This window comes from the organism of the source record quoted next, unplaced genomic scaffold (assembly GCF_019419815.1).
Source record: "Pyrus x bretschneideri cultivar Hongxiangsu unplaced genomic scaffold, Pyrus_bretschneideri_v1 Contig112, whole genome shotgun sequence".
Classification (NCBI taxonomy): domain Eukaryota; kingdom Viridiplantae; phylum Streptophyta; class Magnoliopsida; order Rosales; family Rosaceae; genus Pyrus; species Pyrus x bretschneideri.
This window is the reverse complement of record NW_025999405.1, coordinates 388,265-460,353: the sequence shown is the minus strand read 5'-3', so window position 1 is coordinate 460,353 and position 72,089 is coordinate 388,265. Positions and strand designations below refer to the sequence as shown.

The 72,089-nt window shown below is 38.9% G+C and overlaps 1 non-coding gene across 1 annotated transcript; it reads right to left on the bottom strand.

Moving 5' to 3' along the window:
- Positions 1-58,137: 58,137 nt before the first annotated feature.
- Positions 58,138-58,209, bottom strand: TRNAD-GUC. Its single transcript has one exon. It is a non-coding gene; the product is annotated as a tRNA-Asp (tRNA).
- Positions 58,210-72,089: the final 13,880 nt, after the last annotated feature.

Sequence of the window (72,089 nt, the reverse complement as noted above, 5' to 3'; positions counted from 1 at the left end):
CCCTTGGCTAGGGGGAAATTCGAAATATATGTTTATGCTTGCATTTTGATTTGATTACTTCTAATTGCGTTTCATAAGTTGTGGATTCAATTCGTTTAACTGTTTGATTGATAACTTATTTATGTATGTTTATTGAGAGTGCACACTTAATTTTCATGCATGAATATGACGCTAGAATATAAGTGAGTTTCACCTAATAGTTACGAACTTATATTCACAAGTAGTGGAGGTTGCTTATAAACAATCGCGTTAAACGAATTCTTGGCATAAGTTTCATGCGTATTCCATAGTAACGAATGCCTCGTCAACACTTATAATTTTCATAGAGCGTAATGATTCTTGCTTGTATCTCTATTATGCAATCATGTAGGGGACTTGTGGGGAATGTTTTGGGTTGTCGTATGCAATCATCCAATTCAATAACGTTAGGAAGATTTGAAAGTTAATTTAAGCGGACCTAATTAACTTGGAGCATTGAGAATTCATGGTTTATTGAAATGCAATTGGAAATCATTTTATTATGCAAGTGTAACATGTGTGGAGATGAACCCCTTAGCTAGCATTCATCCATACTTTCATCATATTCATATTTACATTCTGCTTTAATTACAATTTGTTCATTTAGTTTAATTTCGTCAAAACTCAATCCCCCTTTACTTTATTGTCCAATTTAGTTAGAAAGTGTCTTAGTTTATGTTTCTAAGTGTTTTGATTCAATTTATTACATAATTTCGTCCAAATTCACCAAAGTGCTCAAAACTGCCCAGAAAGTGTTTTTAAGGCAGTTTTGAGTGTTTTGGGTGATGTTTGAGTCTTTTGGTTTGTTTTAGTGTTTTAAAGTTTAGTTTTGCATTCTTTGAGTCTAGTATAGAGTTTTATATTGTGTTTTTACGTTTTTAAGTCAAATCCAAGTGATTAACAATCCCTCATAATCCCCGGTCCAGAACGATCCCTACTTATACTTATACTACAATTTGACGAAAAGAGGGTTTAATTTGTGTGCGTATAATTCTCGCAGCAAGGACCGTTAGAAGATAAGAAAGAAGGGCGCCATACGTTACCTTGACGCGGCGCGCCCGTATCACTGCTAAGACTCAATTCTAAGCTAAGGTTCGATGGGTTTGCCATTTTTCAAAAGTGTTCAAAGAGATGGGGTGGATGGAGTTAATTCTTAAAGGGCCGGAGTCGATTTTCAAGAATGGGAAATCTTCAGAGTGTGTTTGTTGTGGTGATCAATAGCTCTATAAAAAGCCAAGGCGACGCGTCCACCGATTCAAAAAGCCGGAATTTCCGGCGTACTTTAGGCGACGCTTTCTCGGCTTTTCAGAAGACGCGTTCAACTTTGTCAAAAGATTTCTTCTTTTCAGACACCACGTGGAGGCCATCATCGCAACTACACATCTTTAGCCGACAAGCGCAAAGTTCGGCGACGCTTTCTCTGCTTTTCAGAAAACGCGTGCAGCTTTGTCAAAAGGAGCCGCATCCGCACTACTACGTGTCGTTCAGAAAGCAAAGGGGCGTCGTTCAGAAATCGAAGGGGCGCCTGTTCAGAAATCGAAGGGGCGCCTGCTTAGAAATCGAAGAGGCGTCGTTCTGATATCGAAGAGACATTTGTCGACAAGGGTAAAAGAACAGTACCACCACTTGATATTATCTCTATATATGTCGACCTTCGTCTTTTATGGCAAGGCAAACCTGAAGAAAATGCCCAACTCTCCCTCACCTCTGAGGGCGCACTCCCAGCAAAGCCTCTTGAAATACTCAATTTTTTCTCCCCCAAAGAAGATACCAGAAACCTGGAGTACAAATGAGGCAGAAGGAAACGGTCCATCGAAGCATGTGGAGACAACCACAACAAATACATGTGCTGCTTCATTCGCCGTTTCTTCAAAAGCAAAGGTATCTCATATCATCAAGGTCTAAAGCAAAAGTATCTCATATCATGCTCTTTCCCTGTCCTTTTCTTTGTCCTTGTTCTTACTCGCATGGCAAAGTGAAAGAAGCAATCAGCCGGCACTTGGAGTCAGTCTTCCGATCTGGAGCCAACTGCCTGGAATCTATTCCTGATTGCTTGCCTAGCGTTGCTCTCGAGTAGTCATCTTCAACGGTTGATACACTTCCAGAGAAGGGACCACTCCTGCAAAGATTGAATAAAGAAACAGATAACAGGACGAAGCTCAGACCTTCGGGGGAGACCCTAAAGGGAATCCTCCTACCCAGTTCAAGAGTAGCACAAAGGAAAATCAACGATGGGCGGAAACCAGTTCAAGAGTAAGCCTGTGGAATCACAAAGATCAAAGCCTCAATGCAATCACCAAGGAGAAGAGGGAATTTACACTCCATAACTAGATTTGCGTCCCTAAACTCTTCTCTTTGTTAGTTACATTCTGTTATGTTTAGTATGTTTAAGTGCTTTTTGTGTGTTTACTTATGTTTTGTGTGAATCTATGCTTAAAACATTGAGGACAATGTTTGATTTAAGTGTGGGGGGGATCCATTCACCACAGAAATAAGGCCTTTGTGCCAGAAATTCATCCATTCCATAAACACTTCCATTCCATTGTACATACCACCAACACTTCCCCCTTTGTGCCGTGAGTTTCCCTTACAATCCAAACACCATCCTTCCATTTTCACCACTCCCCAAACCATTCACACCATCAAACTATCCTTAGACCTTGTGCTACAACGAAGAGGAAGAGAAGAGTGCCTAAACGTTCATACAATTCAAGTTTGAGTTGTTGGAATGTTTAGGTGTTTCTTTGATTTCAATGTTAATTTCAATACTCTTTGTTTTGTACGTATGAGGAATGGAAGAGAAGAGTGCCTAAACGTTCATACAATTCAAGTTTGAGTTGTTGGAATGTTTAGGTGTTTCTTTGATTTCAAAGTTATGAGGAAATTCGAAATATATGTTTATGCTTGCATTTTGATTTGATTACTTTTAATTGCGTTTCATAAGTTGTGATTCAATTTGTTTAACCGTTTGATTGATAACTTATTTATGTATGTTTATTGAGAGTGCACGCTTAATTTTCATGCATGAATATGACGCTAGAATATAAGTGAGTTTCACCTAATAGTTACGAACTTATATTCACAAGTAGTGGAGGTTGCTTATAAACAATCGCGTTAAACGAATTCTTGGCATAAGTTTCATGCGTATTCCATAGTAACGAATGCCTCGTCAACACTTATAATTTTCATAGAGCGTAATGATTCTTGCTTGTATCTCTATTATGCAATCATGTAGGGGACTTGTGGGGATGTTTTGAATTGTTGTATGCGCAAACCCATCCCATTCAATAACGTTAGGAAGATTTGAAGGTTAATTAGTGCATCACGGTTAACTTGGGGTGTTGAGAATTCATGGTTTATTGAAATGCAATTGGAAATCATTTTATTATGCAAGTGTAACATGTGTGGAGAAGAACCTTCTAGCTAGCATTCATCCATTCATTTTCATCGCATTCATATTTACATTCTGTCTAGTTTATTAAACTTGTTTCGTTATTTCAAGCAAGGGTGTCGAATCCACAGGGACTAATTGGACCTATGTAACTACTTGTTTTGCAAGAACTCTAAGAAATGAATCAAACTAAACAAACTAGGCAGATTTGGAAATGAATCAAACTAGTCTAAATAGACAGATTTGTTGTTGTAACTTGAAAGCATGAGAAAATGAAGTAAACACAAATAAATGAATCAACAACTAATGTAATGGGATAGTATCAATGGAAATGAAGCTAGGGATTCGGTTTCACCATTGCTCAACTAAGTCCATGTTTGTCAAGTTAGTTTGTACTCATTCATCTACCTATTTCTTGAGTTTGTTTCACTTGGATATGATCAACCATATGATGTGTGGATTTGATCAAATGTCTCTAATCATGAACCTAATTGTGATGTGCAACTTTGGTTCATAATCAAGAGTATGTAATGTACAAGAAACTTTCATAAAACCAAAGGGAATAACTCGGCAGGATGTGTGCTAAACACTCCCTTCATTCATTCACATATCTACCAAGATTATGCATGATGTGTGTTCTAATCTTGGCTACACAACTTTGTGATTAATTCAAATGATGATCAAGCATTAAAATCAACACACAAAGTCACCATTCAAACAGAAAATGAAACAAGAAATAGATGGACAAACTGAGCATTCTAACTTAATTACATGGCAAACTTTGCAAGGTTACATCGAATCCCTAGAGGAAGATTAGTCACACTTCATGTTTACAAAGGTTTAACATCAAAATAAATAACATGAGTGAACATAAGATTAAGAAGGAGAAACCCTTGAAGCAAAACTGATGTTGAAGTCCTTGAAGAGTTCCTTGATGTTGCTTCTCCAAATGTGGTGCGGATGAAGGTAGAATGGCTTGGTTGAATGGTTTCTGCCCTTGGGACAGAAAAATGGACAGGGAATGGAGTCAAAATGGGAGAGGTTATGGGTGTGTAATAATCTGGTTGAAGAAGAAAACTTGCGGACCCTTTCTTATGTCCAATGAGACTTGTTTTATCAAAAAGAATGTGTCCCCAACAATCAGATTGGATCTTGCATTTGTTTAACTCAGATGGCTGAGCATAAATCAGATGGAATGATGGGTTTCTGAGGTAGTGGACGCATGGCATGGACAAGGTCTGCAAGCATGTGGTTTGTTTAATCAAAATGCATGTGCCCTTGCTGCAACAAGTGAGTGGAACCTGCAAAGGTGAATTGGAGCACCAGAAAATGTTTATACAAATCTGGAAATGGGAAAAAACACACGGCATGGACAAAGGGATGGGTTGGATTTCTGAAATGATGGCTGCAAGGAGTTACTTGTTTAATCACAATGCATGTGAATTTCTGTAAAGATGAAGTGTAGAAATGTAATGGAGTGCACGGAATGGATGTTTGTGTTTGTTGGTGTCAAAATGGCTGAAATGAATTAAGTGATGGAAATGGGATTGTGAGGAATCTGATTTGGTGCTAGAATTGCATCAAATGATGGGATGATATGGGAACACACGGCCAAGGTTGTGACATGCATGTGAATGCATGTTTTGATGTTGGAACCACATAGGTGACTTCCATGTTTTTGCTTTGTTTAGAATCACCCAATATGGCCGAATTGCATCTCTTAACACTTCACATCTTTTCTGGAATGTTTTTACTTCATTTGCCTTCCCATTGATCCAAGTTCACCCTTGGCTGCACACTAACACCAAATAATGTAAAATGCAACTAGTTTAATCCAAAACAATCACAAAGTCACCAAATAAGGAAGATATAAATGCATGCAAAATGTGACTTATCACCGGTCTAGAACGATCCCTACTTATACTTATACTACAATTGTCAAAAAGAGGGTTTAATTTGTGTGCGTATAAATCTCGCATCACTTATATCCTAGCATCAAGTTTAGGCATGCAAATTTAAGTGTCGACCCTCAACCCACATACATAAACAAGTTCTTAATCAAAACAGAAAAGTAACCCACATCTAAAGTTCATGAATTCATAACTGGAGTAAATCAAATCATAACCAACATATGTTCATGGCTTCAAATTCGCCTCTAACTAAAAAGAAATTAGTTTCACATGTTTAACATAATTGAACAACAAGTTAAATTAAACATGAAAACAGAAACAAGAAAAGAAAGAACAAATTGATGGAATTGAATGGATGGAAAGTTAGCTACGGGGTTCATCTCCACATATGTTATACTTGCATAATAAAACGATTTCCAATTGCATTTCAACAAATCATTAATTCTCAACGCTCCAAGTTAATTAGGTCCGCTTAAATTAACCTTCAAATCTTCCTAACGTTATTGAATTAGATGATTGCATACGTGATGCGAGAATTATACGCGCACAAATTAAACCCTCTTTTTATCAGTTGTAGTAAGTATGTAAGTAGGGATCGTTCTGGACCGGGGATTAGGAGGGATTGTTAATCACTTGGATTTGACTCAAAAACGTAAAATAACAATATGAAACACTATACTAGACTCAAGGAATGCAAAACTAAACTTTAAAACACTAAAACAAACCAAAAGACTCAAACATTACCCAAAACACTCAAAACTGCCTTAAAAACACTTTCTGGGCAGTTTTGAGCACTTTGGTGAATTTGGACGAATTTGTGTAATAAATTGAATGAAAACACTTAGAAACATAAACTAAGACACTTTCTAACTAAATTGGACAATAAAGTAAAGGGGGATTGAGTTTTGGACGAATTTAAACTAAATGCACAGATTCTAATTAAAACAGATTGTAAATATGAAATTGATGAAATGGAATGAATGGATGATAGAATAGCTAAGGGGTTCATCTCCATATATGTTACACTTGCATAATAAAATGATTTCCAATTGCATTTCAATAAACCATGACTTCTCAACGCTCCAAGTTAATTAGGTCCGCTTAAATTAACTTTCAGATTTCCCTAGATTCATTGGATTGAATGGAATACGCATTACAACCAAATTATTCCTAATCAAAGTCCCTAACTATGGAATACGCATGATAGAGACATTCAACAAAGATCATTAAGTTCAACGGAAATCATAAACATCGACGAGGCATTCATTACTATGGAATACGCATGAAACTTATGCCAAGAATTCATTTAACGCGATTGTTTATAAGCAACCTCCACTACTTGTGAATATAAGTTCGTAACTATTAGGTGAAACTCACTTATATTCTAGCGTCATATTCATGCATGAAAATTAAGCGCGCATTCTCAATAAACATACATAAATAAGTTATCAATCAAACGGTTAAACAAATTGAATCCACAACTTATGAAACGCAATTAGAAGTAATCAAATCAAAATGCAAGCATAAACATATATTTCGAATCCCCCCCTAGCCAAGGGGGGGTTTAGTTCCTCATAACTTTGAAATCAAAGAAACACCTAAACATTCCAACAACTCAAACTTGAATTGTATGAACGTTTAGGCACTCTTCTCTTCCATTCCTCATACGTACAAAACAAAGATAATTGAATTTAAACATTGAGATCAAAGAAACACCTAAACATTCCAACAACTCAAACTTGAATTGTATGAACGTTTAGGCACTCTTCTCTTCCTCGTTGTTGTATCACAAGGTCTAAGGTGTGTTTTGGGATAGTGTGAAGTGTTTTGGAGGGATGGGGAGTGGTTGGAGTGGTGTTTGGATTAGTAGGGATACTCACGGCACAAGGGGATGATTTCTGGTGGTGTTTTGGATGATTTTCTGAATATGGACCTAAAAACACACGAAAATGGCTTAAACTACTAAAACAACTATGAATTAACAATATGAATGCACAAAAACAATCTAAGTAAGTCGCCTAAATATGCTCCTATCAAATTCCCCCACACTTATCTTTTGCTCGTCCTTGAGCAAAACAGAAAAACAAAACAAACAAAACGACACTAAACAAGTAAAACACAACCTAAACCTTCCAACAATCGTCTCAGGGATTTCCAATGCACATGACAATTTAAAAATCATTAGTCCCATAGATTTTAGTCATCTTCACACTGGAATACATTCTTAATCATAGTCACCACATACTATTTCACAATTAAGCATTTAAAACCATGTTTTGAATGTAGTAACATGCCTTAGAGAAATTGCTCAAATCCTTACAAGATATGCACTCATTTTTCACACAGATTTTCTGACTACACACCCTACACTAGTTATATGTGAGAAGATTGATGTAAATATGAATTCTAACACTCACATATGTTATATCAATGAAAGCATTTTCTGGATTTACGACAATGACATGAATATGATCTCATGAATGGAATGCTACTACTTAGAACGAGAACCAGTGATTCCATAAGCTCATATCAATTCCAAACTCCACATTATTGAACACATAACGATCAAGATAGAAGTCAAAGGTTGTAACGGGGCTTGGGGAGTTGGCTAACAATGAAAGGATAGGGAAAACAAACGTTCTTTAAGCAATAGTGAGCAAAGTATTGAATTAGGCACTTAGAATTCCCTTTAGAACACAGAAGTCAACTTTGAACACCCAAGGGGAAGTCACACAAAACTTAGGGCCATATTCAAACTTTTTGGGCCCTTTCTTCAACAATCACACTTGTGAGTCCATTCTCACTTATTCTCATTCTTTTTCTTTCTTTTCTTCTTCTTTTTGGTTCTCATATGTTTTTCACAATTTTTTTTCTTTTCTTTTGACTCTCAAAACATACAAACTTAAGAGCAAACTTTCCCTCCCCCACACTCATTTTCTTGCAAAATGTAACTCAAAAGGAATTCAATTAAGTCATGCTCACTATACTTCAAGAACAAGGGTACGGATGGTCCTACTCTAGGCTAGGTAAGGGGTGATGTGGTTAGCAAAGAAAATAGGCTAAACGAGGCTCAACAGGGTTAAAACTAATATATACGAAATATGGGAAGTAAGGCTATTTGGCTATGGTGGCAACTACACAACTTCATCTTGATATATGTTATGCAATTCAATGTCATGCTTTGAATGAAACGAATATAAGTTCTAGGATTTAGTTCTATCATGATACAATTGCATTCTAAGTAGCAACCAAGCAAGGAAAAATGAGATCATGCAACAACTTTAGAAAACAAAGAATCACAGAAAATAACTCTCCAAAGAACGTTTAGGCTCAAGTCTCACAAGGTTGTAGCGTTTGTTTGAGTTCCTTCCTTCAAGCATGTTACAAAAACGAATTTTTCTTTTATGATTGCATGTGAAGTCATACATTATAACCATAACCAAGCATATACCAAGAGTAAATCAAACTTTTCTCTATGTTTATAACTCTTTTTAACAGTCATGCAATTACAAACCAAATCCTTATCATTGTGTTGGAAGGTACCCTAAGACACAAACACACAAAAACGACTCAAAACACTCTTTTTAGGCTTTTTTAAAACATGTTTTTCAAATTTTTATGTGATTTTCGGAGTTATAAAAATAAAACATACTAAAACACTCTAAAACAACTTAAAAACTCCTTAAAACAGCAAGGAACAACATTTGAAGTAATGGGTGATAAAATCCCACGAATTTGCATCAAATATACTTAGTTACCCCCCCCCCCCCCCCCACTTAAATCAAACATTGTCCTCAATGTTTTAAGCATAGATTCACACAAAACATAAGTAAATACACAAAAAACACTTAAACATACTAAACATGGCAGAATGTAATTAACAAAGAGAAGAGTTTAGGGACGCAAATCTGGTTATGGAGTGTAAATTCCCTCTTCTCCTTGGTGATTGCATTGAGGCATTGATCTTGGTGATTCCACATGCATACTCTTGAACTGGGCTGCATGATTCTTTTGGTCTCCTCCACTTGTTGATTTTCCTTTGTGCTACTAGGCTGGAGGATTCTTTTGGTCTTCCCCTTTGGTCTGAGCTTACCCCTTTGGTCTGTTTCTTTGTTCAATCTTTCCAATTCGTATTGAAAAGGGTTGGAGGATAACTCAGCCTATGTTTGTCTCCACATGCTTCAATGTATCATTTTCACTTGCCTTACTCGCTCCCCTTTGCAGAAGTGGTCCCTTCTCTGGAAGTGTATCAACCGTTGAAGATGACTACTCGAGAGCAACGCTAGGTAAGCAATCAGGAATAGATTCCAGGCAGTTGGCTCCAGATCGGAAGACTGACTCCAAGTGCCGGCTGATTGCTTCTTTTACTTTGCCATGCGAGTAAGAACAAGGACAAAGAAAAAGACAGGGAAAGAGCATGATATGAGATACTTTTGCTTTTGACCTTGTTGATATGAGATACCTTTGCTTTTGAAGAAGCGGTGAATGAATCAGCACATGTATTTGTTGTGCTGTTTCCTCCTGGGTCATCTGTACTCCAGGCATCTGGTATAAACTTTGCGGAAGAAGAGGAATTTGAGTATTTCGAAAGGCTTTGCTGGGAGTGCGCCCTCAGAGTTGAGGAAGAGTTGGGCATTTTCTTCTGGTCTGCCTTGCCACAAAAGATGAAGGTCGACATATATAGAGATAATATCAAGTGGTGGTACTGTTCTTTTACCCTTGTCGACAAACGTCTCTTCGATCCCGCAAATCCGGCTTTTTGAAATAGTGGCGCCTCTTCGATTTCTGAATACGCCTCTTTGATTTCTGAACGACGCCTCTTCGATTTCTGAGCAGGCGCCCCTTCGCTTTCTGAACGACACGTGGTAGTGCAGATGCGGCTCCTTTTGACAAAGCTGCACGCGTTTTCTGAAAAGCAGAGAAAGCGTCGCCGAACTTTGCGCTTGTCGGCTAAAGACGTGTAGTTGCGATGATGGCCTCCACGTGTTTTCAGCTTTGCCAGAAATCTTTTGACAAAGTCGAACGCGTTTTCTGAAAAGCTGAGGGAGCGTCGCTTAACTTACGCCGGAAAATCTGGCTCTTTGAATCGGTGGACGCGTCGCCTTGGCTTTTTATAGAGCTATCGATCACCGCCAACATACACACTCTGAAGAATTCCCATTCTTGAAAATCGTCTCCTGCCCTTTTGAAAATTTACTCCATCCACCCCTTCTCTTTGAACATTTTTATAAAATGGCAAACCCATCGAACCTTAGCTTAGAATTGAGCCTCAGCAGTGATACGGCCGCGCCGCGTCAAGGTAACGTATGGCGCCCTTCTTTTTTATCTTCTAACGGTCTTCTTACAGGTGAAGACTCCGTGATGCAGGACGCCACAACAGCTACAATAGTAGCTAGGAACCTCCTCACTCCAAAATATAGTTGGCTGCTGTCAGGACGGTCCGATGAGTTGGCCGTTCAAGAGTCCCTCGCACTTAGTGTTCAGTGTGCGAGCTCTGTGTCCAACATGGGCCAACGCCTGCTTGCCCGCTCCCGTCAGGTGGAATCATTGATGGCAGAGGTGGAAAGTCTTAAGCAAGAGATCCAGCAGCTTAAGTACGAGAATAGAAGTTTGCATGTGCTTGCAAATAACTATTCGTCGGGCATGAAGAGGAAGCTTGATGAGCTGCAAGAATCTGAGGGTCGAATTCAAAGTGACCGTCAAAGGTTTGCGGCTTATCTCCAGAGGCACCTTTTTCCTGGGTCATCCAGCGTTTGGCCAAGTATTGAGGCCTGGAATGCTCTAGCTCCGATGCCTCCCGCTCCGATGCCTTCCGCTCCTATGTCTTCTGCTCCGATGCCTTCCGCTCCTACGCCTTCTGCTCCTACGCCTTCCGCTTCAAGAGTATTGCCACGTAGTGGGGCTTCAAGCAAACAACCTCTGTGAAGGCTACATCTGCTTTATATATATATATATATATATATATATATATTTTATTTTTATTTTTATGAACATAAATAAAATCAAACGGCATGGAATTGGTCCTTGAATGGAAGGTGATACTTGAAGTGAACCGGCATTGGTTTGAATTCTAGTGTAGGTGCCTGATTCATAAAAAACATCAAGTTAGTATAAAATGTAATGGAATTTGGAAAAGAAAACTTACTTGTTTTGTCCGATAAGAACTCAATGACAAACACCACTCCTTTGAAAGTTTCAGGGCTATTGGACTTGGCCAGATTGCAAGTGATGGTTATGACTTGTCCAATGTCATCAAATTTAACTTCTTTGGATTTTGTGGTTTCAAGAACGTCCTCTTTGATGAATTCATGACATTCCCTACTTTGCACCTTTGGAAGGGCTTCCAAGATGTCTTTTTCACTTTCTTCTTCCTTGGAATTCATGAACCTGCAAGGAATAGGGATATTTGTTGGAATGGGGTTAGAACTAATTGGAACAACCTTACTTGAATTAGATGGCGTAGGAGCAATAAGTGCTTCTGACAAAGGTGCTTCAAATCCTCCCTTCGGATTTACAATGGTTGAACTAGGGAGTTTGCCTTGGTCGCAAAATTGTCCTACGAACTCCGCTATCTGCCCAATTTGCTTTTCCAAGTGGTCCAACCTTTTGTCTTCTTGTCGAGCCTCATTGTCTTGATTTTGTGAGCCCAGCACCAAACAAAGTAATTCGTTAAGCTTTTGATTATAATCTATTGACGAACTTAAATTTGGTTGGGCATATTGAATATGAGGTTGTGGTGGGTGTATAGGTCTTGAATAGAACTCCTCATATGGCTGCCAATATCCTTCTTCTTGAACATGTTGAGGTTCCCACCACATAGAGTTTGAATGATCACTCCAATCTGAACTGTAAGTATTGTTAAGTCACATTTTGCATGCATTTATATCTTCATTATTTGGCATCTTTGTGATTGTTTTGGAGTAAACTAGTTGCGGATTACATTGTTTTGTGTTAGTGTGCAGCCAAGTGTGTAATAAGATCAATTGGATGGCAAATGAAGGAATGTGGTGCAATTCGACCACATTGGATGGTTCTAAACAAGGCAAAAACATGCATTCACATGCATGTCACAACCTTGGCCGTGTGTTCCCATATCATCCCATCAGATTATACACTTCTAAACACCAAACATGCAATCACATGCATGATAACATCCATTACGTGCAGATTCCATCTTTTAACACCCAAAACATCCCTCACATGCATGTCCACAACCTGACCCGTGCATTCCATTTCCCTTCTTCACTTCATCTTTGCAGAAATCCACATGCATTTGGATTAAACAAACCACATATCTGCAGATTATGTCCACTCCTTGCAGCCTTCATTTCAGAAATCCATTTCATCCCATCATTCCATGTCATTTCCATTTCCTTCATGTCCAAACCGTGCACTCCCATACCCAATTCCAGATTATTCTAACCAATTTGCAGGTTCCACTCCCTTGCTTGCAGACATTCCACATGTGTTTGGATTAAATAAACCACACACTTGCAGAGCATGTCCATGCTTTGCAGGTAGCATGCCAGAAATCCACTAAAACAACCATTTCATGCGATCCCAACTCTAATGCCCATACCGTGCACATTAATACTCTCTGCAGCACCCCTTTCACATGGACCATGTCAGATTTTCATATGCATTTTAATTGTCTTCCCATCATCAATCATATTCAGAAATTAATTAAGGGGAATCACTCATCTCTCTCTCGGATCCAATTTCCATTACACACTCAATTGGCTCCATTTTTCTGTCTCCCATCTCAGAAACACAATCATTTCCATCACTTAAGCTCTGCCATCTGAGTTAAACAAAGCCAAGATCCAATCTGATTGTCTCCCCATCATTAGACTCATTCAGAAATGCACCAAGACTTAGGGATTTTCTCTCTCGGTTTCATTGGATCACACACACTCTATTTGCTCCAATTTCTGATTACCATACTCACTCATTCCCCCTCTCCATTCCATTTTCATTTGACACTCTCTCCCTTTCACAGAAACTGTCCATTTCTCTCCATTTATGCACCACTCACAGAAACCATTCGACATTAGTTTCTCCACCCTCATTTACAATCACATTTGGGAGCTCCAACACCGAAGGCACTCTTCAAGGAATTCAACATCAGTTTTGCTTCAAGGGTTCCTTCTACTTCATTCTATGTTCATTCATGTTGTGTATGTTTATGTTAAATCTTTTGTAAACATGAATTGTAACTAATCCTCCTCTAGGGATTCGATGTAACCTTGCAAAGTTTGCCATGTAATTAAGTTAGAATGCTCATTTTGTCCATCTATTTCTTGTTTCATTTTCTGTTTTAATGGTGACTTAGTATGTTGATTTTAATGTTTGATCATCATTTGAATTAATCACTAAGTTGTGTAGCCAAGATTAAAGCACACATCATGCATAATCTTGGTAGATATGTGAATGAATGAAGGGAGTGTTTAGCACACATCCTGCCGAATTACTCCCTTTGGTTTTATGAAAGTTTCTTGTACATTACATAATCTTGATTATGAACCAAAGTTGCACATCACAATTAGGCTCATGATTAGAGACATTTGATCAAATCCACACATCATATGGTTGATCATATCCAAGTGAAACAAACTCAAGAAATAGGTAGATGAATGAGTATAAACTAACTTGACAAACATGGATTTAATTAAGCAATGGTGAAATCGAATCCCTAGTTTCATTTCCATTGATACTATCTCGTTATATTGGTTGTTGATTCATTTAGTTGTGTTTACTTCTTTTATTTATGCTTTTAAGTAACAACAACAAATCTGCTCAATTTGATTAGTTTGATTCATTTCATAGAGTTCTTGCAAAACAAGTGATTACATAGGTCCAATTAGTCCCTGTGGATTCGACACCCTTACTTGTGCCATTATATTAAACATATTCTAGCATTAGGAAGGAATATTACATCAACAAGTATTGGAAAACACGTTATTCCTTGATTGAAGATCAAATATATCAACACTTTGCATTTGAGACCTTTCCATGAGCTGTGACAAAAGAGAAGCATTATCAAGTGCCATGTTGTTCTTCTCTAGTATTTGAATTCAACAAACAAAACAAAAATCAAAAACTAAAACTAAAATACATAACAGAAACAAACAATCCAAGAGATTAGCAAATTTGCTAATCCCCGGCAACGGCGCCAAAATTTGATGCGAGAATCATACGCGCACAAATTAAACCCTCTTTTTATCAGTTGTAGTAAGTATGTAAGTAGGGATCGTTCTGGACCGGGGATTAGGAGGGATTGTTAATCACTTGGATTTGACTCAAAAACGTAAAATAACAATATGAAACACTATACTAGACTCAAGGAATGCAAAACTAAACTTTAAAACACTAAAACAAACCAAAAGACTCAAACATTACCCAAAACACTCAAAACTGCCTTAAAAACACTTTCTGGGCAGTTTTGAGCACTTTGGTTAATTTGGACGAATTTGTGTAATAAATTGAATGAAAACACTTAGAAACATAAACTAAGACACTTTCTAACTAAATTGGACAATAAAGTAAAAGGGGATTAAGTTTTGGACGAATTTAAACTAAATGCACAGATTCTAATTAAAACAGATTGTAAATATGAAATTGATGAAATGGAATGAATGGATGATAGAATAGCTAAGGGGTTCATCTCCATATATGTTACACTTGCATAATAAAATGATTTCCAATTGCATTTCAATAAACCATGACTTCTCAACGCTCCAAGTTAATTAGGTCCGCTTAAATTAACTTTCAGATTTCCCTAGATTCATTGGATTGAATGGAATACGCATTACAACCAAATTATTCCTAATCAAAGTCCCTAACTATGGAATACGCATGATAGAGACATTCAACAAAGATCATTAAGTTCAACGGAAATCATAAACATCGACGAGACATTCGTTACTATGGAATACGCATGAAACTTATGCCAAGAATTCATTTAACGTGATTGTTTATAAGCAACCTCCACTACTTGTGAATATAAGTTCGTAACTATTAGGTGAAACTCACTTATATTCTAGCGTCATATTCATGCATGAAAATTAAGCTCGCATTCTCAATAAACATACATAAATAAGTTATCAATCAAACGGTTAAACAAATTGAATCCACAACTTATGAAACGCAATTAGAAGTAATCAAATCAAAATGCAAGCATAAACATATATTTCGAATCCCCCCTAGCCAAGGGGGGGTTTAGTTCCTCATAACTTTGAAATCAAAGAAACACCTAAACATTCCAACAACTCAAACTTGAATTGTATGAACGTTTAGGCACTCTTCTCTTCCATTCCTCATACGTACAAAACAAAGATAATTGAATTTAAACATTGAGATCAAAGAAACACCTAAACATTCCAACAACTCAAACTTGAATTGTATGAACGTTTAGGCACTCTTCTCTTCCTCGTTGTTGTATCACAAGGTCTAAGGTGTGTTTTGGGATAGTGTGAAGTGTTTTGGAGGGATGGGGAGTGGTTGGAGTGGTGTTTGGATTAGTAGGGATACTCACGGCACAAGGGGATGATTTCTGGTGGTGTTTTGGATGATTTTCTGAATATGGACGAATTGAATGAATTGAGGTGTAATGCATGCTTATTTATAGGTGAAATGGGGGGAACATGACAGCTAGGAGGGAATATGGCTGCATGTTTGAATGATTAAAGGATGCATGTGGGTTGGAAATGCATGTGTAAGCATGTGTTTAAAGAATGTGAGGGAATGATGAAAGGGGAAACTGATAGGAGCATATTCATGCGACTTAAATGGCTTGTTCTCGTGCATTTACGTTATGTTTCTCTCGTTATTTTAGTCCTTTATGCTTCTTTTGTGTGTTTTCAGGTTCTAAGGGCCTAGGGAGCAAGAAAGTGCATTTTGTGGCCATTTGGAGCATTTTTGGGCATGGATTGGATAGCTTAATCATGGAGCAAAGAGGATGGACGAAATTGAAGCCTTGTATGCTCTTTGGGGATCATCTCATTTCATACACTTCACACAACACAAACACAACCCTTGTGCCGCAAATCCCCTTCCAATCTGTGCAGTTTTTATCCTCCATTTCAGCCACTATCCAACCACTTCCCATCCCTCCAAAACACTTCACATAATCCCCAAATCTCACCTTAGACCTTGTGCCACAACAACGAGGAAGAGAAGAGTGCTTAAACGTTCATACAATTCAAGTTTGAGTTGTTGGAATGTTTAGGTGTTTCTTTGATTTCGATGTTTGAATTCAATTTTCTTTGTTTTGTAATGGAAGAGAAGAGTGCCTAAACGTTCATACAATTCAATTTGAGTTGTTGGAATGTTTAGTTGTTTCTTTGATTTCAAGGTTATGAGGAACTAAACCCCCCTTTAGCTAGGGGGTGATTCGAAACTATGTTTATATTTGCAATATGAATTGATTACTTTTGGTTGGAATTTCATAAGTTGTGGATTCAATTCGTTTAACTGTTTGATTGATAACTTATTTATGTATGTTCATTGAGATTGCAAGCTTAATTTTCATGCATGAATATGACGCTAGAATATAAGTGAGTTTCACCTAAACGTTACGAACTTATATTCACAAGTAGTGGAGGTTGCTTATAAACAATTGCGTTAAACGAATTCTTGGCATAAGTTTCATGCGTATTCCATAGTAACGAATGCCTCGTCAACACTTATAATTTTCATTGAACTTAATGATCTTTGTTGAATGTCTCTATCATGCGTATTCCATAGTTAGGGACTTTGATTAAGAATAATTTGGTTGTAATGCGTATTCCATTCAATCCAACGAATTTAGGGAAATCTGAAAGTTAATCTAAGCGGACCTAATTAACTTGGAGCATTGAGTTTCACAACTTATCGAAAGACCAACTGAGAATCAATATTGTATGCAAGTGTAACATGTGTGTGATGCGAGATTTATACGCACACAAATTAAACCCTCTTTTCGTCAATTTGTAGTATAGGTGCAAGTAGGGATCGTTCTGGACCGGGGATTAGGAGGGATTGTTAATCACTTGGATTTGACTCAAAAATGTAAAAACACAATATAAAACACTATACTAGACTCAAAGAATTCAAAAATACTTTAAAACATAAACTAAACAGATTCTAAGCATTAAAGAACAAGAAAGTAAAGGGGGGTTTAGGACTTGACAAAAATTGAAATAACGAAACAAGTTAATAAACTAGACAGAATGTAAATATGAATATGATGAAAGTATGGATGAATGGATGCTAGCCAAGGGGTTCATCTCCACACATGTTACACTTGCATAATAAAATGATTTCCAATTGCATTTCAATAAATCATTAATTCTCAACACTCCAAGTTAATTAGATCCGCTTAAATTAACCTTCAAATCTTCCTAACGTTATTGAATTGGATGATTGCATACGACAACCCAAAACATTCCCCACAAGTCCCCTACATGATTGCATAATAGAGATACAAGCAAGAATCATTACGCTCTATGAAGATTATAAGTTTTGACGAGACATTCGTTACTATGGAATACACATGAAACTTATGCCAAGAATTCGTTTAACGCGATTGTTTATAAGCAACCTCCACTACTTGTGAATATAAGTTCATAACGATTAGGTGAAAATCACTTATATTCTAGCGTCATATTCATGCATGAAAATTAAGTGCGCATTCTTAATAAACATACATAAATAAGTTATCAATCAAACGGTTAAACAAATTGAATCAACAACTTATGAAACGTAATTAGAAGTAATCAAATCAAAATGCAAGCATAAACATATATTTCGAATCACCCCCTAGCTAAAGGGGGGTTTAGTTCCTCATACAAAACAAAGAGAATTGAAATTAAACATTGAAATCAAAGAAACGCCTAAACATTCCAACAACTCAAACTTGAATTGTATGAACGTTTAGGCTCTCTTCTCTTCCTCTTTATTGTAGCATAAGGTCTAGGGATAATTGGTTTGGGGGATGGAAGTGTGGAATGGAAGAGGAGTGATGGAAATGGAAAGATGGTTTTTGGATTCTAAGGGAGACTCACGGCTAAGAGAGAAAGGGATGTGTTTGTGGTGTGTTGTGTATGAAATGAGATGTCCTTGAATGAATGAATGCAAGGGTATTTATAGGAGTAGTGGAGGGAACATATGGCTATGTGATAGGAGCATTTTTATGCGACTTAATTGGCTTGTTCTCATGCATTTATGTTGTTTTTCCTTAGTTAGTTTAGTGTTTAAAGTCATTTTCGTGCAATTTCAGGTTTTAGTGTCAAAGTATGCAAAAAGAAGCAATTTGGAGCATTCTAGAGCATTTTTGGGCCAAGATTGGATAGTGCAAGCATGGAGGCATAAGGATGGACGAATTTGAAGGCTTGAATTCAGTTAGGGAGCTGCAAGGGGGCCTAAAAAACCTTATTTCTAGAAGGCTTTATCTAATCACACATGGTGCCTAATTTCTAGCTTGTCTCCTAGCCGTCCTAGCTTGTCTCCTAGCCGTCCTACCTTGTCTCCTAGCCGTCCTAGCTTGTCACTAGCCGTCCTACCTTGTCTCCTAGCCGTCCTAGCTTGTCTCCTAGCCGTCCTAGCTTGTCACTAGCCGTCCTAGCTTGTCTCCTAGCCGTCCTAGCTTGTCACTAGCCGTCCTAGCTTGTCACTAGCCGTCCTAGCTTGTCTCCTAGCCGTCCTAGCTTGTCTCCTAGCCGTCCTACCTTGTCTCCTAGCCGTCCTACCTTGTCTCCTACCTTGTCCAAGCTACACACATATATCCTTTAAGTGTTTCAACTAAGTTCAAAAACCTTTCCTAGCCCTATAAATAAGGCTTTGCAGCAAGGCACTTGGGGGGATCACTCATTCACCCAATTTTCGTCCATTCATCTAGCCACACCACTCTATACATCCTAAAATCCTAAAAACACAATTCCAGCCAAACACTACACCTTGCCGTGCCTATCCTCCATCCAATTCCATAATCCCTGATCCTAAAACACATCCCAACCATCCCATCCACCTTTGTGCCGTAGCAAGGAGAAAGAAGGAAAGACTCTTGGATGCTCAAGCTTCGTCGTTGGTGCATTCTAGGTGTAATTCGTTTTATGATTTCAATGTTTAATTTATTTTCCTTTCATTTTGCTATGAACATGAGTGGCTAAACCCCTATTGGTTAGGGGTGATTTCGAAGCCATAACTATGTGTGCAAGTTGATTTGATAAATTCCAGTTATGAGTTCTTGAATCGTGAATGCAATTGGCTTAACTGTGAGAGTAATAACGTATTTGTGTTTGTTAATTAGGGGTCGACACTTAATTGGCTTGCATGAATATGATGCTAGAATATAAGTTTGTTTCACATAATTGTCACACACTTATATTCACAAGTAGTGAAGGTTGCTAGTCACAATCGCGTTAAGTTCAATTCCTAGCATAAGTGTCATGATGTCATAGTCACAAGTGCTTTGTCAATGCTTATAGTTTTCATTGAACGTAATGATCTTTGATTGTATCTTTATTATGATGTCATGTAAGGAACTTTTGAAGAATGCTTTGGGTTGTCGTATGATGTCATCCAATTCAATAACACAAGGAAAACTTGAGAATTAACTAGTGATGTCATGGTTAATTTGGGGCATTGTCATTCATAATTCTATGAAGGAATAACTGGAAATCGAGTCATTTGCATACTTGTCATGTGTGGAGAAGGAACCCCTAACTAGTCCATCATCCATTAAAAACCCCAAAAACGTTTCAAAATCAGTTTTACTTTGCAATCTGTTTTCTCAACTTTAATTTCGTCCAAATCAAATCCCCCTTTACTTTGAAGTCTCAATTTAGTTAGAAATTGTTTTGGTTCATGTTTTTAAGTGTTTTGAGTCAAGTTTTCAACCAATTTCGTCCAAATTAGTGTAGGTGCTCAAAACTGCCCAGAAAGTGGTTTTTAGGCAGTTTTGAGTCTTCTAGTTGCTGTTTTGAGTTTTTGTTTTGTTTTAGTGTTTTAACTTTGGTTTTTCATTCTTTGAGTCCAAATTAGTGTTTTTAACTTTGTTTTGGAGTTCTTAGGTCAGTTTTCAAGAGTTTAGCAATCCCTCCTAATCCCCGGTTTTGAACGATCCCTACTTACATACTTTGCTACAATTGTCAGAAGAGGGTTTAATTTGTGTGCTTAATATATTTCGCATCAAATTTTTGGCGCCGTTGCCGGGGATTAGCAACTTTGCTAAATCCCTTGGATTGTTTTTGTTTCATTTATTTCACTTTGTTTCTGATTTTGTTTTAGTTTCTGACCTATTTTTGTTTCTTGTTTTTTAGGTACTAGTGCATGACGCGGAGTTCTCAAACTGTGCATGCACATATCTTAGACTTTAACGACGATTTTGAACGTGATTTGAGAAGAAAGAGGAGGCATCCCGAACGTAGTGAACCTAGTTCAAGTTCAGAGGCCGAATCTGAGTTTGAAGAAGTGGAAGAAGAAGTTATGGCAGCAGACAATCGGACCATTAAAGAGCTTTCGGCCTCAGGGTTGGCCAATGCCGCACCATTATGCATTCAATACCCCGCGGCTGCCCAAGGCAAGACCGATGAATTCGAGTTGAAGTCAAGCCTGTTGCACCACATTCCTAAATACCATGGGCTTTCCATGGAAGATCCAAACAAGCATCTTAAAGAGTTTGAAGTAGTTTGTTCAAGCATGACTCCCGTCAATGTTGACGGAAGTATTTTGAAGATGAAAGCTTTTCCGTTCTCTTTAATGGATAAAGCTAAGGATTGGTTATACGAGTTGGCTCCTGGCACTGTCACTTCATGGGAGAGTATGAAAAGAGCGTTTTTGGAGAAGTTTTTCCCAACTTCTCGCATCATTCTTCTTCGTAAAAAAATAAGTGGAATTCAACAAGATGAAGGTGAGTCTTTTCCTGCATACTATGAACGTTTTAAATCACTTGTTGCTTCTTGTCCACAGCATCAGATGAAGGAGGAGCTACTTTTGCAATACTTCTACGAGGGCCTCCTACCATTAGAACGTCAAATGCTCGATGCCTCGGCAGGTGGAGCATTAGTGGACAAAACACCTATGGCTGCCAAGACCTTGATTTCTAATCGAGCGTTGAACGATCAACAATACGAAGGAGTAGGCCAAAGAGGACCCCCACGGCAACATGTTCATGAGGTAAGTTCTGCTTCCGACATTAATTCACAATTGGCTAATCTTACTTCTATTGTGTCTCAGTTGGCCGAGGGCATGAAGATGCAAGGACCAATTGTATGTGGCGTATGTTCTATGCATGGACATGCCTCTGAAAAATGTCCACAGTTGATTGAAAATGGTGGATGGGAAAGCGCCAATGCAATTGGGTTTCAAGGCCAAAACCAACCAAGGAACGATCCTTATTCCAACACATATAATCCCGGTTGGAGAGACCACCCAAATTTCAAATGGAGGGAGCCCCAACAATCTCAAAACCAAGGAGGCTTTAGGCAACAACCCCCTGGGTTCTTTCCCAAAACCTACGGCCCACCCCAAAATCAAGCCCAATCCGGCCCAAGTGCCTCAGGTACGTCTCTTGACAATGATGCACTTCTTAAGATACTAACTAAGTTGTCTAATGGGCAGGACGATCAAGCTAAGGCTATGCAAAACCAAGACAAAAGGGTGGATCAATTGGAGAAACAAATGGGGCAAATTGCCGAGTTTATGGGGCAGTTTCGTGAACAAGGAAAGCTCCCTAGTTCCACCGTTCCAAATCCAAAGGGAAGCTTCGAAAGTGCAAAAGCCATAACCTTGAGAAGTGAAAAAGAGATTGGGGCAGATCCTACACCATCACAATCAGGTCCCAAAGGTGATGAAAACTTGCAAATTGAAGAGGAAGAATCAAGCAAACCCATGACAAAGGTGGGAGAGTCTTTGCCGCAAGTTCCTAGTGCCCCAAAACTGTCTAATTCGGCCAAAAAGGGTAAGAATGTGTCAAATTCGGTTTCTACTAATGCTTTTCCTTCGAATGCTCCTTTTCCTAGTAGGTTTATGCAACCAAGGAAGGAAGAAGCTGAAAAGGACATCCTTGAGACATTTAGGAAAGTTCAAGTGAACATACCCTTGTTGGATGCAATCAAGCAAGTCCCTAGATACGCCAAGTTTTTGAAGGAGTTGTGCACCACTAGGAAGAGGATGTCGACCAAGGAAGTGGTAAAAGTAGGTGAGAATGTGTCCGCCATCTTGCAACGCAAACTACCTCCCAAATGCAAAGATCCGGGTAGTTTCACCATTCCTTGTGTCATAGGTAACACTAGATTTGAATCTGCCATGCTTGACTTAGGTGCCTCTATAAATGTTATGCCATATTCCATATATGTCTCTATGAACCTAGGATCATTGAAAAATGATGGTGTTATCATACAATTGGCCGATAGATCTAATGCCTATCCAAAGGGAGTTTTGGAAGATGTTTTGGTGCAGGTTAATCATTTGATCTTTCCGGCGGATTTCTATGTCCTTGAGATGGATGAATCGGATCATGCACCCTCGCTGCCCATTCTACTTGGAAGGCCATTCATGAAAACGGCCCGGACTAAGATTGACGTGTTTAATGGAACTTTGTCCATGGAATTTGATGGGGAAGTTGTTAATTTCAATCTTTCTGATTCTATTAAGTATCCTAGTGAAGATCATTCATGTTTCTCTATTGATACTGTTGACTCTTTGGCGCAGGGATACCTTGAAGATTTGAATGATGATATGCTTGAAAAAGTCATTACAAGTGGTGTAGAAGTCAAAACCAAGGGAGCAACATCCATGCAACCCCACGGCACAAATACACTATCCTATGCCGTGCCTCCTAGTGAGGATTTTCTTGAAGTAGTTGCTGCCCTTGAGTCATCACCAATACATGATGGTAAGTTTCCTAACAAAGAGTCCATTCCCATTTCGACTAACAAGTTGCTTCCATCCATAATTCAGGCACCTATCCTTGAACTCAAACCTTTGCCAAGCCATTTGAAGTACATTTTCTTGGGAAAAAATGAGACACTGCCTGCCATCATATCATCATCCCTCACGGCACAAGAGGAGGAAAAACTCATGCATGTGTTGAAGGAGTACAAATCTGCCCTAGGATGGACATTGGCCGATATCAAAGGTATAAGCCCCACAACTTGTATGCATCACATATTTCTTGAGGAGGGGACCAAACCAACTAGAGAGGCTCAACGCCGTCTTAACCCTCCAATGATGGAAGTTGTGAAAAAGGAGATAATCAAACTTCTTGATTGTGGAGTCATTTATCCTATCTCCGATAGTCGTTGGGTTTCACCTATCCAATGTGTGCCTAAGAAATCCGGAGTGACGGTTGTGGAAAATGCCGAGAATGAGCTTGTACCCATGAGAATCCAAACCGGTTGGCGTGTATGCATCGATTATAGGAAGATAAATGCCACCACAAGGAAGGACCACTTCCCATTGCCGTTCCTAGATCAAATGTTGGAAAGGTTAGCGGGTCATTCTTTTTATTGCTTTCTTGATGGATATTCAGGTTATAATCAAATTGTCATTGCCCCGGATGATCAAGAAAAGACCACTTTTACTTGTCCCTTTGGAACATTTGCATATCGACGCATGCCATTTGGTTTGTGCAATGCCCCTGCCACGTTTCAAAGGTGTATGGTAAGCATATTTTCTGATTATGTTGAAAGGATTATTGAGATATTCATGGATGACTTTAGTGTTTTTGGTGATTCTTTTGATAAATGCTTGGATAATCTCACTTTAATCTTGAAACGTTGTGTTGAAACAAACCTTGTTTTAAATTGGGAAAAATGCCATTTTATGGTTAAACAAGGTATTGTTTTGGGTCATATAATCTCTGAAAAAGGAATTGAAGTTGATAAGTCTAAAGTAGATCTTGTACGCTACTTACCCTCTCCTACTTCGGTTAGAGAGGTTCGTTCTTTTCTTGGTCATGCAGGATTCTATAGACGATTTATCAAGGACTTTTCCAAGATTGCACAACCCCTATGCCGCCTCCTCCAAAAAGATGTGTCTTTTGAGTTCAACGAGGCATGCGAGAAGTCATTCAAGCATCTCAAAGAGCTCCTAACCACGGCACCCATCATAACTCCCCCGGATTGGTCCATTCCATTTGAATTGATGTGTGATGCCTCGGATTATGCACTTGGGGCTGTTTTGGGTCAAAGGAAAAATAAACAGTCACATGTTATTTATTATGCTTCCCGCACTTTAAATGATGCTCAATTGAATTATTCTACAACCGAAAAAGAACTCTTGGCGGTTGTATTTGCTTTAGATAAGTTTAGATCATATCTTATTGCAACTAAAGTAATTGTTTTCACTGACCATGCAGCCTTGAAGTATCTTTTCACCAAAAAGGAGGCCAAACCAAGGCTCATTCGTTGGATGCTCCTACTTCAAGAGTTCGATATTGAAATTAGGGACAAGAAAGGTTGTGAAAACGTGGTGGCTGACCACTTGAGTAGATTGGTGCGTGAAGAAGAATCCCTCCCCATTTCTGAGACGTTTCCGGATGAACAACTTCTGTCCATTGAGGTAAGTACCCCTTGGTATGCCGATTTGGTCAATTTCTTGGTGACTAAGCAAGTTCCTAACACCCTAAGCAAGGTTCAACGTGATAAATTGATACATGATGCAAGATTTTATGTGTGGGATGATCCATATCTATGGAAATATTGCCCAGATCAGATTATTAGAAGATGTGTGCCAACTTCTGATTTTAACTCAATTCTAGCATTTTGTCATTCTTCTGCATGTGGAGGCCATTTTGGTACCCAAAGGACAGCTCGTAAAGTGTTAGAATCTGGTTTTTATTGGCCTACATTGTTCAAAGATGCTAGAATGTTTTGCTTAACATGTGATAGATGTCAAAGAACAGGTTCTATTGGTGCAAAAGACCAAATGCCGCAAACACCCATCTTCAATGTTGAAATCTTTGATGTTTGGGGTATTGATTTCATGGGTCCTTTTCCTTCTTCATTTGGTTTCACTTATATTTTGCTTGCGGTTGATTATGTTTCTAAATGGGTAGAAGCAAAAGCTACCCGTACTAACGATTCTAGAGTGGTTTCAGATTTCATCAAGACTAACATTTTCTCTAGATTTGGGATGCCGCGGGTATTTATAAGTGATGGAGGTTCACATTTCTGCAATAGGACCATTGAGGCACTCTTCAAGAAGTACAATGTCAAGCATAAGGTTTCAACACCTTATCACCCACAAACAAGTGGCCAAGCCGAAGTATCAAATAGAGAGGTCAAGCAAATCTTGGAGAAGACCGTGGGGCCTAACCGGAAGGATTGGAGCATGCGTTTAGACGATGCACTATGGGCATATCGCACTGCCTACAAAACACCCCTAGGGATGTCTCCATTTCGGCTAGTTTATGGAAAACCTTGTCACTTACCCGTGGAGCTAGAGCATAAGGCACATTGGGCCATCAAAACGTTCAATTTGGACTTAGATGCTGCTGGAATGCATCGGAAGCTCCAATTGAATGAGCTTGAGGAACTAAGGAATGAAGCCTACGAGAATGCCCGCATTTACAAGGAAAAGACGAAGGCGTTTCATGACAAGATGATTAGGGGCAAAACCTTCACAATTGGGCAGAAAGTTTTACTTTTTAATTCTCGTCTACGTTTATTTCCCGGAAAGTTACGTTCTAAATGGATTGGACCTTTTGTTGTTACTAATGTTTTTCCACATGGTGCAGTTCAAGTCCAAAGCTTAAGGAATGGGGTGGAATTCAAGGTCAACGGACATAGATTGAAGCCATACTATGAGAATGTCGTGGGGCAGGTTGTGGAGGAGATCTCACTCCATGCCGTGGGCACCAATGGTGCCTGAACATGTTCTTCGTCCGGCTGCAAGACGTTAAAGAAAGCGCTACTTGGGAGGCAACCCATGCCATTCAACAAAGGAAGACCTAGAAAGCACTCCAATTCCAGATTTGCGTTCCTAAACCCTTATCTTTGTTGATTCTTTCTAATCTGCCTATTTAGTTGTTTTACTTGCTGTTTGTGTGTTTCTTTGTGTGATTTTATGCTTAAAACATTGAGGACAATGTTTGATTTTAAGTGTGGGGGGGTAACTAAGTGTTTTTCATGCAAATTCGTGGGATTTTATCACCCATTATTTCAAAACTTGTTCCTTGCTGTTTTTAAGTGTTTTTAAGCAGTTTTGGTGTGTTTTAGTATGTTTTGAATAAAAATCCGAAAATCAAAGAAAAATTTGAAAAATTTGTTTTAAAAAACCCAAAAAAGAGTTGTTTTTGTGTGTTTGTTTGTGTCTTAGGGTACCTTCCAACACAATGATGAGGATTTGGTTTTTAAATACATGGCTGTTAAAGAGAGTGATTAACATGGATGAAAGTTTGATTTACTCTATGTTTATGCTTGGTTGTGGTTATAACTTATGAATTCACATGCAATCATAAAAGAAAAAAATCAGTTTTTGTAACATGCTTGAAGGAAGGAACTCAAATTAACGCTACAACCTTGTGAGACTTGAACCTAAACGTTTATTTGGAGAGTTAAAATCTGTGCATTCTTTGTTTTCTAAAATCGTTGCATGATCTCATTATTCTTTGCTTGGTTGCTACTTAGAAGGCGTTTCATCATTTAGTTCCAAACACTAGAAGTCATGCCCATTTCATTCAAAGCATGGTATTGATTAGCATAACACATATTCAAGATGAAGTTGTGTAGTGACCACCACTTTAACCAAAAAGCCGTGTGCCCTACTCCATTATATGTTTAGGTGTTAACCCCATTGAGCCTTGTTTAGCCTTTTCTTTGTTAACCCACATTACCTTCACCTAGCCTAGATTAGGACTATCCATACCCTCGTTCTTAAAGTATAGTAAGCATGATTCAAATGGAATTCCTTTATGGCAGAAACCAAGTGTGGGGGAAGTAGAAAGAAAAGAAAAGAAAAATTCGTAAAAAAAAAAAAAAAAAAAAAAAAAGTATGAAAAGAGTTGAACAACATGAGAAAAAGAGTTCCAAGGTGTTGTTTGTTGAAGAAAGGGTCCAAAAAGTTGAATTCGGCCCTAAGAAGTTGTTTAAAGTCTTCCCCTTGTGTTTTTAAGTTAATTTCTGCAAACTAAGTGAATTCTAAGTCTTAATTTCATTACTTTGCTTACTAATGCTTGAAGTAACGTTTGTTTTCCCTATCCTTTCTTTGTTAACCAATACCCCAAGCCCCGTTGCAACCCTTAAACTTCTATCTTGAGTGTTATGTGTTTCAATTTGTTGAGTTTGAATTTGGTATGAGCATATGGTGTCACTGGTTCTCGCATCTAAGTAGTAGCATTCCATTCATGAGATCATATCTAAACATGCCTATTAACTCCGGAAATTGCATTCTTTGTGATACATATATGTGAGCATTCGTTTTTATATCTACATCAATTCTCTCACATATAACTAGTATAGGGTGTGTAGTTAGAAAATCTGAGTGAAAATAGAGTGCAAATCTATTAAGGATAGAAGGAATTCTCTAAGGCATGTTACTACATTCAAAACATTGTTTTAATTGGTTAATTGTGAACTAGTAAGTAGTGACTATGATTAAGCATGTGCTTAAGTGTTAAATTGACTCAAATCTGTGGGAATGATAATCTTTAACATGTCATGTGCATTGGAAACCCCTGAGGCAAACGTTGGAAGGTTTAGATTATGTTTGTTTGTTTTGTCTTGTTTTATTTCTTTGTTTTGCTCGAGGACTAGCAAAAGCTAAGTGTGGGGGAATTTGATAGGAGCATTTTTATGCGACTTAATTGGCTTGTTCTCATGCATTTATGTTGTTTTTCCTTAGTTAGTTTAGTGTTTAAAGTCATTTTCGTGCAATTTCAGGTTTTAGTGTCAAAGTATGCAAAAAGAAGCAATTTGGAGCATTCTAGAGCATTTTTGGGCCAAGATTGGATAGTGCAAGCATGGAGGCATAAGGATGGACGAATTTGAAGGCTTGAATTCAGTTAGGGAGCTGCAAGGGGGCCTAAAAAACCTTATTTCTAGAAGGCTTTATCTAATCACACATGGTGCCTAATTTCTAGCTTGTCTCCTAGCCGTCCTAGCTTGTCTCCTAGCCGTCCTACCTTGTCTCCTAGCCGTCCTAGCTTGTCACTAGCCGTCCTACCTTGTCTCCTAGCCGTCCTAGCTTGTCTCCTAGCCGTCCTAGCTTGTCACTAGCCGTCCTAGCTTGTCTCCTAGCCGTCCTAGCTTGTCACTAGCCGTCCTAGCTTGTCACTAGCCGTCCTAGCTTGTCTCCTAGCCGTCCTAGCTTGTCTCCTAGCCGTCCTACCTTGTCTCCTAGCCGTCCTACCTTGTCTCCTACCTTGTCCAAGCTACACACATATATCCTTTAAGTGTTTCAACTAAGTTCAAAAACCTTTCCTAGCCCTATAAATAAGGCTTTGCAGCAAGGCACTTGGGGGGATCACTCATTCACCCAATTTTCGTCCATTCATCTAGCCACACCACTCTATACATCCTAAAATCCTAAAAACACAATTCCAGCCAAACACTACACCTTGCCGTGCCTATCCTCCATCCAATTCCATAATCCCTGATCCTAAAACACATCCCAACCATCCCATCCACCTTTGTGCCGTAGCAAGGAGAAAGAAGGAAAGACTCTTGGATGCTCAAGCTTCGTCGTTGGTGCATTCTAGGTGTAATTCGTTTTATGATTTCAATGTTTAATTTATTTTCCTTTCATTTTGCTATGAACATGAGTGGCTAAACCCCTATTGGTTAGGGGTGATTTCGAAGCCATAACTATGTGTGCAAGTTGATTTGATAAATTCCAGTTATGAGTTCTTGAATCGTGAATGCAATTGGCTTAACTGTGAGAGTAATAACGTATTTGTGTTTGTTAATTAGGGGTCGACACTTAATTGGCTTGCATGAATATGATGCTAGAATATAAGTTTGTTTCACATAATTGTCACACACTTATATTCACAAGTAGTGAAGGTTGCTAGTCACAATCGCGTTAAGTTCAATTCCTAGCATAAGTGTCATGATGTCATAGTCACAAGTGCTTTGTCAATGCTTATAGTTTTCATTGAACGTAATGATCTTTGATTGTATCTTTATTATGATGTCATGTAAGGAACTTTTGAAGAATGCTTTGGGTTGTCGTATGATGTCATCCAATTCAATAACACAAGGAAAACTTGAGAATTAACTAGTGATGTCATGGTTAATTTGGGGCATTGTCATTCATAATTCTATGAAGGAATAACTGGAAATCGAGTCATTTGCATACTTGTCATGTGTGGAGAAGGAACCCCTAACTAGTCCATCATCCATTAAAAACCCCAAAAACGTTTCAAAATCAGTTTTACTTTGCAATCTGTTTTCTCAACTTTAATTTCGTCCAAATCAAATCCCCCTTTACTTTGAAGTCTCAATTTAGTTAGAAATTGTTTTGGTTCATGTTTTTAAGTGTTTTGAGTCAAGTTTTCAACCAATTTCGTCCAAATTAGTGTAGGTGCTCAAAACTGCCCAGAAAGTGGTTTTTAGGCAGTTTTGAGTCTTCTAGTTGCTGTTTTGAGTTTTTGTTTTGTTTTAGTGTTTTAACTTTGGTTTTTCATTCTTTGAGTCCAAATTAGTGTTTTTAACTTTGTTTTGGAGTTCTTAGGTCAGTTTTCAAGAGTTTAGCAATCCCTCCTAATCCCCGGTTTTGAACGATCCCTACTTACATACTTTGCTACAATTGTCAGAAGAGGGTTTAATTTGTGTGCTTAATATATTTCGCATCACTATGTCATTTGTAGGTGAAGTAAGTGTGTGAGGTTGGTGAAGTAAGTGGAGGTTGTAGGTGAAGTAGGTGGATGTTGTAGGTGAAGTAGGTGGATGTTGTAGGTGAAGTGGATGTTGTAGGTGAAGTAGGTGGATGTTGTAGGTGAAGTAGGTGGATGTTGTAGGTGAAGTGGATGTTGTAGGTGAAGTAGGTGGATGTTGTAGGTGAAGTAGGTGGATGATATGTTAAGTGATAAGTGATAAGTGATATGATATGTGGTTATGATATGATAAGTGGTTAAGTGGTGATGATAAGTGATAAGTGATTAAGTGATATGATATGTGGTGATGATAAGTGATAAGTGCATGTGGGTTAACTAATGAAGGAAATGCATGTGCAATGACAATGTGTTAGAATGGATGTGTGTTATGCATGGCATGATTGGGATTAGGAAAGGTTTAAATGTCCTAAAACTAAAGAGAACAAGGTTCCAACACTTTGGCTCCAATTAGGTCTTCAATTTCGTCCAACACTTTGGCTTCAAGCATAAGCTATCCGTCCTTAGCCCAAAAGTGCTCCAAAAGTCTCCAAAATGCATCTTTTTGCTCCTTTAGCCCTTTGGACCTACAAACACACGAAAATAGCTTAAAGTACTAAAATAACTAAAGAAACATAACGTAAATGTACGAGAACAAGCCATTTAAGTCGCATAAATATGCTCCTATCAAATACCCCCACACTTAGCTTTTGCTAGTCCTCGAGCAAAACAGAAAAACAAAACAAAAAGAACAAAACACAACCTACACCTTCCAACAATCGTATCAGGGACTTCCAATGCACATGACAAGTTAAAAAGCATTATTCTCACAGATTTGAGCCATCTTTACACTTAAGTACATTCTTAATCATAGTCACCACATACTAGTTCACAATTAAGCATTTAAAACCTTGTTTTGAATGTAGTAACATGCCTTAGAGAATTCCCTCAATTTCTTACTAGATGTACTCTCGTTTTTCACACAGATTTTCTGACTACACACCCTACACTAGGTATATGTGAGAAGATTGATGTAAACATGTAGACGAACACTCACATATGTTATAATAAGGAAAGCATTTTCTGGAGTTAATAAGCATGTTTAGATATGATCTCATGAATGGAATGCTACTACTTAGACGCGAGAACCAGTGACACCATAAGCTCATACCAAGTTCAAACTCCACAATTGAAATACATAACACTCAATATAGAAGTCAAGGGTTGTAACGGGGCTTGGGGTAATTGGCTAAAAATGAAAGGTAAGGATAACAAACGTTCTTCAAGCAATAGTGAGCAAATTATTGAATTAGGCACTTAGAATTTCCTTTAGAATGCAGAAGTCAACTTTGATCACTCAAGGGGGAATTACACAGAACTTAGGGCCATATTCATCTTTTTTTGGACCCTTTCTTCAACCATCAACGCTCGTGAGTTCATTTTCACTTATTTTCATTTTTTTTTTAAGCTCTTTTTTTCTTTCTTTCTTTCTTTTCTTTTTTTTTTTTTTTTTCTTTTCTTTTTCTTTTCTTTTGAATCTCAAAACATAAACACTTAAACATTCTCTCCCCCACACTTATTTTCTTTCATAATGTAACTCAAAAGGAATTCAATTAAGTCATGCTCACTATCTTTTAAGAACAAGGGTGGGGATTGTCCTAAACTAGGCTAGGTGAGGAAAATGTGGGTAAACAAAGAATAAAGGCTAAACAAGGCTCAACGGGGTTAAAACTTACAACATATACGAAGTATGGAAAGTAAGGCTATTTGGCTATGGTGGTGGTCACTACACAACTTCTTCTTGAATATGTGTTATGCAAATCAATAACATGCTTTGAATGAAATGGGCATGAGTTCTAGCATTTGGAACTATATGATAAAACGCCTTCTAGGTAGTAACCAAGCAAAGAATAATGAGATCATGCAACGACTTTAGAAAACAAGAAATCACAGATTATACTCTCCAAAGAACGTTATAGGCTCAAGTCTCTCAGGGTTGTAGCGTTTGTTTGAGTTCCTTCCTTCAAGCATGTTACAAAACGAATTTTTTTTTCTTTTATGATTGCATGTGAAGTCATACATTATAACCATAACCAAGCATATACCAAGAGTAAATCAAACTTTTCTCTATGTTTATAACTCTTTCTAACCGTCATGCAATTATAAACCAAATCCTTATCATTGTGTTGGAAGGTACCCTAAGACACAAACACACAAAAACGACTCTTAAAACAACTCTTTTTGGGTTTTTCAAAACAATTTTTCAAATTTTTATGGGATTTTCGAATTATAAAACAAAACACACTAAAACACTCTAAAACAACTTAAAAACACCTTAAAACAGCAAGGAACAACATTTGAAGTTATGGGTGATAAAATCCCACGAATTTAAATTAACAACATTAGTTACCCCCCCACACTTAAATCAAACATTGTCCTCAATGTTTTAAGCATAGATTCACACAAAACATAAGTAAACACACAAAAAGCAATTTAAACATACTAAACATGGCAGAATGTAATTAACAAAGAGAAGAGTTTAGGGACGCAAATCTGGTTATGGAGTGTAAATTCCCTCTTCTCCTTGGTGATTGCATTGAGGCTTTGATCTTTGTGATTCCACAGGCTTACTCTTGAACTGGTTTCTGCCCATCGTTGATTTTCCTTTGTGCTACTTCTTGAACTGGGCAGCAGGATGGTTCTTTTGGTTTCCCCCGAAGGTCTGAGCTTCCTCCTGTTATCTGTTTCTTTGTTCAATCTTTGCAGGAGTGGTCCCTTCTCTGGAAGTGTAACAACCGTTGAAGATGACTACTCGAGAGCAACGCTAGGTAAGCAATCAGGAATAGATTCCAGGCAGTTGGCTCCAGATCGGTAGACTGACTCCAAGTGCCGGCTGGTTGCTTCTTTTACTTTGCCATGCAAGTAAGAACAAGGACAAAGAAAAAGACAGGGAAAAAGCATGATATGAGATATTTTTGCTTTTGACCTTGATGATATGAGATACCTTTGCTTTGAAGAAGCGGTGAATGAATCAGCACATGCTTCAATCCGCCGTTTCCTCCTGGGTCATATGTACTCCAGGCATCTGGTATCATCTTTGGGGAAGAAGAAAGAATTGAGTATTTCGAAAGGCTTTGCTGGGAGTGCGCCCTCAGAGGTGAGAGAGAGTTGGGCATTTTCTTCAGGTTTGCCCTGCCATAAAAGACGAAGGTCAACATATATAGAGATAATATCAAGTGGTGGTACCTTTTACCCTTGTCGACAAACGTTTTGATCCCGCAAATCCGGCTTTTTGAAATAGTGGCGCCTCTTCGTTCTTTGAATACGCCTCTTCGATTTCTGAGCAGGCGCCCCTTCAATTTCTGAACGACGCCCCTTCGCTTTATGAACGACACGTGGTAGTGCAGATGCGGCTCCTTTTGACAAAGCTGCACACGTCTTCTGAAAAGCAGAGAAAGCGTCGCCGAACTTTGCGCTTTGTCGGCTAAAGATGTGTAGTTGCGATGATGGCCTCCACGTGTTTTCAGCTTTGTCAGAAATCTTTTGACAAAGTTGAACGCGTCTTCTGAAAAGCAGAGAACGCGTCGCCTAAATTACGCCGGAAATTCCGGCTTTTCGAATTGGTGGACGCGTCGCCTTGGCTTCTTATAGAGCTATCAATCACCACAACAAACACACTCTGAAGAATTCCCATTCTTGAAAATCGACTCCAGCCCTTTGAGAATTAACTCCATCCACCCCATCTCTTTGAACACTTTTGAAAAATGGCAAACCCATCGAACCTTAGCTTAGAATTGAGTCTCAGCAGTGATACGGCCGCGCCGCGTCAAGGTAACGTATGGCGCCCTTCTTTCTTATCTTCTAACGGTCCTCTTTCAGGTGAAGACTCTGTGATGCAGGACGCCACAACAGCTACAATAGTAGCTAGGAACCTCCTTACTCCAAAAGATAGTAGGCTGCTGTTAGGACGGTCCGATGAGTTGGCCGTTCAAGAATCCCTCGCACTTAGTGTTCAGTGTGCGAGTTCTGTGTCCAACATGGGCCAACGCCTGCTTGCCCGCTCCCGTCAGGTGGAATCTTTGATGGTAGAGGTGGAAAGTCTTAAGCAGGAGATCAAACTGCTTAAGCATGAGAATAGAAGTTTGCACGTGCTTGCCAACAACTATTCGACGGGCATGAAGAGGAAGCTTGATGAACTGCAAGAGTCTGAAGGTCGGATTCAAAGTGACCGTCAAAGGTTTTCGTCTTTCCTCCAGAGGCACCTTTTTCCTGGATCATCCAGCGTTTGGCCAAGTATTGAGGCCTCGAATGCTCTATCTTCGATGCCTCTAGCTCCGATGCCTTCCGCTCCTATGTCTTCTGCCCCGATGCCTTCCGTCTCGATGCCTTCCGCTTCAAGAGTTTTGCCACGTAGTGGGTCTTTAAGTAAACAACCTTTGTGAAGCCTCGCCACTTTTATTATTATTATTATTTTTTTTTTATTTTTTTTTATTTTTATTTTTTTTTTTCAAAATGCATTGGGTTGCCTCCCAAGTAGCGCTTTCTTTTACGTCTTGCAGCCGGACAAAGAACCCAATCACTCCAGGATATGTTTACGAATCGGATGAGAACTCCGAGTCATAAACTAGTACCTAGAACAAGAAACAAAACAACATTAAGAATCTGGAATAAAAACAAACGAAAATAAAACAATCCAAGGGATTAGCAAATTTTCTAATCCCCGGCAACGGCGCCAAAATTTGATGCGAGATTTATACGCACACAAATTAAACCCTCTTTTCGTCAATTTGTAGTATAGGTGCAAGTAGGGATCGTTCTGGACCGGGGATTAGGAGGGATTGTTAATCACTTGGATTTGACTCAAAAATGTAAAAACACAATATAAAACACTATACTAGACTCAAAGAATTCAAAAATACTTTAAAACATAAACTAAACAGATTCTAAGCATTAAAGAACAAGAAAGTAAAGGGGGGTTTAGGACTTGACAAAAATTGAAATAACGAAACAAGTTAATAAACTAGACAGAATGTAAATATGAATATGATGAAAGTATGGATGAATGGATGCTAGCCAAGGGGTTCATCTCCACACATGTTACACTTGCATAATAAAATGATTTCCAATTGCATTTCAATAAATCATTAATTCTCAACACTCCAAGTTAATTAGATCCAATGGTTCCTCATAACTTTGAAATCAAAGAAACACCTAAACATTCCAACAACTCAAACTTGAATTGTATGAACGTTTAGGCACTCTTCTCTTCCTCTTTATTGTAGCATAAGGTCTAGGGATAATTGGTTTGGGGGATGGAAGTGTGGAATGGAAGAGGAGTGATGGAAATGGAAAGATGGTTTTTGGATTCTAAGGGAGACTCACGGCTAAGAGAGAAAGGGATGTGTTTGTGGTGTGTTGTGTATGAAATGAGATGTCCTTGAATGAATGAATGCAAGGGTATTTATAGGAGTAGTGGAGGGAACATATGGCTATGTCATTTGTAGGTGAAGTAAGTGTGTGAGGTTGGTGAAGTAAGTGGAGGTTGTAGGTGAAGTAGGTGGATGTTGTAGGTGAAGTAGGTGGATGTTGTAGGTGAAGTGGATGTTGTAGGTGAAGTAGGTGGATGTTGTAGGTGAAGTAGGTGGATGTTGTAGGTGAAGTAGGTGGATGTTGTAGGTGAAGTGGATGTTGTAGGTGAAGTAGGTGGATGTTGTAGGTGAAGTAGGTGGATGATATGTTAAGTGATAAGTGATAAGTGATATGATATGTGGTTATGATATGATAAGTGGTTAAGTGGTGATGATAAGTGATAAGTGATTAAGTGATATGATATGTGGTGATGATAAGTGATAAGTGCATGTGGGTTAACTAATGAAGGAAATGCATGTGCAATGACAATGTGTTAGAATGGATGTGTGTTATGCATGGCATGATTGGGATTAGGAAAGGTTTAAATGTCCTAAAACTAAAGAGAACAAGGTTCCAACACTTTGGCTCCAATTAGGTCTTCAATTTCGTCCAACACTTTGGCTTCAAGCATAAGCTATCCGTCCTTAGCCCAAAAGTGCTCCAAAAGTCTCCAAAATGCATCTTTTTGCTCCTTTAGCCCTTTGGACCTACAAACACACGAAAATAGCTTAAAGTACTAAAATAACTAAAGAAACATAACGTAAATGTACGAGAACAAGCCATTTAAGTCGCATAAATATGCTCCTATCAGTGTGGAGAAGAACCCCTTGGCTATTCCATCATCCATATTTTCATCACATTCATATTTACGTTTTGCCTTTAATTACAATTTGTCCATTTAATTTAATCTCGTCCAACCACAATCACCCCCCTTATTTTGTTAAGTCTTATTCATTTGATTTGTCTTATTTTATGTTTTTGAGTATTTGGAGTCTTTTAAACACTTGCAAATTCGTCTAAATCAAGTTCTAGCTTCTATTTGAGTCAATTTGATTGTTTTAGACAATTTGAGTTTTTCAAAGCCATTCTGAGTCATAGTAGTCTTGTTAAGAGTATTTTAATTTAGTTTTTATGTTTTTAAGTCAATTTAGAAGGTTTTAGCAAGCCCTCCTAATCCCCGGTCTAGAACGATCCCTCACTTATCCATTCTACTACAATTGTCAAACGAGGGTTTTAATTTGAGTGTCAAGTAAATCTCGCATCAAATTTTGGCGCCGTTGCGGGGGATTAGCAACTTTGCTAATCCTTTGTCTTTATTTTTATATTTTGTTTTTCGTGCATTCTTATTTCAGATTCTTAGTTTGTTTGTTTCCTTGTTTTTTTTAGGTACTGTGTATGACTCGTAGCTCTCGGCCTATTATAGAGAACATCTCCGACTTTGACGGTGATTTTGAACGCATTTTGAGGAGAACGAGGAGTCAACAAGAGCCACCACAACCTCCACCACAACCTGGGCTTGAAGAAGACGAAGTAGGTGTAGAAGAAAAGCCCACGGATCAGATTTTTGAAGAAGAACAAGCCATGGCAGCAGATAATAGAACCATCAAGGAGCTTTCGGCCTCGGGTTTGGCCAATGCAGCCCCTCTTTGCATTCAATACCCCGCGGCTGCCCAAGACAAGACCGATGAATTTGAACTCAAATCCAGTTTGTTACACCATATTCCGAAGTTCCATGGCTTGTCTATGGAAGACCCCAACAAACACTTGAAGGAGTTCGAGGTGGTTTGTTCGAGCATGACCCCCATCACTGTGGATGGGAGTATATTGAAGATGAAGGCCTTTCCATTTTCACTTATGGACAAGGCCAAAGATTGGCTCTACGAACTAGCCCCGGGAACTGTGACTTCGTGGGAGAGTATGAAGCGTGCTTTCTTGGAGAAATTCTTCCCTACTTCGAGAGTGATTCTCCTACGGAAGAAAATTAGTGGTATTCAACAGAATTATGGTGAGACATTCCCGGCTTATTATGAGCGCTTCAAGGGCCTTGTAGCTTCATGTCCTCAACATCAAATGAAGGAGGAACTTCTCCTTCAATATTTCTATGAGGGCCTCCTTCCTATCGAACGTCAAATGCTTGATGCATCAGCGGGAGGAGCATTGGTGGACAAAACACCAAGGGATGCCAAGATTCTCATAGCCAACCGAGCGCTCAACGCTCAACAATATGAAGGAGTGGGCCAAAGGGAAGCCCCACGGCAACAAAGTGTAAATGAGGTGAGTGCTATTTCTGAAATTCAATCACAACTTGCTAATCTTACTTCTCTTGTTTCTCAGGTTGTGATTGGTCCAAAAGCACAAGAACACCAAGTTTGTGGCGTGTGCTCAATTCAAGGGCATCCATCCGACAAGTGCCCTCAACTAATCGAGAATGGTGGGTGGGAATCTGCCAATGCAATTGGTTTCCAAGGACAAAATCAAAACAACCCATACTCGAACACTTACAATGCCGGATGGAGGGACCATCCAAACTTCAAATGGAGGGAGCCACAACAAGCTGCCCAACAAGGAGGATTTAGGCCAAACCCCCCTGGTTTTTATTCCAAGTCGTATGCACCCCAACAACCCCAACAACCTTCGGCATCATCTCCTTCTCATTCAGGTACGTCCTTGGAAAGTGATCAAGCTATGCAATTACTAACCTCTATTTCGCAGGGATTGCAAAATCAAAACAACTGGATATCAAATAACGAGAAGGAGATGATGGATATGAAGAAACAAATAGGGCAGATTTCTGAGTTCCTTGGACAGATTAGAGAGCAAGGAAAGCTTCCTAGCTCAACCACAGTCAATCCAAAGGGAGGATTCGAATCCGCCAAGGCCATCACCCTAAGGGGTGGAAAAGAAGTTGGGACCGAGCCAAACAATCCCAAATCTGCCCAGAAAGTAGATGAAGAGACGACACAACCTGAGGCAGATCACCCTAACTCGGCCAAATCAGGTAATTTAAGTTCAAATTCATGTACTTCACGTCCTAATCTGCCCAATGTACCTTTTCCTAGCAGGTTCATGCAAGAAAAAAAGGAAGAAAGCGAGAAGGACATTCTTGAAACGTTCTGGAAGGTGCAAGTGAACATACCGCTTCTCGATGCAATCAAACAGGTTCCAAAGTATGCTAAATTCCTCAAGGACCTATGCAATACAAAGAGAAGAAGGGCAAACAAAGAGGTAGTGAAGGTAAGCGAGAATGTGTCCGCTGTTTTGCAACGTAAACTGCCTACCAAGTGCAAAGACCCCGGTAGTTTCACGATTCCTTGTGTGATTGGACATAATCGTTTTGAACATGCCATGCTTGATTTAGGTGCATCCATAAATGTCATGCCTTATTCTATTTATGCATCTATGAATTTGGGTGAATTAAAACAAGATGGTGTAATTATACAATTGGCCGATCGTTCTAACGCATATCCAAAAGGAGTTTTGGAAGATGTGCTTGTGCAGGTGAACCATTTAATTTTTCCGACTGATTTCTACGTCCTAGACATGGAGGATTCAGCCCATTCTACATCTTTGCCGATTCTCCTTGGTAGGCCATTCATGAAGACGGCCCGAACGAAGATTGATGTATACAAAGGCACCTTGACAATGGAATTCGATGGGGAAGTGATTGATTTTAATATTTCTGAAACTATGAGATATCCCGTTGATGACCATTCTTGTTTTTCCATTGATGTTATCGATTCTTTGGCGCATGTATACCTTGAAGAATTGAACGAGGACGCCCTGGAAACAACCATCACTAAGGCCATAGAGCGCAAAAATGAAGGAAATGGGCCAATGCAAGGCCACGGCAAGGAGGAGGAATTCTTTGCAATGGGTTCTAGTGAAGAAATAATTGAGGTTGTGGCAGTGATGCGAAAATAATTAAGCACACAAATTAAACCCTCTTTTCGTCAAATTGTAGTATATGTATAAGTAGGGATCGTTCTAGACCGAGGATTAGGAGGGATTGTTAACCACTTGGATTTGACTCAAAAACGTAAAATAACAATATGAAACACTATACTAGACTCAAAGAATGCAAAACTAAACTTTAAAACACTAAAACAAACGAAAAGACTCAAACATCACCCAAAACACTCAAAACTGCCTTAAAATCACTTTCTGGGCAGTTTTGAGCACTTTGGTGAATTTGGACGAATTTGGGAAACAAAATGAAACAAAACACTTATAAACACATGGTTAATGTAATTCTAACTAATCTAACACTTTAAAATAAATGGGGGATTGGTTTTGACGAATTTAAACTAAAAGAACAGATTGTAAGTAAAAACAGATAGTAAAGATGAATGTGATGAAAATATGGATGGAAGGCTAGCTAAGGGGTTCATCTCCATACATGTTATACTTGCATAATAAAACGATTTCCAATTGCATTTCAATAAACCATGAAACTCAACACCCCGGGTTAACCGTGATGCACTAATTAACCTTCAAATCTTCCTAACGTTATTGAATTGGATGGGTTAGCGCATACAACAATTCAAAACATTCCCCACAAGTCCTCAACATGAATGCATAGAAGAGGTACAAGCAAGAATCATTACGCTCTATGAAAATTATAAGTGTTGACGAGGCATTCGTTACTATGGAATACGCATGAAACTTATGCTAAGAATTTGTTTAACGCGATTGTTTATAAGCAACCTCCACTACTTGTGAATATAAGTTCGTAACTATTAGGTGAAACTCACTTATATTCTAGCGTCATATTCATGCATGAAAATGAAGTGTGCACTCTCAATGAACATACATAAATAAGTTATCAATCAAACAGTTAAACGAATTGAATCCACAACTTATGAAACGCAATTAGAAGTATTCAAATCAAAATGCAAGCATAAACATATATTTGAATCACCCCCTAACCAAGGGGGTTTAGTTCCTCATGGTACAAAACAAAGAGAATCAAAGAAACACCTAAACATTCCAACAACTCAAACTTGAATTGTATGAACGTTTAGGCCCTCTTATCTTCCATTCCTCATTCGTACAAAACAAAGAGTATTGAAATTAAACATTGAAATCAAAGAAACACCTAAACATTCCAACAACTCAAACTTGAATTGTATGAACGTTTAGGCACTCTTCTCTTCCTCTTCGTTGTAGCACAAGGTCTAAGGATAGTTTGATGGTGTGAATGGTTTGGGTAGTGGTGGAGGAATGGAAGGATGGTGTTTGGATTTGTAGGGAAGACTCACGGCACAAAGGGGGTGGTTTGATGGTCTACATTTCTGCAATGGATGAGTTTATGGAAGAGTGTTTGGAATGGATGAATTTCTGGCACAAAGGCCTATTTCTGTGGTGAATGGATTGTGTGAATGAATGAGAATGAATGAATGAGTATTTATAGGTGAAATGGGGGGAACATGACAGCTAGGTTGCATGTGCTAATGCTTGTGTGTGCATGTGAAATCTGCCAAGATGCATGTGATTAAAGGGTGGAATGAATGGAATGCAATCTGAAATGCATGTGAATTAAAACTAGAGTGATGATGATGAATGCATGTGCAAAGGAAGTGGATTTTCTGCAAATGCAAGGTGAATGTGCATGGCTGAAAATGCATGTGAAAGCATGTGAATTAAATGGATGTGAGTGGAAATGTGGCTGCAATGATGAAGTGAATGCATGTGGAATGGATGAAATGCAATCTGAAATGGGATAGCATGTGGGTGAATGTGTGGCTGCAATGATGAAGTGAATGCATGTGTTGAATGATTAAAGTGCATGTGCAATGTTTTAAAGGATGGAATGATGGAGGAACAAGTGCATGTGAATGCATGGTGATAGCATGTGCACGGTTTTGGTTGGAATGATGGCAGATTGTGAAAACATGTGAATGCATGTGTTTGATGAATGATAAGTGGTGAATGATATGATAAGTGATAAGTGGTGAATGATAAGTGATGAATGATAAGTGGTGAATGATATGATAAGTGATAAGTGGTGAATGATAAGTGATGAATGATAAGTGGTGAATGATAAGTGATATGATATGTGATTATGATAAGTAATGGGAGCATGTGAGGGAATGAATAATGAATGCATGTGTATGGTTTTGGGAGAAAGGTGGAGATGCACGGCATAAGGGAATTGGAAAGGTTTAAATGTCCTAAAACTAAAGGGAACAAAGTTCCAACACTTTGGTCTTCAATTTCGTCCAACATTTTGGCGCCAAGCATAAGCTATCCATCCTTAGCCCAAAAGTGCTCCAAAAGTCTCCAAAATGCATCTTTTTGCTCCTTTAGCCCTTTGGACCTACAAACACACGAAAATAGCTTAAAGGACTAAAATAACTAAAGAAACATAACGTAAATGCACGAGAACAAGCCATTTAAGTCGCATGAATATGCTCCTATCAGGCAGCCCTTGAGTCATTGCCACAACAATATGGTAAGGTTCCACTCTCACTTTCGAATTCAGTTTCCACTAAGATGCTACCTTCTGTTGTTCAGGCACCATCGCTTGAACTTAAGCCGTTGCCGGACCATCTGAAGTATGTGTTTTTGGGAGAAGGCGAAACATTGCCCGTCATCATTTCATCAAGTCTCACGGCAATGGAGGAGGAGAAGCTTGTGAGGGTGCTGCGAGAACACAAAACGGCCATAGGGTGGACTTTGGCCGACATTAAAGGAATAAGCCCTACCACATGCATGCACCGTATACTTCTTGAGGAGGGGACTAAGCCATCCCGAGAGGCTCAACGCCGTCTCAACCCTCCGATGATGGAAGTGGTGAAGAAGGAAATAATCAAGCTTTTGGATTGCGGAGTGATCTACCCTATCTCCGATAGCCGTGGGTCTCTCCAGTTCAAGTCGTTCCCAAGAAGTCCGGAGTAACTGTTATCAAGAATGCTGAGAATGAGCTTGTGCCAACCCGCATTCAAACAGGTTGGCGAGTATGTATCGATTACCGGAAGCTAAATGCCATGACTAGGAAAGATCACTTTCCTTTGCCATTCATCGACCAGATGCTCGAAAGGTTAGCCGGTCATGCTTTTTACTGTTTTCTTGATGGATACTCTGGATATAACCAAATTGTGATAGCCCCGGATGATCAAGAGAAGACCACATTCACATGTCCCTTTGGAACATTTGCTTATCGTCGCATGCCATTTGGCTTATGCAACGCACCGGCCACTTTCCAAAGGTGTATGGTAAGTATATTTTCCGATTTTGTTGAAAAGATCATTGAGGTTTTCATGGATGATTTCAGTGTATTTGGGAGTTCATTTGATAATTACTTGGATAATCTGACCTTAATTTTGAAACGATGTGTTGAAACTAACCTGGTCTTGAATTGGGAGAAATGTCATTTTATGGTGAAACAAGGTATAGTTTTAGGACATATTGTTTCAGAAAAAGGAATTGAAGTAGATAAATCGAAAATAGACCTTGTACGTCACTTACCCTCTCCTACTTCGGTTAGAGAGGTACGTTCGTTTCTTGGCCATGCAGGGTTCTATAGGCGTTTTATCAAGGACTTCTCCAAGATGTCCAACCCTCTTTGCCGATTGCTTCAAAAAGATGTGCCATTCAAGTTTGATGAAGAGTGTAATTCGGCATTTAACCAACTCAAGGAGAAGCTAGTCTCGGCCCCCATTATTGTACCTCCAGATTGGAGCCTTCCGTTCGAGCTCATGTGCGATGCATCCGACTATGCATTAGGAGCTGTTCTAGGACAAAGAAGAGACAAGCGGCCGCATGTCATATACTATGCCTCTCAGACTCTCAATGATGCCCAATTGAACTACTCCACGACGGAAAAAGAACTTCTAGCTGTGGTTTTTGCTTTAGATAAATTCCGTTCATATTTAATTGGTACTAAAGTAATCGTTTATTCTGATCATGCAGCTTTGAGGTACTTGATCACGAAAAAGGAAGCAAAGCCGAGGCTTATCCGTTGGATTCTTCTTCTTCAAGAATTTGATATTGAAATCCGGGATAAGAAAGGAAGCGAGAATGTAGTGGCTGACCATTTAAGCCGAATGATCCACGAGGAGCATGAACATGCCGTACCTATCCCTGAAACTTTTCCCGATGAGCAGCTGCTATCCATGGAGGTAAGTGAACCATGGTATGCAGATTTAGTGAATTACTTGGTGGCTAAACAATTTCCAAATGAACTAAACAAGCACCAACGTGATAAGCTTAAAAATGATGCACGTTTCTATGTTTGGGAAGACCCTTATTTGTGGAAGTATTGCTCAGATCAAATTGTACGTAGATGTGTGCATGATTCTGAATTTCACTCAATTCTAAGCTTTTGTCACACATATGCATGTGGTGGTCATTTTGGCACACAACGCACTGCCCTCAAGGTTCTAGAGTGTGGTTTTTATTGGCCGACTATATTTAGGGATGCTAGAACCTTTTGTATGTCTTGTGATCGTTGCCAACGAATGGGTAACATAGGTACCAAGGACCAAATGCCGCAAACCCCTGTCTTTAATGTTGAAATTTTTGATGTTTGGGGCATTGATTTTATGGGCCCTTTCCCTCCATCTTATGGTTTCACTTATATCTTGCTAGCCGTTGATTATGTTTCTAAATGGGTGGAAGCAAAAGCCACCCGTACTAACGATTCTAAGGTGGTTGCAGATTTCGTGAAAACTAACATTTTTGCTAGGTTTGGAATGCCGAGAGTAATCATAAGTGATGGAGGGTCTCACTTTTGCAATCGGACCATTGAGGCGTTGCTAAGAAAGTACCATGTCAACCATAAGGTCTCCACACCTTACCATCCTCAAACAAATGGCCAAGCCGAGGTGTCTAACCGAGAAATCAAACAAATTTTGGAGAAGACCGTTGGACCAACAAGGAGGGATTGGAGCTTACGTTTAGATGATGCACTGTGGGCATATCGTACGGCGTACAAAACACCCATTGGGATGTCACCTTTTCGGCTCGTCTATGGTAAGCCATGTCATTTGCCCGTAGAGTTAGAGCACAAGGCACATTGGGCCGTGAAGACTTTTAACATGGACATAGATGCAGCGGGAGTTCATAGGAAGCTCCAATTGAATGAACTTGAGGAGATTCGGAATGAAGCCTATGAGAATGCCCGGATGTACAAAGCCAAGACCAAAGCATTCCATGATAAAATGATTCGAACCAAGACCTTCACAGTTGGGCAGAAAGTGTTACTTTTCAACTCTCGCCTACGTTTGTTTCCGGGTAAGTTGCGTTCCAAATGGGTTGGTCCTTTTATTGTCACTAATGTTTTCCCTCATGGTGCAGTACAAATCAAAAGTTCAAGGACGCAGCAAGAATTCAAAGTGAATGGGCATCGATTGAAGCCCTATTACGAGATGTTTGAGGAGCATGTCGTGGAGGAGGTACCCCTCCATGCCGTGGAACCTAGTCAAGCTTAAACGGAGGTACCGTCCGGCTGCAAGACAAAAGAAAGCGCTACTTGGGAGGCAACCCATGCATTCAACAAAGGAAGACTTAGAAAGCACTCCAAATCCAGAAAGATGGTGCTTCACATTGAGAAAATGAGAAAATGTGTGTTTAGGTTGTTTAGTTGTTATTGTTTGTTTGTTTATTAATTGTGTGAGTCTATGATTGTAACATTGAGAAAATGTTTGATTTATTCATAGGCACTGCTAAACAAAGAAAGATGGTGCTTCACAAAGGTTGTTTGCTTGAGGCCCCACTACGTGGCTTTACTCTTGGAGCGGAAGGCGTAGGAACAGAAGGCATCGGAGCGGAAGGCGTAGGAACAGAAGGCATAGGAGCAGAAGGCATCGGAGCGGGAGGCATCGAAGATAGAGCATTCCAGGCCTCAATACTTGGCCAAGCGCTGGATGAGCCAGGAAAAAGGTGCCTCTGGAGGAAAGACGAAAACCTTTGACGGTCACTGTGAATCCGACCTTCAGACTCTTGCAGCTCATCAAGCTTCCTCTTCATGCCCGTCGAATAGTTGTTTGCAAGCACGTGCAAACTTCTATTCTCATACTTCAGCTGCTGGATCTCCTGCTTGAGACTTTCCACCTATGCCATCAATGATTCCACCTGACGGGAGCGGGCAAGCAGGCGTTGGCCCATGTTGGACACAGAACTCGCACACTGAACACTAAGTGCGAGGGACTCTTGAACGGCCAACTCATCGGACCGTCCTGACAGCAGCCTACTATCTTTTGGAGTGAGGAGGTTCCTAGCTACTATTGTAGCTGTTGTGGCGTCCTGCATCACGGAGTCTTCACCTGTGAGAGGACCGTTAGAAGAAAAGAAAGAAGGGCGCCATACGATACCTTGACGCGGCGCACCCGTATCACTGCTAAGGCTCAATTCCAAGCTAAGGTTCGATGAGTTTGCCATTTTCAAAAGTGTTCAAAAAGAAGGGGAGGATGAAGTTAAATTTCAAAGGGCCGGAGTCGGTTTTCAAGAATGGGAAATCTTCAGAGTGTGTTTGTTGTGGTGATCGATAGCTCAATAAAAAAGCCAAGGCGACGCGTCCACCAATTCAAAGAGCCAGATTTTCCGGCGTAATTTAGGCGACGCTTTCTCGGCTTTTCAGAAGGCGCGTTCAACTTTGTCAAAAGATTTCTTCTTTTCAGACAACACGTGGAGGCCATCATCACAACTACACATCTTTAGCCGACAAGCGCAAAGTTCGGCGACGCTTTCTCTGCTTTTCAGAAGACGCGTGCAGCTTTGTCAAAAAAGAGCCGCATCTGCACTACCACGTGTCGCTCAGAAATCGAAGGGGCGCTTGCTCAGAAATCGATGAGGCGTATTCAAAGATCGAAGAGGCGCCACTATTTCAAAAAGCCGGAGTTGCGGGATCAAAACGTTTGTCGACAAAGGTAAAAAGTACCACCACTTGCTATTATCTCTATACATGTCGACCTTCGTATTTTATGGCAGGGCAAACCTGAAGAAAATGACCAACTCTCTCTCACCTCTGAGGGCGCACTCCCTGCAAAGCCTTTCGAAATACTCAATTCTTTCTTCTTCCCCAAAGATGATACCAGATGTCTGGAGTACAGATGACCCAGGAGGAAACAGCACAACAAATACATGTGCTGATTCATTCACCGCTTCTTCAAAAGCAAAGGTATCTCATATCATCAAGGTCAAAAGCAAAAGTATCTCATATCATGCTCTTTCCCTGTCTTTTCCTTTGTCCTTGTTCTTACTCGCATGGCAAAGTAAAAGAAGCGATCAGCCGGCACTTGGAGTCAGTCTTCCGTTCTGGAGCCAACTGCCTGGAATCTATTCCTGATTGCTTACCTAGCGTTGCTCTCGAGTAGTCATCTTCAACGGTTGATACACTTCCGGAGAAGGGACCACTTCTGCAAAGGGGAGCGAGTAAGGCAAGTGAAAATGATACATTGAAGCATGTGGAGACAAACATAGGCTGAGTTATCCTCCAACCCTTTTCAATACGAATTGGAAAGATTGAACAAAGAAACAGACCAAAGGGGTAAGCTCAGAACTTCGGGGAAGACCAAAAGAATCCTCCAGCCCAGTAGCACAAAGGAAAATCAATGATGGGCGGAAACCAGTTCGAGAGTAAGCCTGTGGAATCATCAAGATCAAGCCTCAATGCAATCAACAAAGAGAAGAGGGAATTTACACTCCATAACCAGATTTGCGTCCCTAAACTCTTCTCTTTGTTAATTACATTCTGCCATGTTTAGTATGTTTAGTTGTTGTTTGTGTGTTTACTTATGTTTTGTGTGATTCTATGCTTAAAACATTGAGGACAATGTTTGATTTAAGTGTGGGGGGGTAACTAATGTTGCTAATGTTGTTCCTTACTGTTTTAAGGTGTTTTTAAGTTGTTTTAGAGTGTTTTAGTATGTTTTGTTTTTATAACTCCAAAAAGCACATAAAAATTTGAAAAATTGTTCTGAAAAGCCTAAAAGGAGTGTTTTGAGTCGTTTTTGTGAGTTTGTGTCTTAGGGTACCTTCCAACACAATGATAAGGATTTGGTTTATAATTGCATGACGGTTAGAAAGAGTTATAAACATAGAGAAAAGTTTGATTTACTCTTGGTATATGCTTGGTTATGGTTATAATGTATGACTTCACATGCAATCATAAAAAAAAAAATTAAAAAAAAAAATTCGTTTTTGTAACATGCTTGAAGGAAGGAACTCAAACAAACGCTACAACCCTGAGAGACTTGAGCCTATAACGTTCTTTGGAGAGTTTAATCTGTGATTTCTTGTTTTCTAAAGTCGTTGCATGATCTCATTATTCTTTGCTTGGTTACTACTTAGAAGGCGTTTCATCATATAGTTCCAAATGCTAGAACTCATGCCCATTTCATTCAAAGCATGTTATTGATTTGCATAACACATATTCAAGATGAAGTTGTGTAGTTGCCACCATAGCCAAATAGTCTCACTTCCCATATTTCGTATATGTTGTAAGTTGTACCCCCGTTGAGCCGTGTTAGCCCATGTTCCTTGTTAACCCACTTTTTCCTCACCTAGCCTAGTTTAGGACAATCCCCACCCTTGTTCTTAAAAGATAGTGAGCATGACTTAATTGAATTCCTTTTGAGTTACATTATGAAAGAAAATAAGTGTGGGGGAGAGAATGTTTAAGTGTTTATGTTTTGAGATTCAAAAGAAAAGAAAAAGAAAAGAGAAAAAAAAAAAAAAAAAAAAAAAAAAAGAGAGAAAAGAATAAGTGATTGAAGAAAGGTTCCAAAACACCAATTCTGGGCGTAAATTGTCTAAATTCTCCCTTTTTGTTCAAAAGTTGAGTTTTCATTCAAAAGTGAATTCTAAGTTGATTCAAATGCTTTGCTCACTATTTCTTTAAGAACCTTTGTTTTCCATATCCCTTCTTTGTTATCCACATACCCCAAGCCCCGTTACAACCCTTGACTTCTATCTTGAGTGTTGTGTATTTCAATTTGTGGAGTTTGAACTTGGTATGAGCTTATGGTGTCACTGGTTCTCGCGTCTAAGTAGTAGCATTCCATTCATGAGATCATATCTAAACATGCTTATTAACTCCAGAAATTGCGTTCTTTGTGATACTTATATGTGAGTGTTCGTTTTCATGTTACATCAATCTTCTCACATATGACTAGATTAGGGTGTGTAGTTAGAAATTCTGAGTGAAATTCGAGTGCATATCTTGTAAGGAATTGAGCAAATTCTCTAAGGCATGTTACTACATTCAAAACATGGTTTTAAATGCTTAATTGTGAACTAGTATATGGTGACTATGATTAAGAATGTACTTAAGTGTGAAGATGACTAAAATCTGTGAGAATGATGATTTTTAACATGTCATGTGCATTGGAAATCCCTAAGACGGTTGTTGGAAGGTTTAGGTTGTGTTTTACGTGTTTAGTGTCGTTTTGTTTATTTGTTTTTATTCTGTTTTGCTCGAGGACTAGCAAAAGCTAAGTGTGGGGGTATTTGATAGGAGCATATTCATGCGACTTAAATGGCTTGTTCTCGTGCATTTACGTTATGTTTCTCTCGTTATTTTAGTCCTTTATGCTTCTTTTGTGTGTTTTCAGGTTCTAAGGGCCTAGGGAGCAAGAAAGTGCATTTTGTGGCCATTTGGAGCATTTTTGGGCATGGATTGGATAGCTTAATCATGGAGCAAAGAGGATGGACGAAATTGAAGCCTTGTATGCTCTTTGGGGATCATCTCATTTCATACACTTCACACAACACAAACACAACCCTTGTGCCGCAAATCCCCTTCCAATCTGTGCAGTTTTTATCCTCCATTTCAGCCACTATCCAACCACTTCCCATCCCTCCAAAACACTTCACATAATCCCCAAAGCTCACCTTAGACCTTGTGCCACAACAACGAGGAAGAGAAGAGTGCTTAAATGTTCATACAATTCAAGTTTGAGTTGTTGGAATGTTTAGGTGTTTCTTTGATTTCGATGTTTGAATTCAATTTTCTTTGTTTTGTAATGGAAGAGAAGAGTGCCTAAACGTTCATACAATTCAAGTTTGAGTTGTTGGAATGTTTAGTTGTTTCTTTGATTTCAAGGTTATGAGGAACTAAACCCCCCTTTAGCTAGGGGGTGATTCGAAACTATGTTTATATTTGCAATATGAATTGATTACTTTTGGTTGGAATTTCATAAGTTGTGGATTCAATTCGTTTAACTGTTTGATTGATAACTTATTTATGTATGTTCATTGAGATTGCAAGCTTAATTTTCATGCATGAATATGACGCTAGAATATAAGTGAGTTCCACCTAAACGTTACGAACTTATATTCACAAGTAGTGGAGGTTGCTTATAAGCAATTGCGTTAAACAAATTCTTGGCATAAGTTTCATGCGTATTCCATAGTAACGAATGCCTCGTCAACACTTATAATTTTCATTGAACTTAATGATCTTTGTTGAATGTCTCTATCATGCGTATTCCATAGTTAGGGACTTTGATTAAGAATAATTTGGTTGTAATGCGTATTCCATTCAATCCAACGAATTTAGGGAAATCTGAAAGTTAATCTAAGCGGACCTAATTAACTTGGAGCATTGAGTTTCACAACTTATCGAAAGACCAACTGAGAATCAATATTGTATGCAAGTGTAACATGTGTGGAGAAGAACCCCTTGGCTATTCCATCATCCATATTTTCATCACATTCATATTTACGTTTTGCCTTTAATTACAATTTGTCCATTTAATTTAATCTCGTCCAACCACAATCACCCCCCTTATTTTGTTAAGTCTTATTCATTTGATTTGTCTTATTTTATGTTTTTGAGTATTTGGAGTCTTTTAAACACTTGCAAATTCGTCTAAATCAAGTTCTAGCCTCTATTTGAGTCAATTTGATTGTTTTAGACAATTTGAGTTTTTCAAAGCCATTCTGAGTCATAGTAGTCTTGTTAAGAGTATTTTAATTTAGTTTTTATGTTTTTAAGTCAATTTAGAAGGTTTTAGCAAGCCCTCCTAATCCCCGGTCTAGAACGATCCCTCACTTATCCATTCTACTACAATTGTCAAATGAGGGTTTTAATTTGAGTGTCAAGTAAATCTCGCATCAGAAACATGACAACTAGGTTGGTTGAATGATTATGAGTGCATGTGGCTGATTTATGAAGGGAATGCATGTGATTTAAAGGGTGGGAGTGCATGTGATTTGGTTGGAATGATTGGAATGCAATCTGAAATGGGAGATGGAATGGCTGAATGTGGTGCAATGATAATGTCTTGTGGCTGAATGGATTAAAGAATGAGAGTGCATGTGGGTGGAAATGCATGTGGGTTAAAGAGTGAATGCATGTGCAATGACAGCTAGGTTGAATTAATTAAAGGGATTGCATGTGCAAGGTTTTGGTGTGAATGATTGAATGTGCATGTGGCTGATTTATGAAGAGTGAATGCATGTGGCTGCAAGGTGTGAATGATTATGGGTGCATGTGGTTGCAATGGATTAGGAATCCTTCAATTTCGTCCATTCCTTTTGCTCCAAACATAAGCTATCCATTCCAAGTCCAATTTTGCTCCAAAATGCTCCAAAATGCATCTTTTTGCTTCCTTAGCCATATGAACCTAAAAACACACGAAAATGGCTTAAACTACTAAAACAACTATGAATTAACAATATGAATGCACGAAAACAAGCTAAGTAAGTCGCCTAAATATGCTCCTATCAATACGACAACCCAAAACATTCCCCACAAGTCCCCTACATGATTGCATAATAGAGAAACAAGCAAGAATCATTACGCTCTATGAAAATTATAAGTGTTGACGAGGCATTCGTTACTATGGAATACGCATGAAACTTATGCCAAGAATTCGTTTAACGCGATTGTTTATAAGCAACCTCCACTACTTGTGAATATAAGTTCGTAACTATTAGGTGAAACTCACTTATATTCTAGCGTCATATTCATGCATGAAAATTAAGTGTGCACTCTCAATAAACATACATAAATAAGTTATCAATCAAACAGTTAAACGAATTGAATCCACAACTTATGAAATGCAATTAGAAGTAATCAAATCAAAATGCAAGCATAAACATATATTTCGAATTCCCCCCCTAGCCAAGGGGGGTTTAGTTCCTCATGGTACAAAACAAAGAGAATCAAAGAAACACCTAAACATTCCAACAACTCAAACTTGAATTGTATGAACGTTTAGGCCCTCTTCTCTTCCATGCCTCATTCGTACAAAACAAAGAGTATTGAAATTAAACATAGAAATCAAAGAAACACCTAAACATTCCAACAACTCAAACTTGAATTGTATGAACGTTTAGGCACTCTTATCTTCCTCTTCGTTGTAGCACAAGGTCTAAGGATAGTTTGATGGTGTGAATGGTTTGGGGAGTGGTGAAAATGGAAGGATGGTGTTTGGATTGTAAGGGAGGGCACGACACAAGGGAGTTTTGATGTCTACATTCTGAAATGTGGAAGGATGAATGAGAATGAATGCAATGGATGCTTATTTATAGGTGAAATGGGGGGAACATGACAGCTAGGAGGGAATGTGGCTGCATGTTTGAATGATTAAAGGATGCATGTGGGTTGGAATTGCATGTGCAATGAATATGTGGCTGCATGTGCAAGGGGACAATCTGAAAATGCATGTGAAAGCATGTGTTGGCTGCAATGATGAAATGGATGGGAGTGCATGTGGCTTAATTAATTAAAGGGAGTGCATGTGCAATGTTTTAAAGGATGGAATGCATGTGAGTGACAACTAGATATGTTGATGAATGCATGTGGAATGTTTGTGGTGAGTGAATGTGGCTGATTTGATTTATGGAAGATGCATGTGGATTAAAGGTGAGTGAATGATTATGGAATGCAATCTGAAATGGGAGATGGAATGGAGGTGTTTTGCATGTGAATTAAAGAGTAAATGCATGTGAATTAAAGGTGTTGTGTTAGGTGATGGGTGCATGTTAAGTGATAAGTGATGATGATAAGTGATAAGTGATAAGTGATGATGATATGATATGTGGTTATGATATGATATGTGGTGGTGATGATAAGTAATGATATATGGGAGTGTGGCTGAAATGAAGGAGTGGAATGTTGGAATGTTATGCACGGCTAAGGAAATTGGAAAGGTTTAAATGTCCTAAAACTAAAGGGAACAAGGTTCCAACACTTTGGTCTTCAATTAGGTCTTCAATTTCGTCCAACACTTTGGTACCAAGCATAAGCTATCCATCCTTAGCCCAAAAGTGCTCCAAAATGCATCTTTTTGCTCCTTTAGCCCTTTGGACCTACAAACACACGAAAATAGCTTAAAGGACTAAAATAACTAAAGAAACATAACGTAAATGCACGAGAACAAGCCATTTAAGTTGCATGAATATGCTCCTATCACTTTCTGGCTGCATGATGAAGAGTTAATAAATAATGCATGTAGGTGGCTGCAATGATGAAGAGTGAGAGCTGGAATGGTGTGTGTATGTGCTGGAAATGAATGTGAAAATCTGGAAAAAGAAGGGTAGGCCACGGCAAAGGTGTGTTTGGGGTTGGAAATGCATGTGTTTGCATGTGAATGTTGTTTGTGTGAAGTGTGTGTGAATGCATGTGGATTAAAGAGTGAATGGTGGCTGCAATGATGAATACATGTGGCTGAAATGAAAGGGAAATGCAAAGGGAAAAGCTGGAAAAGGGAGTGAAGAGGCACGGCAAGGGTAAGTGTTTGGTGATGGGTGCATGTGTTGGTGGTTTTGCATGGCTTTGATGGATTGTTTGATTGGGCTATTGGTTTTCCATGGCTCAAAGGATTTGTTTGATTGGGCTTGATAGGAGCATATTTACGCACCTTAGTTTAGCTTGTTCTTGTGCATTTATAGTGTTTTTCCTTAGTAAAGTAGTCTTTTAAGCTAGTTTTATGTATTTTCAGGTTTTAAGGGCAAAGTATGCAAAAGGATGCATTTTGGAGCCTTTTGGAGCCTTTTGGAGCAAATTAGAGCTTGGAATGGACATCATATGCTTGGAGCCAAGAGGATGGACGAAATTGAAGACTTGAAGATGATGATCCCTACTTGAGCAAGGGTTCCTAGTTGAAGTAGGAAAGTCCCTAATGGAAGATGGTTTCCTAGTTGAATTAGGATTCCTAGTTAAAATGGGTTACCTAGTTGAATTAGGATTCCTAGAAGAACAAAGTTGCCTACTCAAACAAGGTTTCCTACTTGAAGTAGGAAAGGCAAAGTCCAAATGGTCTCAAGTGAAGCAACAAAGAAGTTTTCCAAGTCCAAGAAGGAAAATGAGTCCAAGATGAAGAAGGAATGATGAAGACAAGGTTTCCTAATCCTAATAGGCAAAGTTTCCAAGTGCAATGAGGAGTCCTTATCCATTTAGGGCACCTTATCCAGTTAGGACACCTTATCCTAATCCTATAGGGATGCCATGCACTTTACCTTATCTTGGAGGGTTTCTAGAAGCCTTAGATGCCCTATCCTATCTTTGCCGTGGGTTTTATCCAAATCCCCTTAGTTTTTAGGCTTTCTAGAAGCCCTAACATTATCCCTACAAAGGTGCCGCACCCTTATCTCTTTTTCCCTACAAATTTGGCCCTTAAAACATGATTCTAGGAACCTTATCTTATCTCCTACAAAAGTGGCGCCCCAAATCCTTCTAGAAAGCTGATTTCCCTTGCCTTGCAAGGCATTCTAGAAGCCTTATCACCTTCTCTCCTTACCTGCCGCACCTAGGAAGCATTATCCCTTTCTATTTCTGATTTCTAAGCCTATTTCCTTGTGGATTTGGGTTATTCAAGTCCATATCTGATTACCCTAGGGTTTTAAGTGCCTATATATACTCATATTAACCCCTAGATCAGATCACCACCTCTCATATACATTCATTAATTCCAGAAATTCGTCCAACCTTCTCCACACCCTTGCCGCAGCCACCAAACACCTTTCTCCTTAGTTTTAAGCTTTGCCGCACCATCCCCTTCCCCTAAACACTACTACACCCCTCCATAACCATGCATCCATACACCTAAGGCCCTAAACCTGTCCCTAGACCTTTGCCGCACCAAGGAGGAGGAGAAGGAAGCTCGGAAGTTCATGCAATTCGAGTTCGCGTCGCTGGAATTTCTAGGTGTTTCTTTTCCTTTGATGTCAATGTTTAAATTTATTTCTCTTTGTTTTGTGCGTATGAGGAACTAAACTCCCCCTTGGCTAGGGGGGGATTCGAAACCATGAACATACTTGCTATATGAATTGATTACTTCTAATTGCGTTTCATAAGTTGTGAATTCAATTTACTTATCTATGTGAATTACATTGATTTGTGTGTGTTGGTTGAGAGTGCACGCTTAATTATCATGCATAAATTGGATGCTAGGATATAAGGAAATTTCACCTAATCGTTATGGAATTATATTCACAAGTAGTAAAGGTTGATGATCTCAATCGCGTTAAGTAAATTGTTGGCATAAGTTTCATGCAATCATAGTAACAAGTGCTTCGTCAATGCTTATGGTTTTCATAGAACTTAATGATTCTTGCTTGTATCTCTATTATGCAATCATGTAGGGGACTTGTGGGGAATGTTTTGGGTTGTCGTATGTTATGCGTGATTTTATACGCACACAAATTAAACCCTCTTTTTATCAATTGTAGTATAGGTGCAAGTAGGGATCGTTCTGGACCGGGGATTAGGAGGGATTGTTAACCACTTGGATTTGACTCAAAAACGTAAAATAACAATATGAAACACTATACTAGACTCAAAGAATGCAAACCTAAACTTTTAAAACATTAAAACAAACCAAAAGACTCAAACATCACCCAAAACACTCAAAACTGCCTTAAAATCACTTTCTGGGCAGTTTTGAGCACTTTGGTGAATTTGGACGAAATTGGGAAATAAAATGAATCAAAACACTTAAAAGCACAAACTAAATTGATTTCTAACTAAATTGGACATTAAAGTAAAGGGGGATTTAGGTTTTGATTAAACTAAATGACAGATTGTAAATTAAAGCATAAGGAAATGAAGTAAACACAAAATGAATGAATCAACAGCTAATAAAATAAGATAATACCAATGAAGATGAAGCTAGAGATTCGATTTCACCATTGCTAAGCCAAGTCCATGCTTGTTAAGTCAGATTATACTCATCCCTCTACTTATTTCTTGGGTTTGTTTCACTTAGATATGATCAGCCATATGATGTGTGGATTTGATCAAATGTCTCTAATTATGAGCCTAATTGTGATGTGCAACTTTGGTTCCTAATCAAGACTATGTAGTGCACAAGGAACTTTCACAAAACCAAAGGGAACACTCGGCAGGATGTTTGCAAAACATTCCCTTCATTCATTCACATATCTACCAAGATTATGCATGATGTGTGCTTTAATCTTGGCTAAACAACCTGTGGTTAATTCAAATGATGATCAAACATTAAAATCAACACACTAAGTCACAATTAAATCGGAGAATGAAGCAAGAAATAGATAGATTAAATGAGAATTCCGAATTAACTACATGGCAAACTTTGCAAGGCTACATCGAATCCCTAGAGGAGGATTAGTTACAATTCATGTTTGCAAAGGATTTAACATAAAAATATAAAACATGAATGAACATAGAATTAATAAGAAGAAAGAACCCTTGAAGCAAAACTGATGTAGAACACCTAAACATTCCAACAACTCAAACTTGAATTGTATGAACGTTTAGGCCCTCTTATCTTCCTCTTCGTCGTAGCCAAGGTCTAAGGGATGTTGTTGGTGTGTTGAATGGATTGGGGAATTATGGAAATGGATGAGGAGTGGTGGAAATGGAAGGATGGTGTTTGGATTGTAAGGGAGAGTCACGGCAAGGGTGGTTTATGGTCTACATTTCTGCAATGGATGAGTGTTTATGAATGGAATGGATGGACTTGTGAAGGGCACGGCCCCAAGGGACCAATTTCTGTTGTGAAATGAATTGTGTGAATGAGAATGTATGAATGAGTATTTATAGGTGAAATGGGGGGGAACATGACAGCTAGGTTGCATGTGCTAATGCTGGAATGGTATGGTGAGTGAATGTGCACGGCAATGAGTGTTGTTGGTGCTGAAAATGCAAGTGTGTGCATGTGAAATCTGCCAAGATGCATGTGAAAGTTGGGATTGCATGTGTGTGCATGTGAAATCTGCCAAGATGGGGGAAAATATGGAAAATGGAAGTGTATGAATGTGCACGGCTAGGTGGAGTGTGTAAGGGAATATGTGGTGGATGATTAAAGTGCATGTGTTTAAATTAAAGGATGCAAAGTAAATAAATAATGAATGCATGTGTTGAATTATGAAGATGCATGTGCAATGAAGTGGAATGACAATCTGAAATGGGATAGGTACCCACGGCAATGATGATTTCTGGTGGTGTTTGGGTGTATGTTTGAATGGTGCATGTTTGAATGATTAAAGGGGCATGTGGGGGTGGAAATGATGAATGAAATGCATGTGAATGACAGCTAGATATGTTGATGAATGCATGTGAATGAAGTGGATTTTCTGATGGAATATGCACGGCAATGAGTGGTGGATGGGAGTGTATGTTTGAATGTTTGCAATGAATGGAATGATGAAAGAATAAAGGGTGCATGTGTGAATGATTGAATGTGCATGTGGGTGAATGTTAAGTGATATGATATGTGATTATGATAAGTAATGGGAGCATGTGTATGGTTTTGGGAGAAAGGTGGAGATGCACGGCATAAGGGAATTGGAAAGGTTTAAATGTCCTAAAACTAAAGGGAACAAAGTTCCAACACTTTGGTCTTCAATTTCGTCCAACATTTTGGCGCCAAGCATAAGCTATCCATCCTTAGCCCAAAAGTGCTCCAAAAGTCTCCAAAATGCATCTTTTTGCTCCTTTAGCCCTTTGGACCTACAAACACACGAAAATAGCTTAAAGGACTAAAATAACTAAAGAAACATAACGTAAATGCACGAGAACAAGCCATTTAAGTCGCATGAATATGCTCCTATCAGTATGCAATCATCCAATTCAATAACGTTAGGAAAATCTGAAGGTTAATTTAAGCGAACCTAATTAACTTGGGGCGTTGAGAATTCATGGGTTATTGAAAAGCAATTGGAAATCGTTTTATATGCAAGTATAACATGTGTGGAGATGAACCCCCTAGCTAGCTTCCCATCCATTCAATTCCATCAAATTCGTTTTACAATCTGTTCTAATTTAAAAAGTTTGTTTTTTTTTTAAATTCGTCCAAAACCAATCCCCCTTTACTTTGTTGAGTCATAGTAGTTAGAAATCACTTTAGTTTGTGTTTTTAAGTGTCTTAGGTCAAAGTAAAACCAATTTTCGTCCAAAGTTGTGTCTAGTGTTCAAAACTGCCCAGATTGTGTTTTTAAGGCAGTTTTGAGTGTTTTGGTGCTGTTTTGAGTCTTTTGGTTTGTTTTGGTGTTTTAAAGTTTAGTTTTGCATTCTTTGAGTCTAGTATAGTGTTTTAAACTTGTTTTTACGTAATTGAGTCAGTTTCCAAGTGATTAACAATCCCTCCTAATCCCCGGTCCAGAACGATCCCTACTTACATTCTTCACTACAATTGATAAAAAGAGGGTTTAATTTGTGTGCGTATAAATCTCGCATCAAATTTTGGCGCCGTTGCCGGGGATCGAACCCGGGTCACCCGCGTGACAGGCGGGAATACTTACCACTATACTACAACGACCAAATGCTTGAGAGGTTAGCCGGTTATGCTTTCTATTGTTTTCTTGATGGTTATTCTGGTTATAATCAAATTGTCATAACACCCGAAGATCAAGAAAAAACCACTTTTACATGCCCCTTCGGTACTTTTGCATATCGTCGCATGCCTTTTGGTTTATGTAATGCACCTGCTACATTTCAACGATGCATGATGAGCATATTTTCTGATTATGTTGAGAAAATCATTGAAGTATTTATGGATGATTTTAGCGTGTTTGGTGATTCTTTTGATGGTTGCTTGCATAATCTTAGTTTAATCTTAAAACGTTGCGTTGAAACTAACCTTGTTCTTAATTGGGAAAAATGCCATTTCATGGTTAAACAAGGCATAGTTTTAGGTCATATAGTCTCTGAAAACGGTATTGAGGTTGATAAGTCAAAAATAGATCTTGTACGTCACTTACCCTCTCCAACTTCGGTTAGAGAGGTTCGTTCTTTTCTTGGCCATGCAGGATTTTATCGTAGGTTTATCAAGGATTTCTCGAAGGTTGCACAACCTCTTTGCCGTCTCCTACAAAAACACGTGACGTTTGAATTCACCAAGGAGTGCACGGCATCATTCAACCAACTTAAGGAGTTGTTGACCACGGCACCCATCATTGTTCCACCGGATTGGAGTCTACCTTTCGAGCTCATGTGTGATGCGTCCGACTATGCTTTAGGAGCAGTTTTAGGAAAAAGAAAGGACAAAAGGCCGCATGTCATCTACTACGCCTCACGGACATTGAACGATGCACAATTGAACTACTTGATAGGAGCATATTCATGCGACTTAAATGGCTTGTTCTCGTGCATTTACGTTATGTTTCTCTAGTTATTTTAGTCCTTTATGCTTCTTTTGTGTGTTTTCAGGTTCTAAGGGCTTAGGGAGCAAGAAAGTGCATTTTGTGGCTATTTGGGGCACTTTTGGGCATGGATTGGATAGCTTAATCATGGAGCAAAGAGGATGGACGAAATGGAAGCCTTGTATGCTCTTTGGGGACATAAAACAAAGGGCCTAGCCCAATCAAACAAATCCTTTGAGCCATGGAAAACCTCTAGCCCAAATCAAACATTCTATGCCATGCAAACCAACCTATTTTAGGCCCATTCTATGTACTTAAACCCTAGCCCTTTAAACTAGCCATATTATGATTTATTCACTTCCATACTCTTCTTTATTCCACATGCATTCACACACATGCACATCATTCACTCACATTTCTTAGCCATGCATCACTTTAACCCACATTTTCACCCATTTACACACACATGCATTTCACATGCATTTCAAGCACCAAACATTCTTCTTTGCCGTGCCTTTCCCTTCCACTTTCCAACCCTTCCAAATGCAACTTCATTAACACATGCATTCATTATTCATTCACCTTGCATCCCCTTTGTTCCCACCAAACACATGCAACCAAACAAAGCCAACCTAGCTAACCCTACATGCATTTCTTTATTCACTCTTCATCACATGCATTTTCACCACCATTCGCACACACATGCATCCTGAAAACCTTGTGCCGTGTATCCCCTTCAACTTTCCAGCTTCCCACTCATTCAATTAAGCCACCATTCATTCTTTATTCCACTTACACTCATCATCACACACCTTAGCAATCAACACATGCAATCACATGCATCACAACCACAAAGAACCATCCTGAAAACACATTGTCGTGGCCTACTCACAATTCCAGCATCTTCACATGTCTTTCTAGCTTTCCCTTTCATTTCCACCACTCATTCTTCATCATTTCAGCCACCTACATGCATTAATTATTAAACTCTTCATCATTGCATCCAGAAAATGAGCAAGAAAGCTTCCCAAACACATGCATACACACACCATTTCCAGCACACACATGCAAATCCAACATCAAAAACTGTCATTGCCGTGGGATCCTTGTGCTTTCCAGCTTTCCTAGCTATTTTCCACCACATTCCAGCACATGCATGCTTAAACAAACAGCCATATGTTCCCTCCACTACTCCTATAAATACCCTTGCATTCATTCATTCAAGCATCATCTCATTCACAACACAACACCCCTCAAACACTTCCATTCCCTCCCTTAGCCGTGAGTTCCCTTGTAATCCAAACACCATTTTTCCATTCCCCTTCCACTTCTCCACCACTCCTCTTCCATTCCACACTTCCATCCCCCAAACCAATTATCCCTAAACCTTATGCTACAATAAAGAGGAAGAGAAGAGGGCCTAAACGTTCATACAATTCAAGTTTGAGTTGTTGGAATGTTTAGGTGTTTCTTTGATTTCAATGTTTAATTTTAATTCTCTTTGTTTTGTATGAGGAACTAAAACCCCCTTGGCTAGGGGGTAATTCGAAATATATGTTTATGCTTGCATTTTAATTTGATTACTTCTAATTGCGTTTCATAAGTTGTGGATTCAATTTGTTTAACCGTTTGATTGATAACTTATTTATGTATGTTTATTGAGAATGCGCGCTTAATTTTTATGCATGAATATGACGCTAGAATATAAGTGAGTTTCACCTAATCGTTATGAACTTATATTCACAAGTAGTGGAGGTTGCTTATAAACAATCGCGTTAAACGAATTCTTGGCATAAGTTTCATGCGTATTCCATAGTTACGAATGCCTCGTCAATACTTATAATTTTCATGATGCTTAATGATCTTTGATTGTATCTTTATTGTGCTGTTCACGTAAAGGACTTTTGGAGAATGTTGTGGATTGCGTTGCGCTAACCCATCCAATTCATTAACTTAAGGAGAACTTGACGGTTAATTTAAGCGGACCTAATTAACCCGGGGTGTTGAGTTTCATGGTTTATTGAAATGCAATTGGAAATCATTTTATTATGCAAGTGTAACATATGTGAAGATGAACTCCTTAGCTAGCATTCATCCATTTCAATTCCATTCATTCTATTTCAATTTCATATTTACTTTCTGTCTAGTTTATTAACTTGTTTATGTTTTCATGTTTAATTTAACTTGTTATTCAATTATGTTAAACATGTGGAACTAATTTCTTTTTTTTAGTTAGAGGCGAATTTGAAGCCATTTACATATGTTGGTTATGATTTGATTTACTCCAGTTATGAATTCATGAACTTTAGATGTGGGTTACTTTTCTGTTTTGATTAAGAACTTGTTTATGTATGTGGGTTGAGGGTCGACACTTAATTTGCATGTCTAAACTTGATGCTAGGATATAAGGGAATTTCACCTAATCGTTATGAACTTATATTCATGAGTAGTAAAGATCGCTAGTCACGATTGTGTTTAGTAAACCCTAGGCTGGATTAACATGCGTATTCCATAGTTATGAATGCCTAGTCGATGTTTATGATTTCCGTTGAACTTAATGATCTTTGTTGAATGTCTCTATCATGCGTATTCCATGGTTAGGGACTTTGATTAGGAATAATTTGGTTGTAATGCGTATCCCATTCAATCCAATGAATCTAGGGAAATCTGAAAGTTAGTTTAAGCGAACCTAATTAACTTGGAGCATTGTCATTCATCGTTTGTTGAAGTCATAACTGGGAGTCAATTTATATGCTTATGTTCATGTGTGGATAAGGAACCCTCTAACTAGTCGTTCATCATTCTATTTCTTTAATTTCGTTTTTAGAATCTGTTTTAATTCCAAGTTTCTGTTTTAGTTTAAATTCATCCAAAACCAATCCCCCATTTATTTTAAAGTGTTAGATTAGTTAGAAATACATTCATATTGTTATTTTACGTTTTTGAGTCAAATCCAAGTGATTAACAATCCCTCCTAATCCCCGGTCCAGAACGATCCCTACTTATACATATACTACAATTTGACGAAAAGAGGGTTTAATTTGTGTGCGTATAAATCTCGCATCAAATTTTGGCGCCGTTGCCGGGGATTAGAAAATTTGCTAATCCCGTGGATTGTTTTATTTTCGTTTGTTTTTATTTTATTCCAGATTCTTAATCTTGTTTTGTTTCTTGTTTTAGGTACTTGTTTATGACTCGGAGTTCTCATCCGATTCGTGAACATATCCTGGAGTGATTGGGTTCTTCGTCCGGCTGCAAGACGTAAAAGAAAGCGCTACTTGGGAGGCAACCCAATGCATTGAATAAAACAAAGCATGTTCATAAAAAATAAAAAAAAAATTAAAAATTAAAAAAAAAAAAAAAAAAGATACTAAACATGGAGAAAAGTGGAGCTTCACAAAGGTTGTTTGCGTGAAGCCCCACTACGAGGCGTAGAAGCGGAAGGCATAGATGCGGGAGGCATAGAAGCAGGAGGCATCGGAGCGGAAGCTATCGGAGCGGGAGGCATCGGAGCTAGAGCATTCCAGGCCTCAATACTTGGCCAAGCGCTGGATGACCCAGGAAAAAGGTGCCTCTGGAGACAAGCCGCAAGCCTTTGACGGTCACTGTGAATTCGACCCTCAGATTCTTGCAGCTCATCAAGCTTCCTCTTCATGCCCGATGAATAGTTATTTGCAAGCACATGCAAACTTCTATTCTCGTACTTAAGCTGCTGGATCTCTTGCTTAAGACTCTCCACCTCTGCCATCAATGATTCCACCTGACGGGAGCGGGCAAGCAGGCGTTGGCCCATGTTGGACACAGAACTCGCACACTGAACACTAAGTGCGAGGGACTCTTGAACGGCCAACTCATCGGACCGTCCTGACAGCAGCCTACTATCTTTTGGAGTGAGGAGGTTCCTAGCTACTATTGTAGCTGTTGTGGCGTCCTGCATCACGGAGTCTTCACCTGTAAGAAGACCGTTAGAAGATAAGAAAGAAGGGCGCCATACGTTACCTTGACGCGGCGCGCCCGTATCACTGCTAAGTGATAGGAGCATATTTATGCTACTTAGTTGTGTTGTTTCTGATAGGAGCATATTTATGCGACTTAAATGGCTTGTTCTCGTACATTTACGTTATGTTTCTTTAGTTATTTTAGTACTTTAAGCTATTTTCGTGTGTTTGTAGGTCCAAAGGGCTAAAGGAGCAAAAAGATGCATTTTGGAGACTTTTGGAGCACTTTTGGGCTAAGGACGGATAGCTTATGCTTGAAGCCAAAGTGTTGGACGAAATTCAAGACCTAATTGTAGCCAAAGTGTTGGAACCTTGTTCTCTTTAGTTTTAGGACATTTAAACCTTTCCTAATCCCAATCATGCCATGCATAACACACATCCATTCTAACACATTGTCATTGCACATGCATTTCCTTCATTAGTTAACCCACATGCACTTATCACTTATCATCACCACATATCATATCACTTAATCACTTATCACTTATCATCACCACTTAACCACTTATCATATCATAACCACATATCATATCACTTATCACTTATCACTTAACATAACATCCACCCACTTCACCTACAACATCCACCCACTTCACCTACAACATCCACCTACTTCACCTACAACATCCACTTCACCTACAACATCCACCTACTTCACCTACAACATCCACCTACTTCACCTACAAATGACATAGCCATATGTTCCCTCCACTACTCCTATAAATACCCTTGCATTCATTCATTCATGGACATCTCATTTCATACACAACACACCACAAACACATCCCTTTCTCTCTTAGCCGTGAGTCTCCCTTAGAATCCAAAAACCATCTTTCCATTTCCATCACTCCTCACTCCATTCCACACTTCCATTCCCCCAAACCAACTATCCTTAGACCTTATGCTACAATAAAGAGGAAGAGAAGAGGGCCTAAACGTTCATACAATTCAAGTTTGAGTTGTTGGAATGTTTAGGTGTTTCTTTGATTTCAATGTTTAATTTTAATTCTCTTTGTTTTGTATGAGGAACTAAACCCCCCCTTAGCTAGGGGGTGATTCGAAATATATGTTTATGCTTGCATTTTGATTTGATTACTTCTAATTGCATTTCATAAGTTGTTGATTCAATTTGTTTAACCGTTTGATTGATAACTTATTTATGTATGTTTATTAAGAATGCGCGGTTAATTTTCATGCATGAATATGACGCTAGAATATAAGTGATTTTCACCTAATCGTTATGAACTTATATTCACAAGTAGTGGAGGTTGCTTATAAACAATCGCGTTAAATGAATTCTTGGCACGAGTTTCATGCTCATCATAGTAACGAATGCCTCGTTAACACTTATAGTTTTCATAATGTTTAATGATCTTTGATTGTATCTTTATTGTGCTGTTCACGTAAAGGACTTTTGGAGAATGTTGTGAATTGCGTTGCGCTAACCCATCCAATTCATTAACTTAAGGAAAACTTGACGGTTAATTTAAGCGGACCTAATTAACCCGGGGTGATGAGTTTCATAATTTATCGAAAGATCAACTGGAAATCTTTTTATTATGCAAGTGTAACATATGTGGAGATGACCCCCTTAGCTATTCTATCATCCATTCATTCCATTTCATCAATTTCATATTTACATTCTGTCTAGTTTATTTAACTTGTTTCGTTATTTCAATTTTCGTATAAACTTAAATCCCCCTTTACTTTAATGTCAATTTAGTTAGAAATCATTTTAGTTTGTGTTTTTAAAAGCATTTTGAGTCTTTGGTTTGTCTTAGTGTTTTAAAGTTTAGTTTTACATTCTTTGAGTCTAGTTTAGTGTTTTATATTGTGTTTTTACGTTTTTGAGTCAAATCCAAGTGATTAACAATCCCTCCTAATCCCCGGTCCAGAACGATCCCTACTTATACTTATACTACAATTTGACGAAAAGAGGGTTTAATTTGTGCGCGTATAAATCTCGCATCAGTTTCCTTACACTTAGTGAGTTAATTACTATGTATTTCAGTCTTTTCAAGTATTTTCGTGTGTTTTTAGGTCCTAATGGCAAAAGGAGCAAGAAAGTGCATTTTGAGGCTATTTGGAGCATTTTTGGGCATGGATTGGATAGCTTAATCATGTAGCAATGAGGATGGACGAAATTGAAGACTAGAAGAGCTAGGAAAGGCTACAAATCTGGTGGAAGAAGTTCTATTCCAATGAAGATAAGGAAGAAGCAAGAAACAAGGGATCTTATCCAAACCTTATCTTATCCAAACCTTATCCTATCCTATCTCTAACATTATCCTATTCTTTTGATAGGAGCATATTCATGCGACTTAAATGGCTTGTTCTCGTGCATTTACGTTATGTTTCTTTAGTTATTTTAGTACTTTAAGCTATTTTCGTGTGTTTGTAGGTCCAAAGGGCTAAAGGAGCAAAAATATGCATTTTGGAGACTTTTGGAGCACTTTTGGGCTTAGGATGGATAGCTTATGCTTGGAGCCAAAGTGTTGAACGAAATTGAAGACCTAATTGAAGACCAAAGTGTTGGAATCTTGTTCCCTTTAGTTTTAGGACATTTAAACCTTTCCTATATCCTTAGCCGTGCATAACATTCCAACATTCCACTCCTTCATTTCAGCCACACTCCCACATATCACCACTTATCATTCACCACTTATCATATCATCCACTTATCATATCATTCACTTATCTTATCATCCACTTATCATATCATACACTTATCATAACCATACACTTATCACTTATCACAACAACAACCTTGCACATGCACATTCATCCACATGCACCCATAATCATTCACACCCCTTTAATCCACATGCAATCTTCCACATCCCTCACCAAGAAATCATTCAACACATGCATCTTGGCAGATTTCACATGCACATTCACCCTAATCATTCACATAGCTTTAATTCACATGCATTTCAGATTGCATTCCCATTCTTTAATTCAACCAACACAACCATGCACTCCACATGCATTTCCACCCTTACAAGACCCTAATCATTCATCCACACAATCTGCCATCATTCACACAAACACCATCATTGCACATGCATTCCCTTCATAAATAATTCACATGCATTTCATTCATTCCCCCTTTAATCAACACATGCATCCACTCACCAAGAAATCATTCATTCCACATGCACCCAAAACACCACCAGAAATCATCATTGCCGTGGGTACCTATCCCATTTCAGATTGTCATTCCACTTCATTCCACTTCATTGCACATGCATCTTCATAATTCAACACATGCATTCATTATTTATTTACTTTGCATCCTTTAATTTAATCACTTGCACATTCAAACAAACACAATCATTCCAGCCATACCTTGCATTTTCAGATTGTTCCTCCATCATTGCACCACAATGCAGCCACATGCACTTGTTCCTCTAACATTTCAGCCACTTGCACTCCCATTCTCTCCCAAAACCGTGCACATGCCTTCTCCTTGCATTTCCAGCCATTCCACATGCTATTTCAGCCACATGCACTCATAATCATTCAACCAACATGTGCACATGCAACCTAGCTGTCATGTTCCCCCCATTTCACCTATAAATACTCATTCATTCACACTCATTCATACACATCCATTCACCACAGAAATAAGGCCTTTGTGCCAGAAATTCATTCTCATTCATACAGATTTCTATCACACACTCTTCCACCACAGAAATTCATCCATTCACTCCACCATTCCATTCACAACACAATAGACTCTTCCATACACATTCATTCACGCCAGAAATTCATTCCCTCTCTCTAACACAGCCATACTTCACCATTCTTCATATTTTCTGCCCAAAAACACTCCTTGCCTTCCCTATTAATCCAAACACCACTCCCCAAACCATTCACACCACCAAACCTCACCTTAGACCTTGTGCTACAACAACAAGGAAGAGAAGAGTGCCTAAACGTTCATACAATTCAAGTTTGAGTTGTTGGAATGTTTAGGTGTTTCTTTGATTTCAATGTTTAAATTCAATTCTCTTTGTTTTGTACGTATGAGGAATGGAAGAGAAGAGTGCCTAAACGTTCATACAATTCAAGTTTGAGTTGTTGGAATGTTTAGGTGTTTCTTTGATTTCAAAGTTATGAGGAACTAAACCCCCCCTTTGCTAGGGGGGAATTCGAAATATATGTTTATGCTTGCATTTTGATTTGATTACATCTAATTGCGTTTCATAAGTTGTGGATTCAATTTGTTTAACCGTTTGATTGATAACTTATTTATGTATGTTTATTGAGAGTGCACACTTAATTTTCATGCATGAATATGACGCTAGAATATAAGTGAGTTTCACCTAATAGTTGCGAACTTATATTCACAAGTAGTGGAGGTTGCTTATAAACAATCGCGTTAAACGAATTCTTGGCATAAGTTTCATGCGTATTCCATAGTAACGAATGCCTCGTCAACACTTATAATTTTCATAGAGCATAATGATTCTTACTTGTATCTCTATTATGCAATCATGTAGGGGACTTGTGGGGAATGTTTTGGGTTGTCGTATGCAATCATCCAATTCAATAACATTAGGAAGATTTGAAAGTTAATTTAAGCGGACCTAATTAACTTGGAGCATTGAGAATTAATGGTTTATTGAAATGCAATTGGAAATCATTTTATTATGCAAGTATAACATGTGTGGAGATGAACCCCTTAGCTAGCATCCATCCATTCTATTCTATCACAAATCCATATTTACATTCTGTCTAGTTTATTAATTTGTTTCATTATTTCAATTTTCGTCAAATCTAATTCCCCCTTTACTTTAATGTCCAATTTAGTTAGAAAGTGTTTTAGTTTGTGTTTATAAGTGTTGTGATTCAATTTATTACATAAATTCGTCCAAATTCATCAAAGTGCTCAAAACTGCCCAGAAAGTGTTTTTAAGGCAGTTTTGAGTGTTTTGGGTGATGTTTGAGTCTTTTGGTTTGTTTTAATGATTTAAGTGTTTAGTTTTACATTCTTTGAGTTAGTTTAGTGTTTTATATTGTGTTTTTACGTTCTTGAGTCAAGTTATTACATAAATTCGTCCAAATTTGTGTTTGTGCTCAAATCTGCCCAGAAAGTGGTTTTTAGGCAGATTTGAGTGCGTTTGTGTTGTTTTGAGTCTTTTGGTTTGTCTTAGTGTTTTAAAGTTTAGTTTTGCATTCTTTGAGTCTAGTATAGTGTTTCATATTGTTATTTTACGTTTTTGAGTCAAATCCAAGTGGTTAACAATCCCTCCTAATCCCCGGTCCAGAACGATCCCTACTTACATACTTACTACAAATGATAAAAAGAGGGTTAATTTGTGTGCGTATAAATCTCGCATGAAATTTTGGCGCCGTTGCCGGGGATTAGAAAATTTGCTAATCCCTTGGATTGTTTTATTTTCGTTTGTTTTTATTCCAGATTCTTAATCTTGTTTTGTTCTTGTTTTAGGTACTAGTTCATGACTCGGAGTTCTCATCCGATTCGTGAACATATACTGGAGTGATTGGGTTCTTCGTCCGGCTGCAAGACGTAAAAGAAAGCGCTACTTGGGAGGCAACCCAATGCACTGAATAAACAAAGCATGTTCAAAAAAAAAAAAAAAAAAAAAAAAAAGAAAAAAGATACTAAACATGGAGAAAGGTGGAGCTTCACAAAGGTTGTTTACGTGAAGCCCCACTACGAGGCGCAGAAGCGGAAGGCATAGAAGCAGAAGGCATAGAAGCGGGAGGCATCGGAGCGGAAGCCATCGGAGCGGGAGGCATCGGAGCTAGAGCATTCCAGGCCTCAATACTTGGCCAAGCGCTGGATGACCCAGGAAAAAGGTGCCTCTGGAGATAAGCCGCAAGCCTTTGACGGTCACTTTGGATTCGACCCTCAGATTCGTGCAGCTCATCAAGCTTCCTCTTCATGCCCGACGAATAGTTGTTGGCAAGCACGTGCAAACTTCTATTCTCGTACTTAAGCTGCTGGATCTCCTGCTTGAGACTTTCCACCTCTGCCATCAATGATTCCACCTGACGGGAGCGGGCAAGCAGGCGTTGGCCCATGTTGGACACAGAACTCGCACACTGAACACTAAGTGCGAGGGACTCTTGAACGGCCAACTCATCGGACCGTCCTGACAGCAGCCTACTATCTTTTGGAGTGAGGAGGTTCTTAGTTACTATTGTAGCTGTTGTGGCGTCCCGCATCACGGAGTCTTCACCTGTAAGGAGACCGTTAGAAGATAAAAAAGAAGGGCGCCATACGTTACCTTGACGCGGCGCGCCCGTATCACTGCTAAGGCTCAATTCCAAGCTAAGGTTCGATGAGTTTGCCATTTTTCAAAAGTGTTCAAAGAGAAGGGATGGAGTTAAATTTCAAAGGGCCGGAGTCGATTTTCAAGAATGGGAAATCTTCAGAGTGTGTTTGTTGTGGTGATCGATAGCTCAATAAAAAAGCCAAAGCGATGCGTCCACCGATTCAAAAAGCCGGAATTTCCGGCGTAATTTAGGCGACGCTTTCTCGGCTTTTCAGAAGACGCGTTCAACTTTGTCAAAAGATTTCTTCTTTTCAGACAACACGTGGAGGCCATCACCGCAACTACACATCTTTAGCCGACAAGCGCAAAGTTCGGCGACACTTTCGCTGCTTTTCAGAAAACGCGTGCAGCTTTGTCAAAAGGAGCCGCATCCACACTACTACGTGTCGTTCAGAAAGCAAAGGGGCGCCTGCTCAGAAATCGAAGAGGCGTCATTCAGAAATCGAAGAGGCGCCACTATTTCAAAAAGCCGGATTTGCGGGATCAAAACGTTTGTCGACAAGGGTAAAAGAACAATACCACCACTTGATATTATCTCTATATATGTCGACCTTCGTCTTTTATGGCAAGGCAAACCTGAAGAAAAATGCCCAACTCTTCCTCACCTCTGAGGCTGCAAAGCCTTTCGAAATACTCATTTTTTTCTTCTTCCCCAAAGATGATACCAGATGCCTGGAGTACAGATGACCCAGGAGGAAACAGCACAACAAATACATGTGCTGATTCATTCACCGCTTCGTCAAAAGCAAAGGTATCTCATATCATCAAGGTCAAAAGCAAAAGTATCTCATATCATGCTCTTTCCCTGTCTTTTTCTTTGTCCTTGTTCTTACTCGCATGGCAAAGTGAAAGAAGCAATCAGCCGGCACTTGGAGTCAGTCTTTCGATCTGGAGCCAACTGCCTGGAATCTATTCCTGATTGCTTACCTAGCGTTGCTCTCGAGTAGTCATCTTCAACGGTTGATACACTTCCGGAGAAGGGACCACTTCTGCAAAGGGGAGCGAGTAAGGCAAGTGAAAATGATACATTGAAGCATGTGGAGACAAACATAGGCTGAGTTATCCTCCAACCCTTTTCAATACGAATTGGAAAGATTGAACAAAGAAACAGACCAAAGGGGTAAGCTCAGACCTTCGGGGAAGACCAAAAAAATCCTCCAGCCCAGTAGCACAAAGGAAAATCAACAAGTGGAGGAGACCAAAAGAATCATGCAGCCCAGTTCAAGAGTATGCCTGTGGAATCACCAAGATCAATGCCTCAATGCAATCACCAAGGAGAAGAGGGAATTTACACTCCATAACCAGATTTGCGTCCCTAAACTCTTCTCTTTGTTAATTACATTCTGCGATGTTTAGTATGTTTAAGTGCTTTTTGTGTGTTTACTTATGTTTTGTGTGAATCTATGCTTAAAACATTGAGGACAATGTTTGATTTAAGTGTGGGGGGGGTAACTAAGTATATTTGATGCAAATTCGTGGGATTTTATCGCCCATAACTTCAAATGTTGTTCCTTGCTGTTTTAAGGTGTTTTTAAGTTGTTTTAGAGTGTTTTAGTATGTTTTGTTTTTATAACTCCGAAAATCACATAAAATTTTGAAAAACATGTTTTAAAAAGCCTAAAAAGAGTGTTTTGAGTCATTTTTGTGTGTTTGTGTCTTAGGGTACCTTCCAACACAATGATAAGGATTTGGTTTGTAATTGCATGACGGTTAAAAAGAGTTATAAACATAGAGAAAAGTTTGATTTACTCTTGGTATATGCTTGGATATGGTTATAATGTATGACTTCACATGCAATCATAAAAGAAAAATTCGTTTTTGTAACATGCTTGAAGGAAGGAACTCAAACAAACGCTACATCCCTGTGAGACTCGAGCCATTACTTTCTTTGGAGAGTTATTTTCTGTGATTCTTTGTTTTCTAAAGTTGTTGCATGATCTCATTATTTCTTGCTTGGTTTTACTTAGAATGCAATTGTATCATGATAGAACTAAATGCTAGAACTTATATCCGTTTCATTCAAAGCATGACATTGAGTTGCATAACATATATCAAGATGAAGTTGTGTAGTTGCCACCATAGCCAAATAGCCTTACTTCCCATATTTCGTATATATTAGTTTTAACCTCGTTGAGCCTCGTTTAGCCTATTTTCTTTGCTAACCACATCACCCCTTACCTAGCCTAGAGTAGGACTTTCCTATACCCTTGTTCTTGAAGTATAGTGAGCATGACTTAAATGAATTCCTTTTGATTAATATGTTGCAGAAAATAAGTGTGGGGGAAGGGATTTTTGTGTGTATGTATGTGCCTAAGTCTTAAAGGAGGCACGGGAAAAAGAAAAAAAAAATGTGAGAAAAAGAAGAAGAAAAGAAAGAAAAAGAGTGAAAATAAGTGAGAATGGACTCACAAGTGTGATTGTTGAAGAAAGGGCCCAAAAAGTTTGAATATGGCCCTAAGTTCTGTGTGACTTCCCCTTGGGTGTTCAAAGTTGACTTCTGCGTTCTAAAGGGAATTCTAAGTGCCTAATTCAATACTTTGCTCACTATTGCTTTAAGAATGTTTGTTTATCCTTCACCTTTCATTGTTAGCCAATACCCTAGCCCCGTTACAACCCTTTGACTTCTATCTTGAGTGTTATGTGTTTCAAAATGTGGAGTTTCGAATTGATATGAGCTTATGGTGTCACTGGTTCTCGCATCTAAGTAGTAGCATTCCATTCATGAGATCATATCTAAACATGCTTATTAAC